Raw genomic sequence first — 58,255 nt, 5'->3', positions numbered from 1 at the left:
CTGGTGATCACAGCCAAGATTGCCAACTTCGAAGTGCGGCGCATCCTAGTTGACACAGGGAGCTCTGCCGACATCCTCTTCGAAGAAGCATTCGAGAAGCTCAACATCAACAAGGACCGCCTCACCCCTATCAACACTTCCCTTATGGGTTTCTCCGAGGAGTCCCTCATGTCGATCCAGAGGACAACCCTCCCTCTTCTGGTCGGAGACGACGACATTACTGCAACGGCCATGGTGGATTTCATCATAGTCCGTTGCCTCTCATCATATAACGCCGTCCTTGGTAGGCCGACGCTCAATGCTCTACAAGCCACGGTTTCCACGTTCCACCTCGCTTTGAAGTTCCCAACCGAATACAGAATAGGGGTGGCCCGTGGAGACCAAAGAACTGCATCGCAATGCTACTTGCTTTCCTGCCGATGACCACGACCAGTCGCAGAAACTTTAATGGCTAAAGCTTATGATCTTGCGGGACGAGGTGAAGATGCAGTGCAGCCAACCTGTCGAAGTCCTCATCCAGGTGCCACTCAATGAAGAAGACCTTGAGAAAATGGTCCAGATCAGCTTTCTCCTGGACGATCGCCTTTGGGAAGAATTGATACAGATGCTGAAGGATCAGACCGACATGTTCACTTGGTCGGCGGCAAACATGCTGGGTATCGACCCTGAGGTCACCACCCATCGTTTGAAACCGATCCACGCTACTAACCCATCAAGCAAAAGAAGTGAAGTTTCGCCGCAAAATGGCGGCAGGTGATCGCCGACGAGGTCCAGAAATTGCTCGACGCCAGATTCATTTGGGAAGTAAAATAGCCCAACTGGCTGGCCAACGTGGTGATGGTGAAGAAGGCCAATGGGAAGTGGAGAATATGCATTGACTTCACCGACCTAAACAAAGCATGCCCCAAATACAACTTTCCCCTACCAAGATTGACCAGCTCGTCGATGCAATGGCAGGACACAAACTCCTAAGCTTCAGGGATGCTTTCTCAAGATACAATCAGATCCAGATGCACCCAGATGACCAGGAGAAAACAGCCTTCATCACTGACCGTGGATTGTATTGCTACAAGGTTATGCCATTCGGCCTCAAGAACGTTGGCACTACCTATCAGTGGCTAGTGAACGAGGTCTTTAAGGATCAGCTCGGCCGAAACATGGAATCATACGTAGACGACATGCTTGTGAAAAGTAAGAAGGCCGAGCATCACCTAACCGACCTTAAAGAAGTCTTCGACACCCTCAGGAAGTACAAGATGAAGCTGAACCTGACCAAATGTGCCTTCAGGGTCAGCTTCGAAAAATTCCTAGGGTTTATGATGACATAAAGAGGAATTGAAGCCAACCCAGAAAAAATACAGGTCATCCTTGACATGCAGTCACCTCGGACCCACAAGGAAATGTAGTGTCTCACCGGTAGAATAGTTGTCCTTAGTAGATTCATGTCCAAATTTGTAGACTGGTGCCTACCTTTCTTCAAAGCCCTCAAGCGACCCACAATGGACCGAAGAATGCGAACGGTCCTTTCAAGATCTTAAGTGGTACTTGAGCTCGCCACCTCTCCTTACCAAACCGAGTCTAGGGGACGAGCTATTGCTCCACCTCTTGGCCGGGGATGAGGTCGTCAGCTCGAAGCGTTCAGCAACTCTCAGCTGGTAGTTAATTAGATCCACAACTAGTTTGAGACGTGGACACCCACAATGGAGAGCTATTTACAAAATGTGCAGGAGCTCATCGAAAGGCTCGAGTAGTTCAACATTCAACAGATTCCCCGTGCTGATACATTATCGAAGTTAGCTAGTTCACCGAAAACCGACCTAGGCTCGACAATACGGGTGGGCACAATAGCCCAACCAAGCATCACACCAATGGCCCTCCTCGTCCTCCTAGTATAGCACGACCTATCCTAGATGGCACACTCCTAGAAGACAGGACAGAAGCCAAGAAACTCTACCATAGATCAACCTGGTACTACGTTATTCAGGGACAACTTTATCGTCGTTCTCATACTCTCCCATACTTGAAGTGTCTTCCCCCTTTCGAGTCCAACTACGTCCTCAGGGAAATACACAAAAGCATCCATGGAGATCACCCTAGTGCCCGAACCCTGGCTCACAAGGCACTTCGGCAAGGATACTTTTGGCCGACCATGAAGCAGGATGCAACCCAACTCGTGCGGAAGTGCGGCAGTTGTCAACGACACTCTAACCTTCACCATCAGCCAGAGATTCCCTTGAAGCCGATCACCTGCCCGTGACCTTTCGCATGGTGGGGAATGGACTTCCTCGGCCCATTCCCCACCACAGTAGCCCAAAATAAGTTTCTCCTAGTGGGTATGGATTACTTCACCAAATGGGTGGAAGTCGAAGCACTAGCACGCATTATCGTGCACAATGCTCGGAATTTCTTCTAGCAGGGTATGTCTATCGGTTCGGTATTTCGTGGGTCCTCATCAAAGACAACGGGACGCAGTTCACTGACCGAAAGTTCGAAGCCCTTTACGCCAACCTGAAGATAGACCATCGCACCACCTCCATACACCGACCTTAGAGCAATAGACAGACCGAAGTGACCAACCGAACCTTGCTACACGGCTTAAAAACCAAACTTGACCAAGCCAAGGGAAGGTGGGTCGAGGAGTTGATGCGCATACTCTGGGCATACAGGACTACTCCACAGACGACTACGAAGAGACACCCTTCAGCCTAACCTATGGGGCCGAAGCCATGGTACCCGTGGAAATAGGCTCACCGACCCTTTGGACTGAGTTTTACAACGAAGACCTCCGCATAGAGTTAGACCTGGTGGAACAAACGCGAGACCGAGCACACATCAGGATGGTAACACAACAGCAGAGGATGGCCAAATACTACGACTCAAAAGTCTAAAGATGGAAGTTCAAAACAGGTGACCTCGTCCTCCGCAAAGTCATTGTGCCCGCACCAGGAGAAGGCAAGCTCAGACCAAACTGGGAAGGGCCATACAGAATCACTAGAGTCCTCGGGCTCGGCACTTACAGGCATAAAGACCTCGACGATCGACCTATACAAAGGAGTTGGAACACCGGGAACCTCTGAATGTACTATCTGTGATTCGATATTAAAGGAGAACATTTTTTCATCTACAAATTGCTTATGCAGCATGCATGCATACATCGCACAACACATGCCACGCACACAATACACACCATAGCACGTCGTGCACGTAGCACACCTCACAGCGTGCCTCGTACATAGCCCGCTTCATAACCATGCACCGACTTGGCTGACCACAACGGCCAGAGCCTGCAATGCAAAGCTTAGTAGCACATAGCCGACCAATTAAAGCGACTCGACTGTCAATGGCCAAAGCCCTAAGTGGAGAAAAACGCTCCCGCCCACTGAGACCTGAGGGCGGTCAATGAACTCCACACGCCTAATGACTAACAATTAAGTTAGAGCTAGTCGAGCAACGACCAACCCTCGAAGAGCTGAAAATCTCCCGAGACCGGTAACTGAGCATCCCCGAGAGAAGGGAGCTTGGAACACGTTCTAGCCACACAAGCCGGAGACCAAAGATCTCGACCAACTCTTAACCTTGGTCGTGATAAGGCCGAGGACCATAACTTTGCAAAAGAAGGGAAGAGGAAAAGATAGAGCAGTACACATGCCTGGAAAAAAAAAGATAACACATTCTCATTAACTTACTAGAGTCAGTACATAGATTGAAGTTCGACATACCGAGCCACTACAAAGAGAAAATGACAACATAACAGAAACAGAATGAATTATGCGGCAACTCAATCCTCGGTAGGAAGATCCACAACCTCTTCCCCTTCCTCGTCGTCTCTACCCCATCGCGCTTAGTAGTAGCAAGATTGTCCTCAACAGGCGGGGTCTCATCGTCGTACAAACCCCAAGCCTATACGATGTTAGCATGCTTGGGACAGTGGCACAGCATCGTCCTCCAGCGAAGTCATCCATCTCGTGCCAGTATTCCTCCGAGCCCTTGAACTGAGTCACTGCCGCTTCGGCAACCTCCTGCTTCAACCACTTCCTCTCCACCTTGAGGTCAGTGATCTACTACTTTAAGTTGCAGACGACATTCGCTTGCTCGGCTATCTGACCCTTCAACTTGGCCACCTCTGCTTCTAGCACGGCCGTCCGAATCTCAGCCAACTATACCCTGAAGTTCAAAAGCTCAGTGTGCTCCTACTCGTACATACTCTGCAAATGCCAAAGACAATCAATCACGGCCATCGCCGTGCAGGCGTTCTACGAACAAAGAACACACATCAGCACAGACAACCTCAACCAAGTGAAAACAAGAAGCAGACACGAACTTAACTGAGTCGTGGCACAGATGACCGAACATTCTAGAGTGTCACTGGTAGTTTGCTTGGCCTCTCGAGTAATGGACGTCGTCATGATTCTGTGGAGAAGCTACTCGGGCACCTCCTCCATCTCAAGTCCATCTTCAGGATGGACCATCCACCGCGGCATGTGAAAGGCCAAGCTGCTGCCCCTGACTTCCACCCACGGAGAAGGGGGAACAACAACCCAGTAAGCCTCCTCTGGGACCACCACCACCACATCTTCATCATCACCCCATTGTCGAGCCCTCTTCCACTAACGAAACGCCCTCTCTGAAGTCTTTGGCGGCGGAACCACCCCCTAACGGGGCTGGGACCGCGCACCCCCTTCACCTCTACTGACTCTTCTTCATTCGGTGGACAATTTCTTCCTTGCTCGCCATCTCCACACCTGCAACACAAAATTGTGACAAAATAAGCATAATTTCGAAGAAAAAATTATTTGATACGTAAATTGAAGCAACAAGATAGACCGGCCACCCTACGCATCAGTCCGACAAGCATCAACATCTTAGAGCATGTGTATGACACCACATCAATCTCACCGTTCATGTTCATGGCCAACCTCTCCTCCCCGATAAGCCTATGCCACTTGGGCTACTGCACTTTCATCCTTGGCTTCTACAGCGTGGCCGGAAAAGTTAGGCCCCTAGGACAGTGCACAAAGAAAAATCCTTCCTTCCAATGCTTCACTGAGGATGGGGCCCCGACCAACACCTTGATGTTCTTCCTGGCCGAGAAATAGTAGTAGCCCTGTTGGTGAAGCTTCAGTTGGAGGAGAAAGCTCACCATACCCAGGGTCAACTCGATATCACGGACAAAGCAATATGACATAAGGCCAAGGAAAAATCTAAAAGGGTTCAACATCAGCTGCACTAGCACCACCCGATACCATTCAAACACCCCGACTACCCCTTCGTCCAAAGGGAACCTCAACCCGACTTTCAAGCTTCTCTTGTACACACATACTTCACCAGGCCGAGCATCCGTTGGCCTCTCGCCGGCCTATGGACACCTCATCTCAAACTCCCCGGGAGTCAAAATGCAAGGGGTGGTCCCAAATCGACAACCAGTTCGCGTGGAAAGTTCTACCTCCATGCTAGAAGGACCAACCTCGCCCTCCTTGACCTCGATAGATTTCTTCGATTCTACCACCTTAAATTCCCCAACCTCAGACTCATAATTGGAGTCACTAGAACAAGAAGAAGAACCAGTAGAAGAAGAAGAAAAAGAAGAACAGGAAGATGAGGAAGACATCTTACCGAACTTGAAGCCGCGGAATTAGAGCAGAAGTCGAGCAACGCCAACAACCTCTTGCCGAGATCCCTAAGAAATCTCTCTCGCAAATGGAAAAGAAGAATTGCCCTCTCTCCCTTCTTATAACATCTAGAGGTGCAAATCGAAGCCAGATTAACGGTGGATCAAGTTCCACTCTGATGAAGCTCGGGAAGACCAATCGGCGTGACTATCACTGCACGCGTGAAGCCTTAGGAACCGAACCAACGCTCTTGACAAGCAAGGTAAAAGCATTAACTATACCGGTCCACCTCGAAGCACCGGTTCAACCAAATCTACAAACCTCCTCGGTCCGACCAAGAGCAACGGTTCAACCAAGCATTTGGGCCTCCTCGAAGCATCCAACGATGAACCTGACACACCTCAGTGCCTAACCAGAGAGCCCGCGCTGCATCCCAACCGCACATTCCTCTCTTCGACTTCGAAACTGAGGGAGTGGTGTTCGGATTCCAAAATTTTGAGTGTAAGTTCCTTAGCCAAAGAATGAAAAGCCCTTCCTCGACACAGCATAACAATGCATCAGAGAGGAACGGACTCCGAAGACCAACCGAGCTCCTCGACGCCTGATCGATGAAAACGACCGCGTTATGCCTCGGCCGAGCACTCCTCTCCTCGACTCCGGAACTGGGCGAGTGGTGTTCGGATTCTGAAATCAGAATTCTCAGAGTTTCGTAGCTGACGATCGAAAAAGCTCCTCAGCCGCGTCCCACATTACACGGACTACAAGCTCTTCCAGGCACCGAGGAATAATAAACGGACCAAACGCTCAACCAAGACTTCAACTAAGAGTTCCTCAGCTGAGAAATAAAGCACCCTGTCGTGCTACTCCTCGGCCGAGCACTTCATTCCTCGACTTCAAAACTGGGGGAGAGGTGTTCGGGTCATGGTTGAGCTGGCCTTAAATGACATGTGGCCACCTAGTCATCACCTAGTCACCTCGGCCATGTCAGCATAGCCTGGCTAGCTCCACAGCATACACCAACTCCGCAACCATAACCACGCTATGCTATTTCGTAGCCCCCCACCTTATCTTCTCAGCCATGTCAGCCACACGTCACGCAAATAAAAACGACCAAGAACAGGAGAAGGGATGAGGACAACTTCGTTGGGAATAGGACTCTTATCCCAAAGACCTCGGCCGTTAACCATATCCCGACAACCCTTGAAGCCTAACCCGACTAGGACACAGACCTTCGACTATAAAAAGGTATCTTCCGCTCAAGGTAAGGGTTTCCAACTTCTAGCACCCATACTATTCTCTAGCTCGAACCAGCACCCTCATTGCTCGGCTCGACCATCCACCACCGTCTACTGACTTGAGCATCGGAATGCCTACCCGGGGATAACTCCTTGGGCCTCTGACTTCCTTTCTTGATCATAGGTCTTGAAGCGCGGCTCTTTCCTTCCACCTCGGCTCCGCCCTATTGGCAAGGACTATCTGACGCAACCTCGGTTCGTGCACCACCTTGGATCAAGCAACATCAAGAGTATGGGAGAGGGGGAGATCTGAACTCACTGTTTGCCGCCGCTGTTCTTAAGTTACAACGATCGCCGCCACTATTCTTAGCACTTGTTTATCTGTTGTTATCTATCGCAAAGCCCATGACGAACTGATAACAAACAAATAAAGAAAAATAGTGAAATTGAACGTAGACAAAATTTGGTCCACCATGAAAACCACAGAAGGCCGAGATCTGACATGTGAGAAATTGTCATCGACACAAATAGAACCACAATGAATGGGTGGGAACCCACCTCAAAATCTTTGGCCAATTCCTTCAATTCGAATTTCCTACTCTTCTCCATGAGCACTAGATGGTATTAAAGGAGGGAATTTGAGCCGAGAGAATGCAACGGTGGACGAGAATTTAGTGGCCGACACCAATTACGATTTTGGCATCGTTGCAAAAATCAAAATCAGGGGAACTAAATATAGATTCTTTGGGTTCGACTTCAGTCAAAGCTTGATGGGTTCGAACACCATTCGAACATTATGAGAGAATGACACGTGTCCATAAGCGCGTGTGCATTCTATATTCGTGCAGGGATGATAAACAGGGGTTTACCACAAACTCCGTTAGCCATCCCTCATTCAAAGTGTTTTTGTGAAATCCATCCCCCTGTTTTGTTATCCTCTCCAACCGGTGAAGACAAAAGGCATCACCGGTGGTGAAAGCTTCTTCCGACGACCGACGATAGAGAGCAGGTAAATCTTTCTTCTTCTTTGCTTCTTTAAAACACAGTCTTCTCCCATGAAAAGCATGACCCTTACTATTGATGGCAGTGATATTCTGCTGGCGATGAACAGCTTCATTTGCAACTGACCGCTGCCATAAGCAAGATGTCTATGCCAAGCTTTGCCTAACCAGCAATCCTGAAACTACCATCTCAACTCAGATCATTAACGGCGGAGGAAGGAATCTAGTCATCAACAAGAATCTTTGACTCAATGTTCGGACCACAGGATCCTCCCTCAAATGTGAGATATGGATGCTCAACAGGGTCAAGAATTATCTTGAAGACCAGTTGCTTGGATTCTCACTGGTGCCTCTTTTGGATGTTCTTATTGGCAATGGAAAATTGGCACAAGAGTTTTCTCTCTCCTCAACATATCTCTTCCATTCTCCAGCAGGATTTGTCCAATTGTCTCTCTCCTATAGCAGAGCTTCACCGGAGGTCTTGGCTATTCCTGCTCCACAAGCATCTCTAACTGCACCAACACCTGAGCATGATTCAGAAATAACGGATTCTCTACCCAGTAACTATGATAAGATTGAGTTCCCATATCCAAAAATTGTGAATGAAAACAATATGACGGTTTAGGAATATTTTGGGGTCCCATGTAGCACTTTGGACTCTCTGAGCTCTAAGAGCTTGGGCAGACTTTTTCTTTTAGCCAGTAGGTTGATGGCGGATCAGTTGTAGATGAAGCCATTCGTCACCGATGGAATATCACTGCCATCAACAATAAGGTTTTGGATTTTCATGGGAAGAAGACTGTGTTTTAGAGAAGCAAAGAAGAAGGAAGATTTACCTACTCTTTGTCATTGGTCACTGGAAGAAGATTTCACCACAGGTGATGCCTTTTGTCTTTGCCGGTTGGAGAGGATAGAAGAACATAGGGATGGGTTTTACAAAAACACTTTGAATAAGGGATGGATAATGGTGTTCATGGTAAACACCCATTTACCATCCCCACACGAATATAGAATGCATACGCGCTTATGGACACATGTCATTCTCTCATAATGTTCGAATGGTGTTCAAACCCATCAAGCTTTGACTGAAGCCAAACCCAGATTCTTCAGTTTCACTTTATTCGATGACCATCCAGCTCGAAATATAGTCATCTTCTACCGTGGGTTTTATTATTTTATTTCACGCCCACCGAGGAACACAGGGATTAGTCTTAGAGGTGTATTCAAGTTTTCCGCTTTGAAAAGGAATGAAAATTTTTTCAAGGTCTCTAATCTCTATGTAACGCTGTGTTATAATTCATTTGTCCATGTTGATAGTATGGGATGTTAGTGTGATGTATCTCACATCCATACCCGTAGTATGGGATGTTGTTATGGGGGATATATGTTCCATGTTGGTAGTATGGGATATTAATATGAGGTATTCCATATGGGGGTAAGCAAAAAAACCAAAAAATCAAATTGATCAAAAAAATTGACCAAAACCAAACCAAAAAATTGGTTAAATGAACTGGTCGGTTCGGTGTTTAAAAAAGCTGAAGGTATCGGTTCGGTTTCGGTTAACCAATATAGAAAACCGACAGTTAACCGAATCGATCGGTATACATATATTTCTATATATTTTATATATTTATGTATATTATATATATTATATATTTTATATATTATAAATTAATAAATTTGCATTATATATATTTATAATATATGATATATTATTTATTATTTAAAATATAATATTTTATATATTTATAATTTTTTATTATATATTTATATATAATTGCGTAAATTACAAAGACCCCTTCTGTTAGCCTTCCGTTGAAGTCCGTCGTTGCAATATTTTTTCCATCAGAAGAAATTGCTGAAAGCACGAAGGAGAAATTTTGTAGGTTTGGGTTTGGCAATCTATGATTTGCAGTTTTGGAAACTGCAAACCGCGAACTATTTTTTATTTTGCTGGGTTGTAGCCTTACGAACAACCCTCCTACAATTTTTTACTGATTCTGGATTGTCATGTATCAGTTTTTAATTTCAAATCATGTTTTAAGAATTGGATCTTGAATTAAACATCAAACCCTAGACTATTCGACACAGATTGGTTGGACCAAATCTATAGTTCGATTAGGGCTGTTAACAGTCTTGAAATTCCACATAAGGGCCAAGGGTTTGATGGCTAATTGCAAGATGCAATTCGGCCCACATTTGTAAAACCCAGTTTTAATTTGTTAAAACTACATAAGCCCAATACAACATAAAAGCTATATGGGTCGAACTGCTCTTTGCAGTTCAGCCCATATACCTAGATAATATTAATTGGTAATATTATGGGTTTTAAACGGGCTTTAATTGTGGGTTTTACAAATATTTTAATTGATTAGATCAATTTGTTTCATGCATGTGATGTATGGATGTGTGATGTGCTACATACATGGGCCATAAGCACTTGGCCCATGTTAATTCGATAGTAGCTCTTTTGCACACTATGGTTGAATGCACATCATTGCCATGGTGTGCATAAGATCATTGGATTATCTCCCTGATTAATGGGCCCCACATCAACTTCCTCCCAAAGAAGAACCGTGTGGAACCCTAGCCGTTTAGGGCCCATTTAAATCTGGCTTTAAGAAAGTTAGAGGGAGCCACTTTGGTTTGACCTAAATAAAAGTAGGGCATAATTATTCGTTCCCTCCTAAAATTATAAGTGCATGTGATAGGAAGATTCATATGATGAACTTTCTAAAGGCCTTCCATCATTAACATGAAGATGGGTCCTTCAGTAATGAGGAGATGCACCACAAAATTGGGTTACCCATTTGCTGTTAGATCTATTGGATTGTTTCATAAGATCATGGGGACGTCATAGACCGATGTGGGGGGGGGGGGGGCTATCCTAAAATGGAAGACTCTCTCATAGTACCTTGGCGTTCACAAATATGATGGGTAAGCACTTACTGGACAGAAAGGTTTAACCTAAAATGGCAATGAACCTTGTTTGATAGAGGCCAAAGGAAAAACCCATGAGATGAGTGGATATGATCCTTCGCAGAAGGTAGTGGGGTTATGCAGCTGAAACAGTTGGCTCCATGCACTGTATGTGGTTTCCCACATTTCCAGAGAGTTACTTCGCAGTCTCTATCACTGAGATAGGAGGGAAATCTCAAGATGAACAAATGGAAATGGAACATAGATCAAAAGCCATATCTATGTAGTAAACATGAATCAATTTAGGTTGTAGATTAATAATCTGCCTTGCCTTTTATCAGAAATGGCAAACGGACAATTCGCCAAGTTGTTGGACGATAACAAACTTAAGGGCCCAAATTATGTTGACTGGTACCGTAACCTTATGCTGGTGTTAACGTCCGAGAAATTGGACAAAGTTGCTAAGAACCCTGCTCCAGATCGTCTGGGTGATAGGGCTTCTGAGGCACGTAGGAAAGATTATAAAGAATGGGAAGATAAGAATTCTCTTGTCTGGTGCTACATCCTAGCCTCCCTCGACAATTCAATCAGATCGAAGTGTCCAAGGATATCTTGGATAGTTTGAGGACCATGTATGAAGAGCATAATCGTTCTACACGTCAAAAGGTCTTGAAGTTGTTCATGACCGCTAAAATGATCAAGAGCCAGATGGTTCATGACCAATGTCTTAAAATGATAGGTTACATCAATGAACTAGAGGCACTCAGGTCAGGGCTAGATGATGTCACTAAGGTTGATGCCGTCCTAAATTCCTTGCCTCCCTCCTTCAATCAGTTTATCATGAACTACAACATGAATAAGCTAAATGTTAGCCTTCAGGAACACAACAATACGTTGCAGAGGGTTGAACAACTGATTAAGAAGGATAAACCAATAGCCATGCTTGTTGAAGGTGGCAATTCGAGTAAGAAGAAGAGGAGGGCAAAGAAAAAGGCTTAGAAGAAGACTAGCAAACCGAAAATGCAGAAGGACAAGGCATCAGATGCATGTCACTTTTGCAAATAGACCGACCTGTAGAAGAGGAACTGTCCTCAATATCTGGAGACTAAGAAGCAAGGTAATTTTGAATCTTTTATCATATAGACCAATTTGTTGGTTACTTATGCTTCCTGGTCTATTGACTCTAGGTCTTCAACTCATGCGTGTAATTCACTGCAGGGGTTCAAGATAAGCAGAAGGCTGAGTGACGGAGAAGTCACACTCTACTTGGAGACTTTTGCAATAGTTGCAGCTACAGCCATAGGAACTGTAGAACTAGTTTTCAGAGAATGAACAATTGTACTTAAAGATTGCCTTTTCGTACCTAATTTAAGAAGAAATTTGATTTCTGTCTCAAAATTGTGTTTGGATGGTTATTCTATTTTATTTAGTAATGTGATTACTATTAAATGGAATAACAATTTCCTCGTATATAGAGAGCTTGAGAATGGTCTTTATGTTCTCCATCCATCTCTAGAAACCAACATTATCGAAACTACGTCGAAAATAATCCCCAAGACGAGGACTCGTGATATAGTTAATCCCATGTGCCTGTGGCATTACCGACTTACCCACATTAACATAGATCATATCACAAGGTTGGTAAAAGATGGTCCTTTGGATTTTCTAACTGTAGAAGATATAATCCTTTGAAAAGTTCAAAGAGTTCAAACAAGAAGTCGAGAAACAGTCAGGGAGATAAATTAAGGCCATGGTTTTTAAAAATGAACCGTCAAATAGTTTGACTTTGAGCAGAATCCAGATGAGCCTTATGTTTACAGGAAGACAGTGGGAGATAAGGTTACGTTCCTGGTTCTGTATGTAGATGACATCCTATTCATTGGGAATGATGTAGGGATGTTAACTACGGTGAAAGTGTAGCTTTCGTAGCAATTCTCCATGAAAGATCTTGGAGAAGCCACCTATATCTTGGAACTTTGACTCTATAGAGATAGATTGAAGAGGAGATTGAGGGCATGGAGTCACTTTCTCCAAGGGTATGTCTCCCAAGACTCCTGAGGAGATTGAGGGCATGAAGGAGGTTCCCTATGCCTCAACCATAGGGAGCATCATATATGCCATGCTGTGCACTCGGCCAGACATTGCTCAGGCAGTGAGTGTGATAAGTAGATACTAGTGTAACTCAGGACAGGAACATTAGACTACTGTGAAAACATACTAAAATGCCTTCGAAGGACAAAAGGAGTTTTGTCTGGTATTCAATGGTAGTTCACTACAGATTGTCGGGTATACTGATACCGACTTCCAATCAAATCCAAATGGTAGAATGTCTACGTCTGGTTACATCTTCACGATGGGGTCCTGAGTAGTAAGAATAACAGTCCGCAACCCAAACCGATCACATTATCGTAAGTGAGGCTACCTGATGAATGAAGGTGCTCATTTTAGAATTTGGATTCAGCACATCACCCATTCCACTGTTGTGTGACAACACTGGATCTATGGGAGATTGATGTTTAAAGGTAGCATCAGCGGAGAATGTGGCAGACCCATTGACTAAGTCGCTGACATAGAAAGTCTTTGAGAAACACATGGAAAGTATGAGACTCCGGCTTGTACCCGATTGGACCTAAGTGCAAGTGGGAGCTATTAGACAATGTATTGATAACCTTGCATTTTGATGCCTTAAGGGCATCAATTCATGGGTATTTTCAGCCTTAGAAAAGTTAAATTGTGTCATTTTTCCAATTAATTTCAATATTGTGGCCTCTAAGGGTTTGTGTGCAAATTCTGGAGAAAACTAGGAAGTTTTCATGGCTGAAATACAGATTTAGGAAAGCTGGTGTGAAGTCTAGTTGAGAGAGGGGGTGTTTTTGTGAAAAACTGAAAGCAGGAGGGCGCCTCCTAGCTGCTAAACCCAGTTTGGCACCCATCCTATTGTATTAGCATGCTCCCCACGCCTTAGCAAACCCTAGGGTGCCTTTTAACCCATTCTTTTCACTCTTAACAAACCCTAGCCACCCCTAACTGCTAAATCCTTACCTTCCATCCCTTCTAATCTCCACCATCAATTCTAGGGCACTCTCTTTTTAGCATTCTAATTCTATGAGCCACCTAACTTCTAATCTTCACCATTCAACCTTTAGCCATTAAATCTCAGTCTTACATAATATTGGGTGCCTTCTCCTTTTCTTCTCAGCCTTAGGATCACCTAGAACCATCCTAACCCTTCATTCTAAACCCCATGGCACCCATATTTTTGCTAAAACCTAGCTGTTGCCCCCCTCTTTCTTTCTAAATCCAGTTATATCCACCATTCTCTATAAAAAGGACCTCAAGGGCCTTAGAGAAGGGGTTGGTCAATTCACCCAAGTAAGAAGGAAGGCAGATCTTGAGAAGTTCAAGGGTAGAGGAAGAGGAGGACGCCCAGGCAAAAGGAGGGGTTCCTACTTGCAATTCGCCAATACCACTACTCCCACCTCTGAATTTGAATTCCAACCATTTTTTTTCTTCAATTTTAGAATTACTTTATGTTCTTTAATTTCCAGTTTAATTTTTTCCTTCCTGTAAATTTATTTTTATTAGATTTAATTTGGGTTGTATTTCTTTTCTACAGATCTAAAATTTGGCCAGGTAAGATGGAAGGCCTATCTCGAAAAGTTCGATGGTCGAAGGAGAGATCCGAAGACTGCTACCTCTGATCGGATTCTCATACATTTTTATTTTGTTCCTTTTATTTATTTGTTTTTGTTATTTATTTTTATGCACTTATTATTCTCAGTACTGTTCGCATTTGGTTTTAATGAATTCCATTTTTTATTTTTAATTAATTAATTTTATATTTCTACAACTCCCCTTTATGTTCTCTCTCTCGGATCTAAGTACGTAATTATTTTTCCCTTGCTTCCCTGTGGATACGACCCGTTCTCATCACTTTACTGTGTTAGTAGTTGTTTGAGAATCGGAATAAAATTATAAATGTTTAAACTGGTGTTCCGATGTGTTTAAACTGGTGCATAATTGATTCATGTTATTATGGTATATTTTTGTGTAATACCCTTAAACTGGACACTTATGAGACTTGTGTTAGTTTAAAATCTTTACAGTTGTTGGATAGATCTGGGGAGATTTATCCTGCCAAGGCTGACACTGATATGCCGCCAAGTTGGTTGGGGTGGCTTGTCTCAGCTGCCAGGGTGAGACCTAAGGTTTATGCGGTGTGGGTTTTCTTGAAACCCTGAACCGGACCAAATTCAAGTATTGCCTTGGACCTTGGACCTTGGAGATAGATGGGCAAAACTGGAATGTTACACCTGACCCCTAGACTCAATTATGGTACTGTACTAGGTGTCGGATTGGGTTGTCTTTGATATGCCAATCAGTGAGATCCTTTACCGGGTCAAAACCTAGGTATGTTGGGGCAGCCCGAGAATTCACCGGAGTCGGTGATCATAGTGACAGGATCAGCCCCTTTGTCGGACAAAGTGAATCAGAGAGAGTGCATTTCCCTGATCATTCACTTTGTCCGAGAATTCACCTGAGTCGGTGATCATAGTGATAGGATCAGCCCCTTTGTCGGACAAAGTGAATGATCAGGGAAATGCACTCTCTCTGATGGAAACCTAAACTACCGGTAGTGGATTTCAAATGTGTTTGAAATTTGGTTTTGCAAAATATATTTATATAAAGATATACTTATATATTATGGTCTCAAATTGGTTTGCAAAAGGTTTTAATTCCCGGGATCCATGTGAGTAGAGAGTGCAGCATTGTACCTTGCAGCCGAGGGAGAGGTCCTCTCTTGTCGGGCAGTATTTGATCATTATGGGCTGAGAGGTTAAGTGTAAGACCATATAGGGTAATACCTGATGGCCTAATCTTGCATCTGCCCACAGATCTTGGGTTTTCATAAGGTGGTTGGATCTAAAAACCATTTAGTGTAAATGTTGGGCCCATTAAGAGCCCATGGCGATGGACTCAGGGGTTCACTGTCTCCTACAGTGAATTCGGCCAGGCTTTGTAACAAAGGTTGGGCTGAACCCATGTGGCTGATGTGTAGATCAATGTAAGGGTTTCATGCCATACAAAGAGAGCCAACTGGGCAGCAGGTTAAGGAGTAAGTGTAAGCTTAATGGGCCTAAGGCCCAATTCAAACTGGGCTTAAGTTAGTTAATTAAAAGGGGCAAGATCTGATTTATAATCTCATTAGGATTAGCTGTAGGATAAGATAAGTCTTATCCATTCAAGAGTCCAGATCCAAATATCAGATTGGGATCAAGAAACTCTCCTAATTAGATTAGGAGGCTGATCCAAAGAAGACTATAAATAGAGGCAAATTCCTTAGTTTTAACAGACAACAATTGAGACTAGGGTTCGGTCATCCATATGATGGATCTCTCATCCCTTCAAAGAGAATGTCCATGAGTGGAAAGGATAATGCAACAATTGAGACCAGCACAACTCGTGGCTCGACATCACCTCTGGAACTCTCTAAAGGGCCAAATGGAAGGCTCGAAAGTGGTTCAGCTCAAAACCTACAATATCAAGGAGGATATGCTTCCTCATCTGGCTTAGATCATTCACTTGCAAGGAACGAAAAATAGAGGAAATTGGGAAAAAGAAAGGGGAAGGGGAAGAAGAGAGATCGGGAGAGAGAAAGAGAGAAAGAGAGAGAGAGAGAGAGAGAGAGAGAGAGAGAGAGAGAGAGAGAGAGAGAGAGAAAAGAGAGAAAGAGAGAAAGAGAGAGAGAGAGAGTGAGAAAGGGAGAGGACTTCGAAAGTTTGACGCCGCTACAATAGCTACCATTGCTTCTATTCATGTATTGTGAGGTCGGGGAAGATGAACAGTGTTTCTCTCCGAATAGTTATTACAAGGGTATTATGGGGATTAAAAAATATTGCAATGAGGGACTTCAACGGAAGGCTAACGGAAGGGGGTGTTTGTCTCACGGTCATAGTATAGGAGGGGCCTTTGTCACAAAACAAAGTATAGGGGGGTCTTTGTCACATACCCCATGGTACAAGGGGGTCTTTGTAATTTACCCTATATAATTTATAATTTATACTGTAAAAATTAAAAAATCAAAAAACCAATAAACCAAAGCGATGATTAACCGAACCGATCAACCAATTAATCAACTGGCTTCAATTCAGTTCCGGTTGCTGATTTTCCAAAAACCGATAATATTGATTCAGTTCCAAAAAAAAACCTCACGATTTAATTAACTGAACCGTAAACACCCCTAATCTCACATCGGTAATATGGGATATTATTGTGAAGTATATATGTGCTTGGGTTCCCTCCCTATAACAACTAACTTTTTAGGGATGAATTCTCCCAAGTCACATAACATGCCGACGTTCATTTTTATTTCTTTTTCCATTATCTCAGCACCACCACCTCTATAATCTCTTTTTCTTCAACAGTTGTCATTATTGTTGCTTTAATTTATACTTCTTTTCTGGATGGCTTCCGGTGCTATCTCGTTTTCCATAAAGTAAAGATGAATACTAGAGTCCGGACGACTTTAATTTCTCCTTCTTCTTTTTCGGATGGCTTCCGGTGCTATCTCGTTTTCCATAAAGTTAAGATGAATACTAGAGTCCGGACGACGTTTTCCAACGAAGCATGAAAAAGTAGGCACCTTTGATGAAAATCGGAACTGGGCCTCTGTTTTTCATTGGAATAAATGGCTGCCTTTATAGTGGAGAAGCTCCAAACTGTGATAGCTCTTCTATGACTTAATTTTCGGAAAAGCGTCTTAAGGTTGTGTGACGTCTATGACTTGATTTTCAGAAAAGCATCTTAGGGTTGTGTGACGTCTAGGGTAGAAATTTCAGAGGACAGGTTCTCAGATCTCTCAGTGCTGGAGATGAGATGAAGAAGAAACCGCTGCTCACACTGTTGTCATTGGGTCTGAGAAAGTTGTTCTAAAGGGAAAAGTGATTATAGTTCTTCCAAATTTTCATCATTTTGATTTTATTTTAAAATTTTGAAGAATACAGTAGAGATAATCAATTAGTTAAGCAAGGTGACCACTGACCACCAAACAGTCCAATCGTCGCCCTTCCCCTCTCTCTTTCCTCTCCCCCCACGCTTCTTTTTCCTATTCTCTTCCTCCTCTCTCTCCAAGTTCGGCTTCAGTCCAGGCACCGTTTGCGCCTCGCGTCTTCCAAATCATGTAAACGGTTGAAGCATGGAAGATGCTTCACGCCTTTAGTTAATTAAAACGAGATATCGTTCTATTCATGGTTTTTTAAAATCAGATCGGATCAGACGGTCGAACCAGAAAAATTAGGAATTGGTTAGGTGATTGTTTTTTACCAAAACCGATTTTTTGCAAAAAACGTTGATTTGGTCAATAAACCGTTGACATCGGTGGTTAAACTGTTTGATCTTTTTATTTTTTTATTTTTTTGTCAGAACAGGTTGACTGTTCGGTTTGAACAGTTGGACCGTTTGACCCAGTAACCAGACCCCTGACCAGTTCAATCTCCGGGTCAGTTTTAAAAACTTTGGTTCTATTCTCCTCTCCTCTCCCTTGAGTGTCACAGACGAGACACTCGTTCTCTTCTCCCTCTCTCTCCCCCATCCAGCCAGCGGCAATTTAAGAACTATTACCGCCAGTGATAAACAATCACCCCGCGGCGGTGAATAAGCAGCTCCCTCAATTATCGGTTGTGGGACACCCATTTTGATGTAAATGTTACTCCCCCAACAGTAAGGCTGGTTGGACTCCGTTTGAACCCCACACACAAATCCATCACTGGCGGTTAAGCCTAGGATCGGAAATCAAGGAGGAGTTCCGTAGATGAGACCCATCTAACTTCAAACCACAGAAAACAGGACCATTCTCACCATAGGACACAACGATTGAGGACATGGAGCCCAGACCAGACACCTGCAACCATGAATCTGCAATGGCCATCAACAACACTACAGTTCGGAGAAGAAAACCTGCTTTACGGGTGTCCATCTTCAAAACCCAGATGAGAAACCTGTGTTCAAACTCCAAGAATTTTTCGCCAATAAATCCAACCAATTATTTAAATAAAACCTGAAAACTGCAACAGTTATCTGAAACTCCGACCAACATTACAACCCGAATAAGAATCTACCACTTCTGACATCCAGTTCCAGGCCCAGATGAGAAAGTCTTCTATATTGAATGACTCTTTACGAAGAAACAAAACAAGATAACTAAAAAATAAAACATAGCAGAAATTATGTTCAGAAAGTCTTCTTGTTCTGTTTTCTGATGTTAGAAGAAAAATCACTAAAGACAAAGACAAGGAAATTCCATGTTTGAACAGCAGTAAAGGACTGGAATTCAAACCTGAGTGCTGCTTAGATAAATTATAAGATCCAAGTGCCAAATATTCCGTCCAAAAGAAGTTTCTGTGATATCAAACTCCCCAGATGCTCTTCTTTTACAAGACCCATACAAAAAAAAAAAAAAAATCCCTTCTTGCTTCTGGGTAACAACTCTATACAGGACTTTAAAAATGAGTTCCGGGAATGCAATCTGCAACTTGCAACTTTGATGCAAGAAGAACACCCAAGATCAGATTCTACTGATTCTACCTTTAAAGCTTCATCTTCTATAACCATCTACTGAAACAGCTTACAGATTTCTTTTTTTTTTAATCTCTTTTCTCTTACTAAAGTTGTAAAGTTGGTAGAGAGAGGAGAGATGTTGCAGAAACAAGCGAGTAGTGAAAATCTAAAAAGTGGATGGCTAAAGATGGGTTATAGAAACGAGTTCCGCTTCAGTCCAGTCACCCTCAGTCAGGTGATGGTAGCCATCCACCCTTTAGCTACCATAACTGCTAGTGATGGTTGTTTGTCGCCGGCAGTAATGGATGTTAAGTTGCCACCAGGTGGATGGGGAGAGAGAGAAGGAGAAGAGAATATCTCGTCTGCGACACTCAAGGGAGAGGAGAGGAGAGGAGAATAGAACAATGTCTCGTTTTGATTAACTAACAGCGTGAAGCATCTTGGAATGCTTCAACTGTTTACACGATTTGATGCATCCTCCAAATGCGCGAACAGTACCCTGACTGAGGGTGCCTGAACTGAAGCCGAACTCTTTCTCTCCTCCATTCCTCCATCATCGTCCCCTACCATTCACAGAAGCAGGGAACTGACTTCCTCTCTCCGTTGAGATTTGCCATCATCATCGCCCCAATCCTCCCTATTTAGTCATCATCGGCTCATCGCTGAAAGTGGATACTCCCCCCCCCCCCCCCCAACCCACCAGATCGTCCAATTCCGCCGGCCTCCACTGCAACTCCTCTGTTTATGTCATCCCTACTTCGATTAGGTAGTACTGTACTAGAATGGAGAGGGAGAACGAAAAACCGATGTTTCTGGCCCTTTTTCCCTATGAGTTCCCTTAAAGGCCTTAACCCAAATTGACCCACGAGGGTGGATATAGGCGGGTTTCGAAGTGGATTAGGGTCAAAATTGCCAGCCCCACAGAGCCAAGTTTGAGGACAACATAGAAGTATAAAAGCAACCTTGATGAATCAACCCTAGTACTTTAATATCAGAACAAGGATATTCCTTGTACACCCATTCTTCTCAGTTGTCTTGATGATGATGTGTACTACATAGATTTCAAGAAAAAAAGCAGCTGATGGAATTGGGGAAAAATATAACCAACAGCCAGGATCGATTCCCCTAACAAATTACAATGAACGTACATGGCGATATAAATAACCCCTAAAATTGCAATTGCCCATAAATCTGGGTAGCAATTGTTCTACAAAAGAGGAAAAAGACAAAAAAAAAAACAATTATATGAAAAATCTAGACAAAGAAATTGATCCATTTCCTCTTGCCTTGACATTTGCTGCCTGCACTTCCCAATACCTGCAGAAGAAAAGAAATGTGAGCTATTGTATTAATAACGAACATAATAGAATGAACAGAGATAGAGAGAGAAAGAGATGGAAAAAGCGCAAGTACCGGCTGTAATCAGTATATCCACCAAGGCTGAGCATTTTGTATCAGCGGCCCTTGCAGGAAGAAACAACAGCTTGCAGTGGCCCTTCATAAAATTAGCCACCACTTGTATCTACATATCCTACTATATATGAATTCATGATTTGTTCTAGACAATTACAGAGAGAGAGAGAGAGAGAGAAAAAAGGCTTATTGACAAATGATTCTATGACCCTAAAATAAAGGCATGTACTTCAGCCCAACTAGAGACCGTATAAAGAATGCCCGATAGCCCTTTCCAATTGGAAGAGTCACCTTCAATGAATTCTCTCTGCTTCTTCACCAAACCAGAGAACAATGGAATAAAAGATACACCAAACTGACTCCCCACTTTCCTTAGGCTTGAGCTGGACCCAACCACAATGCCTACATCTGCTTCAAGCAGGCAGAGTAAGTCCCCAACTGAGTCTCCGATGTATACAGATAAATGTTTTCTATCATCATTGCGGTTCTTTAGAATATCCTTAAAAGCTTGTAGTTTGTCCAAGGGAGACTCCATCTTCGGAACAATTTCACCCGTGGAAATGGACTCTTCATAAGTGAACTCATTTGCATGTATGCTCATAACATCAAGACCACCTGGTTTAAAAGACAAAAAAAGGTATTAACCTCATTATTTTTCCATCAATACTGCAATGGTAAATAAAAGGTACAAGACCTGCCCAGTTGCCACATCTGTCATAACTGATCACTGGTCCTGTCATGCACAGCATGTAATCTTAATTTCCCTTAAGACCAAAGCTGACATGACGGGCTTAGTCTGGAAATCAGGCTTGGCCATCATAGAATTCCAATGTAGTGATATCCCCAAGGACTCAGACAACAGCTTTCATATATAAATTAGAATTCAGATATCATGGAAACAGATAACCAAAAAGTGCAGCAATTTGGAATGTACTACTGTTTCTTGATCTTTGGCCTGTGGAAGGGATGTGGATAATACAATAAGTTGAGTATCACATACCTGTGGCTAAAAGGGCTAACATTAACCATAATGCTCACATTATTGATAAACTAGTTATTAAACCAGTTTAGTTTATGTTTAAGCCAAGCAATAAATGATTTGTTTACCTTTTATTTTGAACAAAATGATTGGTCTAAGTAAGCCTGAAATGATAAATGAACGTCTTTTCTAATAGCAGAAGTTAAAAGCAATTTACAAATGCCCCCTATTTACCCCTTGTTTGGCTAAACAATCAACCAAAGCATTTGTTAACCTGCCAGTCCTGCCCACTTTTGTACTTGCATTCATCTGTGCAAGTCACTTGAAACAACCAGATAACAGATTCTGAGTCCTTCAACCACCCTGCTACAACTTTTGAGTCTCCTTCTATAAGTAGAGGCGCCACACAAAGCTGATTTGCAATCTGCACTCATTGGATAGCCGCTAGTAATTGAGCATTTATAGAGTCTCCAGCTCCCAACGGACCCGAGAAAAGGATAAAATATTACCAACCTCATTTTTTAGGACCCACCTATCCCAGACGGGCCTGGATTGTCAATGACAACTTCCACAAAAGTATAGTTTTACATAGCCTACAGGAGGAGGTGTCCAAGTCACCGGTAGTCTGTTCTTTCTGGAAAAGCAACTTGCCACAGATGACCAATTTCTCCACAAATCATCAAAGGAAAATTGACTGGATAACTCCTGAGTTTTTAACCAATGGATTACCCTATTCAGCACAATCCTTTATCTCTTGTAGTCTTCTCTCCCTATTCACACTATATTTTTTTATTCAATTTTAATTGATCAATCCAATAAAATGAAGTTATAAAAAAACTTAGTTTTATATTTCAATATGTTTTGGGAATAAAATAGCAATAAATATTAAATGATCAAAATGAAGTATCAATATAAAATCATAAAAAACATATTAACATCTTCTGTTTTGGCTTTTCAAGCAACATAGTTCTAGAAAATCCGCACTTACAACCACAGTTGCAACAAAGAGTTACATGGCAAAGAACATAAAAATACAAGCCCAGCATAGCAAGCAAATGACAAAGTAGAGTTCGTTAGGCTCCACAGTTCCAATGGTGAAGAAGAATACCTGATGAAAAGGTTGACCTAATAAGATCACCACACCAACAATATGAAAGTATATGCACATCTGATTTCAGTTGTTCATTCTTTACAATCTTTTGGAAGAACCCTGTACAACCATCTTGAAGTATGAGACGCTCACCAGCCCGCTTTATGTCTTCTACATTCAAACCCTTCAGCACTCCTGACTCAATCACTCGTGCATTTGCGCGCTTTTCAAAGTCTGAGAGTTGTTCAAGTGCTTTACACAGACCATCATAGTTAAATTCTTCCACTGCAATATCACAGGAAGTTGGATGTGTAAATATAATTACCAGTTGAGTGGCTCTACCATCTCAGTAACCTTTTAGCATTTCTTTTATTACAGCAATTCAAAATTTGTAAGCCAGAACCATGGAAAGGATGGAGAGCATGGAGGGGCATCCATATGCCAGAACATCGATTTAAAAAACCGGCACAGCACAGCACATGCTTGTCTAATTTTAGATGCATTGTTAAGGACAAACACACAATGACCAAAATGATCTGATAGATTCAAGAATAACCTCATTTTGTTTAATTATTATGTCTCAATGTAGATTTGGGGATAGATGGAGGAGGAATGGAGGATGCCTGAGGTCAGGACACCATTCAGTATAAGTAAACAGTTTGGCAAAGGACTCTTTCTTGCTAAAAGGGGCCCAAGATTGGGAAATCCATTATCATCCTTCTTATTCACTTTAGTAGTGGATCTACTTAGTATGGTTATTATCAATGCACATCACAAATGTGCATTTGTTAATAAAATGTTTTTAGAAGGTTACTAATTTGAAAATCAAGTAGGGGAAGAGTGTAATAGTAGGGATTAACAAAGATGCCCAAATTATTGCTAGTCATGTGGGGATTTTAGGGTGTGTGAGCTTGGAGTGGCCCATGAATTACCTTGGCCTACTATTAGGTGGCATCCCCATGGTCCGTAAGATTTTGGAACCCTATTGTTACCCACTTTACAAAGTTGGCTTCCTTAGAAAAGTATATATCAATTTTTAAAACATAGAGGCATGACGTGAGGTGTTTCACTGCATAGAGGCATGAAGTGTAGTTCAGAACATAAGAGGCATAAACCTCCCAAGCACGAGGTCTAAGCCTCCTTAAGAAGAGGTGGTCTCTTGATGTCATAAGGAGAAGATTATGTATAAGAAAGGTGGGATGGCGAGGTTTTGTCAGAGTAGGGAGGGGGATGACAAAAAAGAGGTGAAGAATGGAGGTGCCAGTTCTAGGGTGCTTCCTTGCAGACCTGCTCCAATGGCCAGAAGCCCCAATTTAACAATTCTGGTCAACCAAGGTTTGAGCAATTTTTTTTTCTTTTTCGACAATTAAGACTTTTGGGGCATAGAATAGCAGGTAGAACTTACTTATCAAAAAAATAGCAGGTAGGACTTCAAAACACAACAATCAATTAAGTAATGCACCTACTCATCATACCTTTCTCAGAGTGCATCATGCTCTCTATACATTGTTCATACTCTTCAGTATATTGCCTGGAAAGAACACCCCATGTATTCCTCAGATCAGCTGATGACTTCCAAGCAAGCATGTTTTCAGGCCCAACCTGATCAGCTTTGGGTGCACTAAGTATTGCAATCTCCGCCAGAATAGCAGAGGAGTCAACAACAGTGCAAGTCAGATCAAAATCAGAAAATATAATAAGTTGATATTCTGCAGGATCATGTATTCTGGACAAAGGGACTATAGTTCGCTGAGTGATCGGTTGAGCACAAAAAAATTCTATTTCAAGCTTCATGGCCTGATGATAAAGCTTTTCTATTACTTCAAGCTCTTCTCCTGTCAAGGAGACACTTAGTTTATCAAGCAATTCTTCAGTTTGCAGAGCCGATGCCTGAATCCACTCATAAACAAACAGATACATCAGAAACAAATACAAATTAAAATACACAATGTGTGATCAGTAAAATATGACACAAAAGCAAGTGATCAATGATTACTAATGAGACAAACCTCAAAAGCTTCAGAGGAATAATTGTCAATCCATTTCTTGTAGGGGTGACTGCTCCCATTAGTATCAAGAAGTGCCAGGAGCTCCTTACCCAGAAATGCATATAGCCTCATGCAAGGTGTCATTGCACCTAGTGTATAAGCAGCAACTTTTGTTTTCTCAAAGGGAGTTGCAATTTTACCAGGAGCTTTTAATCCTTCAACTTTCCCAGAGGCTGTTGCCAACAAGAAATCTGTGTACCTTAGTGTTGCAGAAGTGGAGGTGCTTTCATTTGTAGGATCAATACCCCATTCCTGCATAGATGATTCCTTTTATATATACTTCTAAATAAATCATAACAAAACAATATATGGATGATGGAGAAAAAAATTATAAAAATAAATGATAATTTTTTTGTGACAGTATGGGTAGGGAAGCCACCCTGAGAAATTGGATATACCGTCTCTAAAGCTGACATGAAAATAAAAGAAGCATGGTGATACACAATAGAGATACCATTTAAGGTGGTTTTGTTGTCTAATTGACCCATATGCCCAAAAATACCTAGAAACAAGCAGCTACAACTTTTCTTTGTGCAAGGTCACATATTATATCATACACTTAAAAGGAACTTGATTGACCAACCCACCATAACCCAAACATGGCACAAAGGGCATTGATCAGTACTCCAACCTGGTTTATAAGTCAGTTAAGGTCAACATAGGCATACCTGTAGTTGAAAACAGTGTTTTCAATCCACCATTGACCCAGCCCGTAGGATTGTTTGACCCATGAACCAGTCACAATTCAGATCTGGGTTAACCTAAAACCCAAAAAATGTTGAAAAAACATTATGTGGACCTGGGTGGTTGAACCATCGACCAACTTGACTCAGTCAGTCCAGGTCAGTTTTTAAAACACTGGTTGAAAATGGATGGTATTAGGGTAAGGAAGAACAGGGTACGTGAAATTTACAAAACATTAGAAGTCAAACAATTATATGAATTTCAAGTTGGTCTAGTACTAACTGCTTTGTTTTCTTTTCAACATGCTTATTAGGAAACTTGTGATTGTATACATTGCCTGCACTACCCACATCAGCATGGTAACATACAGTAGTGATGTCGATTTCATAATGTGCCAATTTATTTTTCAAATCAACTCCAGTGAGTTGACTATACTAACAATTTTTTTTTAATATTAAACTTAATTAAACTTTTTTTTATCAATAACTCTGAAAAGATTAAACTTAGTTAAACTCAGCATATGTAAACACCAAATTATAGAACAAAAACTAAAATGGCAATACAGATTAGAATACCAAAAGCCAAAAAAAACCATTACCAGGATGTTGGGTAACAATATCTACACCCATATATATTTATCAATACATATATATATACACATTCATATACCCATGTTGATGTCCTAAATTTGGTGAAGAGACATATCCCTACTTCCAGTAATAATATCTACAGCCTGTACCCAGGCCAATTAGGGCAACAGCATACCCAGATCAAAATCAATTGTCACAGATTGAATGACAAACAGAATCAATTGTACATGAGATGTTCCAAACTTTTCTTTCTTTTTTTTTCTTGTTAACAAAGAAAAAATATATAAAACCTAAGCAAAAATCTAGTGACATCAGAACAACTTCATGACAGAAAGTGTCAAATCAAAGATGACCAGATGATAAGGTTCCCAGTAGGGATGCAAGTCGGTTTTTGCCTGATTTTAAGAATTCCAACTGCATCGAGCTTGGGTTAGGGTCTGGGTCAATTGAAATTCAACAAATTTCCAACTCAATTTAACCCAAATTGCACCACTAGTTGCCACCGAGGTCAATTGTGTGAATGGAATATCTCCACCAAAATTCTTCCAAAACTTCACACTATTTCAAAACCACATCAAAATGAGTAGAAGGATGGGGCAATGGGTGCAACTTGGGTAGCAAGAACTAGCCTAAATTTTAAGAGGCTCCTGCCACCTTGGCCTTAATCCCAATTCCCAACTATATAGGCTACAAATATTCCTGTCATGCCATTGTGCTCTATCAAGAACCATATTTTCTGTCAAATTATAAGATTTTATCAGAAAAATCATTGTTAATATTATATGTTGCTTCATGATTCATAAATCATAATTGAGATACCCAAACAGGATTCCATACAGCTCTTTTTTTGGGAACTGCTACTTTGAGTTCACACCATAATAAGTTTGAAGAATCTGTAAGATAAATTTTAACAACAGCCACAAACCCTTGAGTGCTTATGGGTGTCCAAGAACAACATATGGTGTCTGAAATGTTCTTTAACAGCCACAAACTCGAACTGCTCTCCCTTCAACCCCTAAATCTGCTCAAAGAAGACAGCTGGTCCTGGACTTGGAGTACAGATGGCCTCTTTTCAGTCAAGTCATTTGCCACTCACATGACAATGAGTACTTCTGAAGATAATGCCTGCTTCCAGAATCTGGAATCCAACCTCTCCCTCAAAAATCAATGCTCTAGTGTGGGCTGCAGTTCTAGACAGGTGTTTAACTAAAGCCCACCTATGTAAAAGAGGGGTTCACATCCAGGACCAGAGGTGTGTGTTATGTGGTCAAGGAGTGGAAGATAGCAGTCATCTGTTTCTACACTGCTCAATTTCAACTAGGATGTGGAATCATTTCCTTGGTTCGGTGGGTCTTGCCTGGTCAATGCCAGCTTCGGTGAAGGAGATGTTGTGGAGTTGGGGATTACGGGGTTTATCAAAGCTTGCTTCAGTTGTGTGGATGTCTGTGGATGTCCATTCTGGCTGCAGTCATCAGCACCATTTGGGCAGAAAGGAACAAAAGACTATTTCAAAATATCTATAAGGATCCGGAAGAAATGATATCTATTTCTTTTGGAAGGCTGAATTTTTGGGTTTCAGCTTCAAAGGGAATCCAGACTGCTGAGTTGGGGACTAGGCTGAATTGTAGAAGCCTATGCCATCTGTAATTTTGTTATGTTTGGGTTGTTTCCCCATCTAAGGTGTTTAGTTGGGGGGCCTTTGTACTAGTTTTTTCTATCAACAAAAATTACATTACCTTTTCTCAAAAAAAAAAAAAAAAGATAGGCAAGTATTGCTAAATAACAAACAATAAGAAGTTTATTAGCACAGTATGAGTATGTAACTCACAACCTTGCACTACATCTTTTCAAATTCATCAAATCAAACTGCTAAGTGGAAAATAAGCAAGCTTTCATCTGCCCTAATTTAGAACACCTATTACACAAAGTATAATCCCTTTGTAATTGTTAACAATGCAACTATATTAATTGCTCAACTTTCTTTTTTCCTCCCAATAATTTCTTCTTCATCTAAAAGGAAAAATGCAATCTAATGATAAACTGTATTTTCCTCTATTATGAGCTTAATGACTGTTCACACATGTTTATCTGAATAAATGATTACTTCCCATTCATATGATTGAATATAAGTTCTCGTGATTCCGCCAATAAAATTAGAACCTTCCACAATCTGAAATTTCCTCTGGGCATACAGGCCTACTTTTCTTCACTTAATTGCATCTAATTTGGCGTTAATATCAAAAAGTGTAGTTCGATCTCTACATACAGATTTCAACATCTAAATGTATAATTAATTTTAAGGAGGAAAAAAAGAACAAGACCTATGATAACCGAATTGTCGGCTTTTGTAGATGTTATTTCAACCAGAGTCGGAAATTGTCAAATAGTTAACCTATGGACGCAAACGGATTTGGTCCCTTTCCAAGCCCCAATAGTTCCAAATCCATTAAGATAAATTAACGCGTGCTAATCAATTAGATTTCCGATATGTCCTACCATAAAAGGAATTTGGATTATTGATCCTACTCTTCAATATGATGCAACAAGTTAGAATCATCACGGCCGGAATTTTCCATTTCCTTTGATTCTTTCATTCTAGTGGAGAAATGTTGCAAGAGTAAACAAACACGGATGCAAATGCTTTAAAATAAACGCATGAAAGTAGAATAAAAGAAAAAAGAAAAAAAATCAGTAAGCTTACTCGAACAAAAGAATCGTGCATTTTAAGCTCCTCCATGACGGATTTCCTCAATTTGCAGATCGCAGATTTGTCTTCATCATCGTCCGCACACTCTTCCGCCAATGCATAGCTAACACCAAACCAACGATCGATCAAGGTCCATACAAACCACCATGCATTAAACCCTAAATAAGAACCCGGAACCGGGAAAAAAGATTACGAAAGAAATCCTTTATAAACTCACGCCTGCGCAAAAGCCCTAAGGAAATGCACGTCTTGAGCGATATAATGGCGGAACGTCTCCAATTCCAACTTGCCAGACGCCAAGCAGATGACGAAAGGAGTGTACATCGCGAACACCGATTCCCTCCTGAATTTGATCCAGAATCGCCTCGCTATCCCTTCTCCATCAGTGGCTGCCACCACACCCATCTTCGCCGTCGTCGTCGTGAATGTCGTCCGATTCAAATCAACAGAGCTCGAACAGTGCTTACGCGGGAATCGAATACCAGAAGAAGATCGGAACAAGGATGGAAGAGGATCCAAGCGACCAAATCTGAACAAAGAGGCGGAAATGATTCTCAGGCTAGCGTTGTTGCTCGGATTCAAGCAGGGACGCATCAATAACGCCGAGAGAGAGAAGAAGAAGAGGAAGAAGAAGAAAGAGAAATTTAAGTCTCTTTACACTTGTATTTATAGATTCAGTCCCACTTGAGAGAAACGAAAGAAACAGAAAGTAGAGAGAGAGAGAGAGGGACGGCGGCCGGCGGACTTTACTTAAATCGAGGGTGGCCAGTCGCGTGAGTCGTGACGGAGTAAGTGGAGGGCGGTCGTATATCGGAACGAGTCGGCAGTTAGATGTCACAACTCACAACCCACGCGAGACGACACTACTCGTCTTCCTTACTCATCTCCGTTATTAGGTGGGCTTCTCAAATGACTCCCTACTTCCTATCCTATTCCAATATCGTACTCGTATCAATTTCATCCTCGGAAACTATTCCGATCAGATGGATGTGAGAGGTGATTCTACTGCATTATGCTGAATTGTGCAACGTGGATAGGATTCCTTTGCTTTAATGGGGGTGTATTGGGTAAGGCGGGTACTCGGTGGCTTTGTGGGGTGAAGAAAAAGTTGGAAAATATATGGTTGAACAATTGATGGAGTGAAGGGGGGTGTAGAGAGGAAGCTTTTAAGTCAAAAAGGGCAAAAAAGATAATGAAAAATTTGACAACCTTTATTGACTCGTCTATGCCTTGGATAGTTTGGATTAGGATATGACTTTAGCACAAAATGGGGTTTCCTTCTGGACGGCTTTTTCCTACACGGTCCATCCAAAAGTAGTGCGCCCCTGTATTGATGTAGTTTGGATTTGCCGTTAAAGACTTTATATATGGTGCCATTGTGTATCTCTAATGCAAAGGGGTGATTAGGCCTGTTCATGGGCTGTGCTTCAGGCCTGATTTTACATTACATCGGGCTCGGGCTTTAGGCCAGGCCCATTCAAATTTTGGTAAAAGTTCAAGCCTGGTCTATTAAAAGCTCTACTCCCCACATATAAACGTAGGGCTTGTTAGGTTAGCATCCAATTTAAGTAATAAACAAGCAAAATAGCATATACAATCATCAAAATTTTCAATTATTTAATTTAAAACATGTAAATAATACATAAATTATTAATTATCCTTCACATGAGATTCAAAATATTATTAAATTCAATACATAATATTTAAGCATGAGACTCCTAGTATATTGGTAATTTAATTATAAACACTAGGGTATTTTAATAAATTTATTATGTAGGTTGAGGAGGATCGAGTTTTGTCTAATATCATACCTTACCTATACAATGGTTATAGAATTCCAAAACATGTCCTTACCCCAAAGTCTATTTTTCAAACAAAAAAAGAAGCCCCACTTGACAAATACCCATTGAGTAGGGTAGAAATTGTCATCCCTAGCTTTCAATCAAATATGTCTACATCTAATATAGCTTTATTTTGCTCCATACTTAGAAGTGGATATTTCCACTTTTTTGCAATGAATGTTAAAACTAGTTCATTCAACATTCCAAAAAACAAAACAAGAGGTGTAGCCAAGGTTTTTAAAATCAGACCGGACAGGAAACCGTTTTGAGGTCTGATTTTCAGGTCAGATGACCCGCTCGGACGAAAAAAAATAAACAAAAACAACCAAAAACTGTTGTCCAGGTTCACATTTTAACTGCCCAGGTCAGTGGTTCGTTGATCAAATCAACGATTTTTGGGTGAAACAAAACCGACCAAGTGACTAGCTCCCGGTTTTCTCGATTCAACCGTCCAGTCCAGTTTTGGAAACAAGGGTGTAGCCTTATCATTAAAAAACAATGGAAATTTGTAACGGAGCAAAAAAAAAATTAAACAGTCCTGTTAATTTTACACGTTAAAGGATGTAACATGGATGGCTGCACCGTATAATGTTAACAACGATGTCCATAGAATTCTATTAACAGTTAGATCCGAAATCCAAAAGATTTCTAGGCTTTATTTAAAGAGATATAGTGACCAGTGAATTTTAACAGATACTACTTATGGGACTGGCAGATTTTGTTCAATGTGAGACAGGATAAGAGATGAAGTAGATATGGATGATGCGCAATTCATATGGGTTTGACTATGAGATGGATATCTGTATTGGCAATGTCATCCCTCTATACAGCTGAAAATGAGGGTTATGTTTTTTGTTGAGATGTATTGGTATCCATCTAAATCTGAATTTTAATTGTCATCTTCCATGATTTAAGGGTGTGTCTTTGTGGGAAAAAATTATGAATTATATGGAAGGATTACTCAATTCAGCCATGAATGTTTTGCAATTCATCATTAAGTGCAACAAATAAGATTTTGCCAAATAATTTTGAGCAAGATGTATCCTTGGTCAAATTTAGGAGATATTCACCAATGAGTCTCAAATATGCTCTCAACAAAAACATGTTCCAACACGCTTTCAACATGATTTTATAGTTATGCATTTCAAACATGTTTCTTATGATTTCATCAATGAGTGCAAAACATGTTTGAGATGTGCGACTATAAATCATGTTGAAAGCGTGTTGGGACTTGTTTTGTTAGAAGCAGATTCGAATTCCTTGCCAATATGCAAAATTTTGTTTTTTAAAACAAAACACTGTCCATGTCAACAATATTTTACTAGGATGGAATTTGCTCTTGTTTTAAAAAACAATGGCAGGCATATTGGTGAATACCCCCTTAATGTTGTCATATTTGCATTGTCAAACAAGCTTCTTAAAATCATGCTGAAAAGTGTGGAATCTAGACTAGGGAGGGGTGGGGATTTTTTTTTTTTTTATAGAATCTAGGGCAAATGATCAATGAAAAAGATTGATATCTAATGTTCAAAAGCTTCATAAATTGAATACATTACCAACCACAACCAAGAGAGAAGCTTAAGCTTGGATATATGATCTCTATGCTCCCTAACCCTTAAGCTATTTTTTTATCAATAACAAAAATTATATTCATTAAACAAGATTCCTAGGCTCTTTATGCCTATCAATAGGGACTTGGACCTACCATTGATTGGATCCAGTGATCCACACAAGGATTGCTTAGTGCTTAGACCAAAAGATTTATATGATCAAGGAGCCAAGCCATTTATAATGCAATGAATCACAATTTTATTGAACAATGGGAAATTATAAGTGTTCCAAAAACAGTTTAATTATCATACTAGCGGAGAGGCCCCTGCAAGTGGAAGGTTAAATATTTACAAAAAAAAAAAAACATGTGTAAATAAGGGTGGGAATAAGTGTGTAAATGAACCAACTCATACCAACCTCGATCCCAATCCAACTTAAGAAACAAAAAGATTATTTTTCTCAAACTCGGGTTGGGTTAGGGTTGACATTAACCCATCTAACCCGGCCCAATTTGCAGCCACATCTTTGTCTGGACAATCAACATTACGTCACAGTCCACCAAAACAATAATCTTCACCAACATCCATTTTATCATGCAATATGTGGGGAACCCACAACCACTTCTATGGGAGGGACGTCCTCTATTGTTCTGAACTTCTGACATCACCCAGGCCATGGATCCCACAACTACGACCAATGGGGGTGGATAGGGTTTGGAAGGGGCTCAGAGCCTGAGACTGAGGGCTTGTTTGTTTGCTCTGACATCTGATATCTAAAAGTGCAATAACTACATTAAGAGGTATATTGGTATTGGTGAACTTTTCTTTCCTCTGAAATCTGAATATAGAGAATATTGTTCTGAATTCTGAATTTTGAATTCTGAAAAATGTCAAATGTCCAATTTGACCCCATATAAGAAAACTTTTATTTATATATATAATTCAATAAAGAAACAATATTAAAAATTATTATAATAAATATTACCTGATGTGGCGTAATCCGGCTGCTTCCTACTGGATATGATTTGCCTGCTAGCAACGACGAAAACTGGGGTGACCTACAAGAGAGGAGTCAGAGATCCCGGGGCGGCTGACCCGACGGGGACACTCTGATGAATAAGTTAGCACACAATAGTTGTAGTAGAGAGCTTGAAGATGATGAATAGTGAGTTTGAGAGCTAGAGAACAAAGATTACGCATAAAAACATACATTCGCCCCTGGGGGGTGAAGTCTTTATATATTGGAATCCTGACGGGTTAGGTGGAGTAGGTTGTTGTGTCAGATCCGTTACCGTGTTAGTTGGGAGTAACGTCTCCTACGGTGAGGTTGGCCATCATCATCTAAACCGGGGAGTGGGTGAACTAATGTAGCCGTTACAAAGTACGGTCCCGAGGGATGCAGAGTACGGAGGTGCGTTCCTCGAGGTTGCCATGCGGAGGTCGATCAGAGTAGGAAGTGGGCTGCTCACAAAGTGTCGGGCTGTTTGGTGGCGAGCTGCTTGAGTTCGCATTTCACAAACTAGATCTGCCCTGAATGCCGAAGTGCTTTAGTACCGAGGTGATCTTGCAGTGAGGTAGGCATGTTCTGTGGTGGCTCATCTGTCCGAGCTCGACCTGTAGCAGACTTGGGACTGTTGTCTTGCTCACGAACTGATACCGGGACAATCTTAGCCCGAAGTAACTTTAGTTCGGGGTACTAGCGTACCTGAGGTTGCTTTGTAGCGAGTTGATCTATGCTGAGCTATCACCCGTGTTGAGTCATGTCCACATGTCGATCTGATCATGTCGAATTGTCACTTATGCCAAGTCACGTCCACATGTCTCTGGATTATGAGGTTGGGCCAAATTCCCCATCATCAATTGCCCCCCATTCCCCGAGGTAGGGGTCACGACCCAGTGCGGGAAGTTTACGACGTGACAAGTGGATTTTGGCTCGAAGTCTAGGCTGCTCTATCAGATCGCGTGCGGTTTACGCGTGGACATCACACGATCTATAGACTCCGCGGATGCTAAAAAATGCGCTAAATTATTTTCGATCTTGAGGGTGTGCAACCGGTTTTCTTAGGAGCCGTTGGATTGCTTTGATCTTGATCGTTGCTTCTTCGATACAATGGCTATAAATAGGGAGACCCAAGACTCATTTCCTTCGCCACAAGCTTACTAGTCTTCGATCTAAGGTCGCGCTTAGCTTCTTTAGCTTGGGTTTTCTAGTTCGCCACTTTCTTCCAGTTCGGTCGTCCCTCTTTGGTGAGTTTCCCTTCGCTTTTCTTTTTAATTCGGTTCAGTTCCATGTCTTCCTCTAGTTCTGATGGTCTTTTAGATGAGGCCGAGGGGGGTACCTTGGCCCAGATTGGTAGCCGAGATGAGGCTACTTCGGGCTCAGAGGCAGTCCGTGGCCTTCCTAAGGTACAGTCACCCTGGGAGGCGCGAGAGGCCTCGGGTAGTCTGGCATCCACTTCTCATCAAGGTCGGGTACCGGACAACTTTGGCCCTTCAACAATGACCTTGGACCGGCTCCAAGCTTTAGTACGCCAGTACAACCTCCCGAGAGAGTTCTCCTACAGTCTCCCCTTAGCTAACTTCCCTTGGGAACACGATCACAACGAGATTGTGATTTTTGAAGAGCAACTCATGGTTGGTCATCGTCTTCCTTTGCACCCCTTAATTGTAGAGGTCCTGGAGTTTTTCGATATTACCATAGACTAGTTACACCCGAACTCCATCCGCAATGTAGTAGGGACCATTTCACTTTTTTATGAGTACTGTCTTCCCCTCAACCTCGAGATCTTTTTTTCTATTTTGTCAATTAAGAAAAACTTTTTTTGTGCTCTTCCCGAGCATATGAGAACCTATTACCTGTCTCCTCGCCCGGGCTATAAGCTTTTGCACGAACTTCCCAACAGGATCCCAGCCTGGAAACGGGATTACTTCGTGGTCTATAACCCCGAGGGGTGGCCTTTCCCAACCCATTAGAGGTCGGCCATTCAAGATTCTGGTGTTAGAATAGACTTGAAGACAAGGGAGACACTCAAGTCTTGGGCGGAGCTCGGCCTCATCTGCGCGAACTACCTTGCCGAAGATAAGCTCATGCAGGCTGGCTTGAGTCCTGGTAGGTCGCCTTGGGTTTTTTGCTTTTTTAAGGTTTTGATTAGTTTGTGGCTAATCTTATTTTTTATTTTTGCAGTTACCATGCCGGTCAATGCAAAAAGTCACTTGAGGAGCTCCCAGAAGGGGAAGAAGAGGGCTACGAAGAAATCGTACCAGGAGGCCGGTCTTTCATCTGAGGTCTTAATCGTGGAGCCGGTCTCCACTGGGCCTCCCCAGGAAGAGGTCCGACCTACTGCTCCCAAGGCGGTTACGAACGAGGACCACCGTGAGGGAGCTCGCCACCAAGAGTCGGAGAGTTCGTCCGCACCAATGGAGGCGAGTACCGCACCAGAGAGTACTCCTCTGAGCTCGCAAGAGAGCATTATGAACCACGTGCTCGCCATGCGTAAGATTCGGGATGTCGTCTTCCACGACGAAGTCGCGAGGTGGGCGGAGATGTCTACAGGCCAGCTTTTGGGACTAATCGCCAATAACTATATGGCGGTAAGCATTCTGCCTTTTTCTTCTCCCCCCCCCCTTTTTCTTTTTTTCTTTTTTTTTTGACAGACCTCAGTTTTCTTTTGGTAGGCTAACTCTGTTGGTCACGTGCTGGCCTACCAATTGGCAATTTGTTCAAAGGAAGCTCATGACGCCAAGACGGAGGTGCAGAAGCTCCACCGCGAGCTGGACCTGACTCGGGGTGAGGTACTTAGAGCCAAAAAGTGGGCTGAGGCCCAGAAGCAGTTGATCTTGACCCGGGAAGGGCAGATCTCTGCGCTGGCTGATGAGAAGGCGCGGCTTCGACGAGAGGTCATGAACCTCGAGGCCATGGTCAAAGAGCGCATTGAAATCTTCGAGACCGCCATCGCAGAAGAAAGGAAAAAGACCATCGAGAGCTTCAAGGAGTCCCCGGAGTTCGAGGCTTTGCAGGTTGAATACGGCTCGAGCTCCTATTGCTCTGGGTTCAAGATGTGTCGGTACCTGGTCCGCCAGAAATTCCCCGATCTCGACCTTGGTGGCATCACGATGACAGGCTTAGACTCCGGGGTGGCCAAGACGGTGGACGAGGAGCCCGACTCCCCAAGGGAGGAGAGTGATGACGAGGTTGAAGTGGTGGACCCCTCCGCGTGATAGCTTGTTGCTCTTTTTCTCTCTCTCTTTTTTTTTGTTTGAATTATGGATGTACACTCCGGGGCCATTGAGCTCGGGTCATAGTAAAATTCCTGTACTTGAACTTTTTCATTAATGAAGTATATTGTTTCTGAGTAACCTGAGTGCAAAATAATTCCAAGTGAGAGTGAGCCCCGGCCTAGGTAATTTAATGTGTAGGTTACCCGAATTGTCGAGCTACCGAGTAAGATAACCACTAAGGATAACCAAAATAAAATTTGCATGTGTTTCACTCCAATTCTGTGTGGATTACCCCGAACCGTCGAGTTACCGAGCTTGGTAACAAGTAAGGGTAACCAAAGTGGAATTTTTCCAAGTGTTTGTTGCCCCGAGCTGCCTGCTATGGCTATCAGTAGGGGCAACATCACGTAATGTACTCCGCGCACGGGCTACTTGCTTAAATGCTGGCTTGTCCTCTTCAGGCCCGATCTGTCGAAGTTTTTGTTAGTTTGGTGTTTTTAGCCCTTAGGCCCTGGGAGTGACTTAAGGTCCACTCTCCTTGGGTTTGCCCATGCCGAGGAGGCAATTGGGACTTGGGGAGTGCCGAGCTTCTTGTGAGGTGTCGGACTGACCGGGTGTCGAGCTACCTTTGAGGTGTCGAGCCGACTAGGTACTGAGCTCTCTGCCAGTTCGGTACCTTAGCCCTTAGGCTCTGGAAGCGACTTAAGGTCCACTCCCAGGTTTTTACCATGCTGAAGAGGCGACTAGGTCTTAAGCAGTAACTTAGTCCACCCTCCAGGACTTTGCCCATGCCGAAGAGACGAATGGATCTTATGCAGTAGTACAACCCTTAGGCTTTGGGAGCAACTCATAGTCCACTCCTGAACTTTGCCCACGCCGAAGAGGCAACTAGGTCTTGTGCTGGTGCCGAGGTCAATTGTTAGCTTGGCCTTTGGTCTTTTGGGGGTGTTTCTGCAGTTCGCTCCTTAGTTTGGTAATCACAGGTAGTATCGCCTGAGATTGCTGATATTCCATGCTCGAGGTACTGATTTTTCTTGGGTTTCGAGTTCATACGTACATTCCCCAAGTACCCACTTTACTCGGTAAGGACCTTCCCAGTTTGGTCCGAGCTTACCTACACCGGGCTCAGGCACCATAACTTTCTGAAGGACTAAGTCGCCGACACGAAAGTGCCGCTTCTTGACTCGGGCGTTATAGTACCGAGCTACTCTTTGCTGGTAGGCTGCGGTCCAGATGTATGCGAGGTCCCGTATTTCTTCCTCCAGGTCGAGGTTGGTACGGAGCTTGTTATCGTTTTCTTCGTCGTCGTAATTCTCCAAGCGCAATGTAGGTATCTCGATCTCGGCTGGGATTACCGCTTCTATGTCGTAGGTGAGGTTAAAGGAGGTTTCACCTGTGGCGGTCTTGACGGTAGTTCAATAGTTACATAGCACGCTAGGTAGCTCGTCCACCCATAGTCCTTTAGCTCGGGCTAAGCGGGCTTTTAGTCCACGGAGTATAGCAATGTTCGTGACTTCTGCTTTCCCATTTGCTTGAGGGTGTGCCACTGAAGTGAAATTCTGCAGAATCTCCATCTCGGCACACCAGTTTTGAAACTTGATGTCTTCAAACTGCTTTCCGTTGTCAGAGATAAGTACTTGAGGTAGTTCGAAGCGGCACACTATACTCATCCAGAATAAGTTTTGTATATTTCATGATGTGATTGTTACCAAGGGTGCACCTCTACCCACTTTGTGAAATAATCTACTCCTACCACCATAAATCTCCTCTGTCCTGTCGCTGGAGGGAATGGTCCAAGGATGTCAATTCCCCACTGTGCAAAGGGCCAAGGGCTAGTGAGGTACTCCAGGTCGGTAGCAGGTTGATGATGGATGTTGGCGTGCCTCTGGGCGAGAGCCCTGCCCCCCAAGTGTCCTCCGTGCAGGCCTTCATGAGTGTTGTAGAAAACGAGCTCAACCTCTGAAGGTTGCAAGCAGCACAAGTAGGGGAGCGTGTAGGATCTTCGGTACAGCTGTCCGTCTATCATGATGTACTTGGCCGACTGTTGCTCTACCCTTCTGGTCGCTTTGTGATCTGCGGGTCGGGTTCCGTGAAGTAGGTAGCTCACGAGTGTGTCAATCCAGCTCGGCTCTGTTTGTGCAATAGGAGCGACCTCTTCTTCCCTCCCAAGAATGCTGAGCCGAGGTAAGTTCTCTATGTACACGGTCCTCATGATGTTACTGCTCGTGCTGGCAAACCGGGACAGAGCGTCGGCCTCAACATTCTCGGACCTTGCGATCTGCCTGATGAAGTATGACTAGAAGCTGCGTAGAACTTCCTGGACCTTAGCTAAATAAGCAGCCATGGTGGGGTCGCGAGCTTCATAATCACCGATGACCTGGTTGACCACGAGTTGGGAATCGCTACAGATGATGATGTGTTTCGCTTGTACCTCTTTCGCCAGTGTGAGTCCGGCTAGTAATACTTCATACTCTGCTTCGTTATTGGATGCCGCAAACTCAAATCAAAGTGCGTACTCCAACTTCATCCCGCTCGGTCCGTGCAAAACAACGTCGGCCCCGCGTCCTTTTTGATTGGATGAGTCGTCTACATGGAGGATCCAGGGCTCCTCGTCCCAGATTGGCCTTGCTCTAACCGGGGGCGGTGTCACGCTGGTCAAAGCCTCATCTTTGTGTTCGAGGGCTGCGGTGCTGAAGGTGCATTCTACAACAAAGTCAACTAAGGCTTGGGCCTTGATCGCTGTCTGAGGCTCGTATCGGAGGTCATACTCGCGAAGTTCGATGGCACACTTCGTCAGTCACCTAGATACCTTGGGCTTGAGTAAGACTTGCTTCATGGGTTTGTTCGTGAGGACTATGACTGTGTGAGCTTGGAAATACGGGCAAAGCTTCCGAGTTGTTGTGACCAGTGCGTATGCCAATTTCTCAATCTCTAGGTACCTGGTTTCGGCATCCTGCAAAACTTTACTCACATAGTAGATAGGTCGTTAGACCCGATCTACTTCTTTTATTAGTACAACTTTACTCGTGGAGAGGTACAACTTTAAAACATCACCCTCCTCGGGTCGGGTCAGAACCAGGATATTAACTGGGTACTTAATTCAGCTCGTCGAAGGTGAGCTGGTATTCTTCAGTCCACTCGAAGTCTTTACTTTTCTTGATTACCTTGAAGAAAGGCAAGCAGCGATCTGCCGACTTGGACATGAAGCGGCTTAGCGCGGCCATGCGGCCATTTAGCCTTTGAACTTCTTTCAGCTTGCGATGTGGCTTCATGTCCAGGATAGCCTTTATCTTTTCAGGGTTTGCTTCGATGCCACGTTGGTTCACTATGTAACCTAGGAATCTACCCGAGGTGACACCAAAGACACACTTGTTGGGGTTCAGTCTCATACTATACTTGCGCAGAATTTCAAAAACACATTGCAAGTCACTTATTAAATAGTCTGAGACCTGGGTTTTGACGACCATGTTGTCTACATAGCATTCAACCTTATTGTTGATCAATGATTCAAAAATTTTGTTGACAAGTTTTTGAAAGGTTTCCCCAGCATTTTTTAGCCCAAAGGGCATGACCTTGTAACAATATAATCCTAGCTCGGTTACAAATGTTGTCTTTTCCTCGTCAGCGGGGTCCATCTTGATTTGGTTATAGCCCGAGTATGCGTCCAGAAAACTCAGCAACTCGTGCCCTGAGGTCACGTCCACTAAACGGTCGATCTTAGGGAGTGGGAAACAATCCTTTGAGCAAGCTCAATTCAGGTCGGTGTAATCGACACACATGCGCCATTTACTGTTGGCCTTTTTTACCAGAACTGGGTTAGCCACCCAGCTCGGGTAATGGACCTCCATGATGAAATCGGCTGCGAGGAGTTTTCCGACCTCCTCATCAACTATCCACCAGCACTCCGGGACGAGATTGCATTTTTTTTGTCGAACTGCCCTGACTAAAGGATCAGTATTCAATTTGTGAGCTATTAACTTGGCATCTATACCAGGCATCTCAGTTGCGGACCATGCAAACACATCTAAATTTTTAAGTAAAAAACTTACCAACTGAGAGCAGAGAGGCTCCTTGATTGCTACTCCGATCTGTAAGGTCCCGGCTGGATCTTCTGCTGAGGTAGGGATGTGGATCGTTCCTTCGGTTGGCGTAGTTCGCTCCTCGAAGTACTCTACGGGTCTTTCTAGCTCAAGGTCGTCCGCCAGGTTGGCTTTCCCTTTGAGGGCGGCAACGTAGCACTTGAAAAACTCGAGCTGGTCGCCTCGCACTGTCCCAACTCTGAAGTCCGTGGGGAACTTCATAGCCAAGTTGTAGGTGGACACCACTGCGCGAAGCGTGTGGGTGATGGGCCAACCTATAATGGCGTTGTACGGGGAGGGAGTTACGACCACCAGTGGAGTGCTAGACCAAGCGTAGATCTCCATGAGTACTAATATTCACCCTAAGGACCTGACTTCCTCTCCGCTAAAGCCAACCAGTGGAGTGCTCGTCGGTTTGAGGTCACCTTCTCGGAGTTGAAGCTTGTCGAACGCGTCTTTGAATAGGATGTCTGCTGAGCTACCGGAGTCGACCAGGATACACTTCACATCGAAGTCGTTGACCCACATCTTTATCACCAGTGCATCATCATGGGGGTATTGGACCCCTCGCGCATCATCTTCCGTGAAGAATATCGGGTCTTCGGGCCTGGGCCGCTTCGGCGGATTCTACTCTTCGCGCTCCAGTTTGCGGGCCGAAGACTTTCATGTGGCCGAGGTGCAGCCTGCTACTATGGATCCACCGGTGATCGTGTTGATCATCCCGCGGATCGGTCTCTCCTCGGGTGGCTATCTGTGCGGTTGCTCGTTGTGCTGGCTGCTGGGCTCGGGAGCATCTCTCCTTTGCTCCCCCTGTCGATCTACCTGGTTTTTATTACTTCTTTGTACAAATTTTTTCATATAGCCGCGACGGATGAGCTCTTCGATCTCGTCGTGGAGTTTTTTACAGTCCTCGGTACTATGACTGTGATCTCTATGAAAGTGACAAAATACACTTTTATTTCTAAGGGTCGGGTCCCCCCTTAATCAGGGTGGCCACATCACAAAAGAAGCGTCATTGATTGCCATGAGGATTTCCCCTTGCTTCGCATTGAGGGGTGTGAAGCTCGTTCTCTCAACCGGGGGAGCTCGGGGGTGAAAATCCGACTTGTTCCCACCCCTGGTTGGGGACTTGCTTTTCTTCCTTTTGCCGTCACCGTTGTTCGAGCTGCGGTCTTCCCTCTTTCTTTTCTCTGTTGGGGCTTCGGTCTGTTGGTTCATTTCTTCCTCGGTCCCGATGAACTGATCGACGAGCTTAAGGAATTTTGTGATGTCTTTGGATTTGTTTGCCATCACATGCCATTTGAATTCCCTATGGGTGATTCCCTTTTTTGTTGCCGCGAGTCTTACGGTGGGGTCCAAGTCGAGGATTTGGAGGCAAGTGTCGATGAAGCATTTGATGTAGCTTCGACTCGACTCTCCTACCCTCTGGACTATACTAAGAAGAATTTCTTGTGACCTCAGACACTTCTTACTGGTGATGAAGTGCGAGGTGAACAGCTATACGAGCTGCGCCCACTTTTTGACTGTCCCCAGTGTGAGGTTTCTGTACTAAGTGCGAGCTACCTCCTTGAAGGTCGTGGAGAAAGCAATGCACATGCAGGCTTCGTCAGCCCCAGCGAGGTGCATCTAGAACTGGAAAGAATCTACATGATCATTTGGGTCGAAAGACCCGTCATACATATCCAGGGGAGGGACCCTGAAGTTCGTCGACATTGGGGAAGCCAGGAACTCGGAGGATAGTGGAGAGGGTACAGAGAGGAGGGGAGCGGTTTTTGTGATTTCCGAGCTTACCCCCATCTTACCTTTGGGCTGCTCAGGTCGGCCGGGTCCCGCGGGCTGGCTTGGATTTACAGTGCGAGGTGCTCTAGCATGTCTCCTTTGCTGCCGCTAGACTGGCTCCGCAGCAATGCTACTGACCTCCACATTGTTAGATGGTGCCTTGGTCGGGAGTGATTCGGACTGTCGACTACTACGAACCGAAATGCCTTGTCTGGAGTCCTCGACTAGGACCTCGAACCAGTTTCTTGCAAGAGTTCCTTCAGTTTGCGAGGGCCGAGGTGGACTAGTTCTGGTGTGTCGAGTATCTCTCGACCTGCTTACTTGCTAGGAGATGGGAGGAACAACTTGTTTTTCTTTCCTGTCGCGAGACGAAGCCTGGGAGGCCTACCCCCGGCAGGGACGGCTATTTTGGCGGCGAGGCTTGCTCGGGGTGATCGGGCACTGAGGTGGGGTTGGTTGTTGGTTCTTCTGCAGCGGTGGGAACTGCTGCTAGTACATATGGTGCAGGACTTGTTGTTGGTACTGTTGGAACTGCTAGACCTGCTGCATTTGGGCTTGGATAGCTCGCACACAGTATACCAGGTCACTTAACTGGCTCGATCCAACTCTTGGGGGAACTACAGGGGTTTCAACGGAGGTCGCACCCACTACAGGAGGAAGTGGGGCATCCATAGGCAGGGTTGGTTGAGGTATATTAGGTGTTGGAATCCCATCCGCAGGGAGCGGTATGGTGAACTAGCGTACGCAAACAGTGGGGAACTGAGGTTGCCCCCGGAGACGTTTGCTTCGTTGTGCTGTCCGCCGTTGCTGGAGGAAGCCATGGATTTGAGTTTTAGGTTTTCGGAATAGATATAAAAGGCTTTTAGTAACGAGTATCCCATAGACGTTGCCAAATGATGTGGCGTAATCCAGCTGCTCCCTACTAAATATGATTTAGTTGCTAGCAACGACGAAAACTGGGGTGACCTGCAAGAGAGGAGTCAGAGATCCCAGAGCGGCTGACCTAGCAGGGACACTCTGATGGCTAATTTAACACACAGTAGCTATAGTAGAGAGTTTGAAGATGATGAATAGCGAGTCTGAGAGCTAGAGAGCAAAGATTACGCATAAAAACATACCTTCGCCCTTGGGGGTGAAGTCTTTATATACTGGAATCCTGACGGGTTAGGTGGAGTAGGTTGCTGTGTTAGATCCGCTACCGTGTTAGTTGGGAGTAATGTCTCTCGCGGTGAGGTTGGCCATCCCCGTTCGAACCGGGGAGTGGGTGAACTAATGTAGCCGTTGCAAAGTACGGTCCCGAGGGATGCAGAGTACGGAGGTGTGTTCCTTGAGGTTGCCATGCGGAGGTCGATCAGACTAGGCAGCGGGCTGCTCACGAAGTGCCGAGCTGCTTGGTGGCAAGCTGCCTATTGGCAATCTACTTGAGTTTGCGTTTCACAAACTTGATCTGCCCCGAATGTCGAAGTGCTTTAGTACCGAGGTGATCTTGCACTGAGGTAGGCATGTTCCGTGGTGGCTCGTCTGTCCGAGCTCGACCTATAGCGGGCTTGGCACTGTTGTCCTGCTCACGAACTGGTACCAAGACGATCTTAGCCCGAAGTAACATTCATTCTTTGTAGCGAGCATATCTATGCTGAGTTGTCACCCGTGTTGAGTCACGTCCACGTGCCGATCTGATCATGTCGAGTTGTCACTTATGCCGAGTCACGTCCACGTGTCTCTTGATTATGAGGTCGGGCCAAATTCCCCCTCATCATTACTCAATATTAATTATTACTAATTAGTATTAGTAACTAATTAATAATAAATTAATGATTAATTCATTAATTCATTAATTACTAATTAATTATTTTATGATTCATTAATACTTATTATTAATAATTAATATTTATTACTATCAACTATTTAATTATTACTTAATTATGAATTATTGTTATTAAATAATGAATGAAATATTATTAATAATTAGCAATAAATTAGTAATTAATACTTAAAATTAATAATTCAAAATCAATTAATAATTAATTCAATAATTATTTATTTTTATGATTAAATAATACATATTATTAATAATTAGTATTTTTATTAATAATAATAATAGTTAATTATTAATAAATAATAATAAGTAATAATAATAATTATTATTTTTGATTAATAACTATTATTAATAATTAATTAATTGTTAGTAATAATGATTGATTGATTGATCAATAATTAATTATTACTTAATTATGAATTATTATAATTATTATTAATTAATGGCGTATTATTAATAATTAATAATTAATGAAACTATACGATGATAACTAATATTGTAATTAATTAATTTATTTTAGAATATTACTATAACATATTGATGCGGCACAATCTGGGCACTCCTAGCTGGCTAAGAGTTGGCTCCTAGCTGTGACGGACGACACCTAGGAAGAAGAGGAAGGTGAAGGGTTCCCGGGGAGCTCTCCCGACGGGAACACTCCGATGGCTAAGTTAAAACTCTGAGGAAACTCAAAGAAAACACAGAGAGTTAAGAGTGCTGAAAGTGCTAGTTTCAATACCTTTGCTTCGTGAGGGTCGGGGTCCTTTTATACCGGAGCTCGGTCACATCAGGTGTAATCGCCACTACCCTAGCCGTTACTGCCAAGGCAGGGGTGGCAGGTGCAGGCTGCTGCTACAGGATGCTATTGCAGGGTAGGAACTCGTCAGGCGTGCCATGTCTTTCAGAGACGGCAGGTAGAATGCCGCCTGGCAAGGGATCTGAGCACTGCCCCCGGATCTGGCAGGTACGGATGTCAGGCAGGCACGGATGTCAGGCAGATCTCCCTGCAGTCTGCCGAGCTACTATGCACTGAACCACCTGGGGCAGGTTTTCCTTTCACTGAGGTGTCAAGGTACACCGAGGTGCCCGCACTGGAGGCGAGCCTTAAGCAAGTACAAACAGGAGTATCGATAGTGCTGTGCCGAGGTGTTTCTCCCTCGGGACACTTAGCCAAAAGTTGGGGTGCTTCCTTCTTAGGAAGGGAGAGCTCAGAGTCCCTTAGGAGGAGGTCGGGTCTCAAGAGGAGCTCGGGGTGCTCCACCCTCAGGTTTGGGGTGAGCTGGCCTTGCTTCTCGACAAGCTGTCACACCCGCCGACCTCGGCGAGCTCGCTGCGCCGAGTAGTGGCTAGGCTGTCACGCTGAATTGTCACTTATGCCAGGTCATGTCCACGTGTCCCCACGCTACGAGGTCGGGCCAAATCACCCTACATCAATTGCCCCCCACTCCCCGTGCTAGGGGTGATGACCTAGCGCGGGGAGTCTGCAATCTATCGGATGGATTTGGCTCGACGTCCAAACTTTCTTGTTTGCCAGCTCACAGGTTGGACCGGTTTTTTGCTCGGTTCTTCTAGGCACAGCTCGGGTCGTGTACGGTCTACGCGCGGACGTCACGCGAGTTATAGACTTCACGGACGTTAATAAACGCGGTAAACACATTTCACCTCGAAGGTCGCGCAGCCGGTTTTCATGAGGACTGTCAGATCGCTTCGATCTCAACCATTGATGCCTGCGTATGGTGGCTATAAATAACGGGAGTCCCAGCCATTTTCCTTCGCCACAAATCTTCAGTTGTAGTTTTGAGCTCGCATCCAAAGCCTACAGCTTGGGTCAGTTCTTCCTAGTCCGGTCCTTCTTTTTTCGGTGAGTCACCCTAGCTCTTCTTCGGTTTTGTTATGTCTTCCTTTAATAGCCTGTTAGATGAGCCCGAGGTGGGTACCTCGGCTCAGGGTAACCCTACCGGAGTCCAGTCCCCTGAGGCGCGGGTGGCCTCGGGTAACTTGGCGTCCACCTCTCTCCGAGGTCGGATGCCAAACAGGTTCAGACCTTCCACTATGACCCTGGAGAGGCTCCGTCAACTCATTCAATAGTACAACCTGCCCAGGGAGTACACCTACAGTATTCCCACGGGTAACTTCCCATGGGAGCACGGTCCTGACGAGGTTGTAATCTTTCGGGAGCAGCTCATAGCCGGGCTGCGCCTTCCCTTCCATCCACTCATAGTGGAGGTCTTGAATCACTTCAATATTACGATAGACTAGCTTCACTCGAACTCGGTTCGTAACGTGGTCGGGACCATCTCCCTCTACTACGAGTATGTCCTCCCCCTTAACTTGGACATATTTTGTTCTATCCTCACCATCAAGAAGAGCGCTTCATGCGTTCTCCCCAAGCACAGGAGGGCTTACTACTCGTCCCCCCGTCCGGGGTTCAAGTTGATGCATAAGCTTCCTAGCAAGATCCCGGCCTGGAAGCAGAACTACTTTGTAATCCGGAACCCTGCGGGGTGGCCCTTCCCTACTCACTGGAGGGTGGCTATCCAAGATCCAGGCATCATCCTCGACACGAAGACCAAGGAGACATTCCAATCGTGGGCTAAGGTCGGTTGTAGTTTCAAGGACTTCATCACCGAGAGTATGCTCATCCAGGCCGACTTGAGTTCGGGTAGGTAGTTAGTACCTTAGTTGTTTGGCCTGCTCCTTTCTTTTACTTGAGTACTAATGTCGAGCTCTGCTGCAGGTCCCATGGAGGCAGACAAACTTAAGGGAGATCGGCTCTTCAAGCACATGAAGGGAAGGAAGAAGTGGGCTGCTAAGAGAGCCCGTATCGAGTCACCTCCAGCCCCCACTTCCGAGCCCAAGCTTCCGCCGGCTCCAACCTCCGAGCCTAAGCTCCTTGGGGCTCCTTCGATTATTAACTTGGAGGAGGAAATACCACCTAGGGAGCCCAAGACTTCGGCCGACCTCGTTATGGGGGCGGTAGCTGAGCCAGATGTTGCCACCGGGGTTATTGACGTAGCAGTCGAAGTCTCCACCGAGCCCATGCGTACAGCCGAGACGGCGGTCTCCAACTCGGGGAGCCTGGATGGGAGCCGAAGTATCTTGGCTCCCCAGTGCGGCCTTCAAAAAAGCAAAAGGGCTGTTTACAACGAGGAAATCTTGGCCTGGGCAGATATGCTCAACCCTGCTCAGCTCGGAGCCCGGGCTGCCACCCACGCTATGGTGGTAAGTTCTCTTCTTTTTCCTTTCCTTTCCTTTTATATACATACTTTTCTTCGATACTAACTAACTTCCTTTGTCAGGCGAACTCCGTCGTGCATGCCCTCGCTCTTCAGTCTGAGAAGAACCTGAAGCAGGCTCTGACCGCCAAGGAGTCTTCCCATGCTGCCCATACCGATCTGCGGGCAACTCACGAGCAAACCCACCGGTTGGAGAGCGGCTCCAGGGGTCAAAGGGATATTATTATGGCGCTGACGGCGGAGAGAGACGAGCTAGCACGCGAGAAGGACATGCTGAGGGGCGAGGTGGAGGCCCTCAAAGCCAAACTGGCACACAATAAGGGTGTGCTGAGGGGCGAACTGGATGCCCTCAGGGTAGAGGCGGATGGCCTTAAGGAGAACAAGAAGGCCCTCCTTCACGAGGTGGAGTTCCTCAAGGCGGACCTCGAAGAGAAGACCGAGATCTTCACTCAAGCGATAAGGGAGACGAAAGTCAAGGCTGTCGTAGAGTACATCCAGTCTGATAAGTTCGATGCCATTTTGGGGGAGGCTTACCGCAAGGGATTCAAGCTCAGCAGGTGGTTGATAAGGCACACGTACCCCGATCTTGACACAAGTGCCATCACCACCTCGTGAATCACGGATAAAAGTTCTCGTCAAGCCACAGAGGATCCGGATTCAGAGGTGGAGGATGATTACGAAGAAGCGGATGCCCCTAACCAGCCCGAAGCTCCTGAGGAGGTCTCACGCGGAGACAAAGAGCCCTCGAAGTGATTGTCCTTGTATTCCGAGCCTGCGAGCTCAGTTCAGTTTCTTTTTTTTTTTTTTGGCAAGCTCACTTTACAAAACTTACTTGTTAATGAAATTGATCTTTCCTTCCCAAGTGTTGTTTTATCCGAGCTATCATGGTTGAGTATGCGAGGTGATTGACATAATAGGTTATAGTAAGGCATGTGCCCGAACTGTCCTCTGGCGTGCACCGAAGTGACTGACAGTAACGCATAGTAAAGCATGTACCCGAACTGTCCTCTGGCATACACCGAGGTGATTGACAATAAGGCATAGTAAGGCATGTGCCCGAACTGTCTTCTGGTCGTATGCCGAGGTGAGCTAAGCATCGCGGAATCCGTTGGTCTACTTGCGCCCTCGATGCATCATGTACTGTGGTGCCGAGCTCCTTGGTCAGCTCGGTGCCTTAGCTCCCTAGAATTTGTTCGCGTCATAGGGGTGGCTAGGTTATTATGCCGGAGCCAGTTAGTTCGACATTTTGGCCCTTGAGCCCTGAGAGGCTCGTGGCCTGCTCTCGGTGTTCGCCCATGGCATAGGAGCGACTGGGTTTTGTTGCGCCGAGGTCTCTGTCAGATCGGCATTTTGGCCCTTAAGCCTTGAGAGTGACTCGTGGTTCACTCAGTTATTTATAGGTAATACTGCCTTAGGTTGACAACATTCAATGCCTGAGGTACTCGTTCCCCTTCCAGGGTTTCGAGCTCGTACGTTCCTTCCCCGAGTACTCGCTTTACTCGGTAGGGTCCTTCCCAGTTTGGACCAAGCTTGCCAACACCGGGCTCAGGCGCCATAACCTTATAGAGAACCAGGTCACCAATGCAGAGAGTCTGCTTTTTGATCCTGGTGTTATAGTACCGAGCTACCCTTTGCTGGTAGGCCGCGGTCCTGATGTATGCAAGGTCTTGTACTTCTTCAAGCAAGTCGAGATTGGTGCGTAGCCCGTCTTCATTCGCCCTGTCATCATTCGCTTCTACTCTTAGTGAGGGGACTTTGATCTCGGCTGGAATGACTGCTTTGGTGCCGTAAGTAAGCTTAAAGGGGGTTTCTCCTATGGTTGTCTTTTCTGTGGTGCGATAGGCCCACAATACGCTGGGCAACTCGTCTGCCCATAGTCCCTTAGCTTGGTCTAGTCGCGCCTTTAGTCCGCGGAGAATAGCTCTATTTGTGACTTTCGTCTGACCATTTGCTTGAGGGTGTGCCACTGAGGTGAAATTTTGTTGAATTCCCATGTCTCGGCACCAGTTTTGGAATTTGATGTCTTCGAACTACTTACCATTGTCAGAGATCAGTACCCGAGGTAACCCGAAACGACACACTATGTTCTTCCAAAAGAAGTTCTGCACATTCCGGGCTGTGATTGTTGCGAGAGGTTCAGCTTCGACCCACTTCGTGAAATAGTCGACTATCACCACCAGGAACCTCCTTTGTCCTGTAGCTGGTGGGAATGGCCCAAGTAAGTCAATCCCCCATTGTGCGAATGGTCACAGGCTAGTGAGGTACTTTAGGTCGGCGGTCGGTCGGTGGTGGATGTTGGCGTGCTTCTAACACTTGTCGCATTTTTTTACGAGCTCGGTCGCACCTGCCTTCATCGTTGGCCAGTAATACCCCTGTCGTAGTGCTTTCTGAGAGAGGGCTCTGCCCCCCAAGTGTCCACCGCACAGGCCCTCATGAGTATCGTGGAGGACGAGCTCAGCTTCAGAGGGTCGTAGGCAGCGCAGGGGGAGCGTGTAGGATCTTCGGTACAATCGTTCATTTATCATGAAGTATTTGGCTGCCTGACGCTCTACTCTCCTGGCGGCATTACGATCTGCGGGGAGGGTCCCGTGTAGCAGGAAGCTCGTGAGCGGATCAATCCAGCTCGACTCTGATTGAACAAAGAGAGCGACATCCTCTGCCCCCCTGAGAATGCTAGGCCGAGGCAAGTTCTCTATATACACAGTCCTCATGGTGTTATCACCAGTGCTGGCTAACTGGGATAGGGCATCGGCCTCAGCATTCTCTGACCTCGGGATTTGCTGGATGAAGTGTGACTGGAAGTTGAGCAGAGCTCCTCTCACTTTGGCCAAATATGCTACCATGGTTGGCTCGCGAGCTTCGTACTCACCCATAACCTGATTGACCACGAGCTGGGAATCATTCCAGACAACAATGTGTTTGGCTTTCACTTCCTTTGCCAGATCCAGCCCGGCTAGTAGCGCCTCATACTCTGCTTCGTTGTTGGATGCCGCAAACTCAAAGCGTAGTGCATACTCCAGTTTCACACCACTTGGCCCGTACAGAACATTCCCAGCTCCGCTGCCCTGCCGGTTTGACGAGACATCGATGTGAAGAATCCTGGGTTCCTCGTCCCAGCTCGCGCTTGGCCTAACTAGGAGAGATGTCGCGTTGGTTTCTACTTCACGGTGCTCGAGTTCAACCAGCCCGGGAACCCTGAGCTCTCCCGTACTAGGGAACTCGTGTTCCACCGGCCTGGGGACTTCAGAGCTAAAGGTGCATTTTGCGATGAAATCTACCAAGGCTTGGGCCTTTATAGCAATTTGCGGTTTATACTGGAGTTCGTACTCGCTGAGCTCGATGGCCCACTTTATCAACCTTCCCGAGACCTTGGGCTTGAGCAAAACTTGTCTCAGAGGTTTGATGGTAAGGACAACAATGGTGTGAGCTTGGAAGTATGGGCAGACCTTTCGGGCTACTATAACCAGTGCATAGGCTAACTTTTCTATCTCTGGGTACCTTGTCTCTGCTCCCTACAACACTTTACTAACATAATAGACGGGTCGTTGGACCCGATCCACTTCTCTTATTAGTATCGAGCTTACCACCTCGTCACTTGCCGAGAGGTATAGCTCTAAAACATCACCCACTTCGGGTCAGGTTAAGACCGGGATGCTGGCGAGGTGCCTTTTGAGCTTGTCGAACACGAGCTGGCACTCTTCGGTCCATTCAAAGCCTTTGCTTTTTATGGCCTTAAAGAAAGGCAGGCAGTGATCTGCTGACTTGGATATAAAGCGGCTCAGAGCGGCTAACCGGCCATTCTGCTTCTGGACCTCCTTTAATTTTCGGGGTGGTCTCATTTCTAGGATGGCTTTGATTTTGTCCGGGTTGGCCTCAATGCCTCGTCGGTTGACGATGTACCCTAGGAATTTACCCAAGGTGACACCAAAGACACACTTGTTGGGGTTTAGCTTCATATTAAATCTGCGCAAAATTTCGAAAACTGAATGTAAATCTTGTATTAAATCATGTGAAAATTGGGTTTTGACGACCATATCGTCTACATAACACTTTACTTTTTTGCCAATTAGTGGCTCAAACAGTTTGTTTACAAGTCTTTGAAAAGTGGCCCCAGCATTTTTCAACCCGAAGGGCATGACCTTGTAATAGTACAGACCGAACTCGGTTATGAAATCAGTTTTCTCTTCATCAGCTGGGTCCATCCTGATCTGATTGTAGCTCGAATAGGCAACCAAGAAGGTCAGCAAATCGTGCCCCGAGGTCGCATCCACTAGACGGTCGATCCTGAGAAGTGGGAAGCAGTTCTTTGGGCAAGCTCGGTTCAGGTCGGTGTAGTCGACTCACATGCGCCATTTACTGTTGGCCTTTTTCACCAGAACGGGGTTGCCTAACCAGCTTGGGTAATGAACCTCCTTGATAAAGTCGGCTGCAAGGAGCTTCCCGACCTCCTCGTCGACTGCCCTCCATCGCTCTGGGGCTAGGTTGTGTTTCTTCTGTCTAACGGGCCTAACTACAGGATCAGTGTTGAGCCTATGAGTTATAATGTTGGGGTCTATGCCGGGCATTTCTGCCGCTGACCATGGAAAAACATCTAAATTTTCGAGTAAGAAACTTACCAGTTGAGATCGTAGGGGTTCTTCAACAGAAGCACTGATCTGAAGTACCCGAGCAGGGTCCTCTACCGAAGCCGGGATGGGGATGGTCTCTTTGGTAGGCGCGGCTCGCTCCGTGAACTGCTCCGCAGGTCGTTCTAGCTTGAGGTTGTTTACTACCTTGGCCTTTCCTTTGAGGGCGGCTACGTAGCACTTGCGGGAATCGAGCTGATCACCTCGCGTCACTCCGACTCCGAAGTTTGTAGGGAACTTCATCGCCAGATGATAGGTGGAGACTACTGCTCGTAAGGCGTGGGTGATGGGCCAACCTACTATTACGTTGGATGAGGAGGGGTCGCGACCACCAGGAACTCATGGCTGAGCCATACCACACTAGGCCAGGTGCCGACCTCCACAGGTACAATGACTCTCCCTAAATGCCTGACCTCCTCACCGTTGAATCCTACGAGTTGAGTGTTTGCGGGCTTCAGGTCGCTTTCGTGGAGCTGTAGCTGATCGAAGGCTGCCTTGAAGAGAATATCTGCCGAGCTGCCCGAGTCAACTAGGACGCGTCTGACCTCGAAGTCGTTGATCTTAATCTTTATGACGAGTGCGTCATCATGGGGGTAATGGACCCCTCGTGCATCGTCTTCAGTGGAGAAGATTGGTTCCTCCATCCTTGGTCGCTTTGGGGGGTTAAGCTCTTCCCTGGTGGCCTCGCGGGCTGATGACCGAGCTGCTACCGAAGTGCAACCCACGACAATTGATCCCCTGACAATCACATGGATGGTCCCCCGAACTGGTCTCTCGTCGGGAGGCTGCTTTTGCGGCTGTTCTGCTTGTCTGCTGAACTCGAGAACTTCTTTATTCTGCTCCCCGTGCCAACCTGCTTTATTATTATTATTATTATTATTATTATTATTATTATTATTATGCTGTACAAAATTTCTTAGATATCCATGACGGATAAGTTCTTCTATCTCGTCGCGGAGGTTCTTACAGTTTTCGGTACTATGACCGTGATCTCTATGGAAACTACAATACAAGTTTTTATTCCTAACATTGGGATCGACCTTAAGCCGAGGTGGCCACTTCACATATGGGGTATCCTTGATCGCCATGAGGATCTCAGCCTGCTTCATGTTGAGAGGCGTATAATCCCTTTATGCTGCCAGAGCTCGGAAAGAATGAATTGGCTTCGCCCCCTGAGCTTAGTCCTTCTTCTTCTTGCTGTCACTTGGAGCAGGGAGCTTCGGTTCCCTTTTTCTTTTTTCAAGGACCTGCTCGCCCTTCTGATAGATCTCCTCCTTTGTCCCTATGAACTGATTTGCCAACTCGAGGAACTCGGTCACGGTCTTGGGTTGGTTGACCACCACGTGCCATCTGAACTCCTTGTGGGTAATGCCCCGCTTGGCCGCAGTGAGCCGAACTGCGGGGTCTAGGTCGGGTATCTGCAGGCAAGCGTCATTAAACCGCTTGATGTAGTTCCGGATGGACTCTCCTTCCCTCTGGACTATACTGAGGAGGCTTTTTTGGGTCCTCGGGCACCATTTACTGGTGACAAAGTGGGAGGTGAAGACCTGCACGAATTGCACCCAGTTCCTTATTGATCCTGGTGTGAGGTTTCGGTACCAAGTGCGGGCTACTCCTTTGAAAGTAGTGGAGAAGGCCACCCACATGCAAGACTCGCTCGCTCGGGCAAGATGCATCTGGGACTGAAAGGCGTCCACGTGGTCGTTGGGATCGAAGGACCCATCGTACTTATCCAGCGGGGGGAGCTTGAAGTCCCTTGGCATAGGGACATCAAGGAGCTTTGGTGACAGGGGGGAGGGAACTGAAAGAAGGGATGTAGCTTTTACCTCACCCGAATTTACCTCTACCTTGCCTCCGAGCTCGGGCAGGTTGCGCGTGGCAGTTCGGCGAGCTCGGCGATGCCTTCACTGCTTCTTAGTCGGCTCAGCGTTGGTGCTGCTGGCTTCGGTATTACTGAGCTTGATGGGCCTGGGGAAAAGCTCGGACGGCTGTTGGTAGCTGCGAACAGAGGGACCTTGTTCCAGGTCATCGGCCAGCACTTCGAACCGGTTTTCGGCGAGCGGAGGTTCGAACTGCGAGCACTGAGGTGACACCAGTCTAACCAGCTGGGAGGCCCCCGACCTAACTACAGGCCGCGAGGCGAGGGTAGGGGTCTTTCCTTCCTTCCATGGGATGATACCGAGGTCTCTCCTCGGCGGGAAGGAAGTTCACTATGGCGGTGAGGCTTGGTCGGCTGCGCAATTGGATGCCGAGGAGGGAGTGAAGGAAACTGTTGCTAATACTGATGTTGGGAAACTTGGTGCAGCACGTGCTGCTGGTAGAACTGAAGTTGCTCGAACTGTTGCATCTGAGCCTGCATGGCTCGCATGCACTGCATCAGATCCTCAAGCTGACCTTGGCTGGCCACCGAAGGGAGGATGGTGGGTTCAGCGAAGGTTGTTCTGACTGCAGAAGGCAGTGGAACAGTCACGGGTGCTACCATCTGAGGCACGTTCAGACTTGGAACCTCGTCCATAGAGAGGGGAACGGTGAACTACCCGATGCAGACGGTGGGTAAATGGGGTTGTTCCTCAGGGGTGTTCCGGCGTCCGGCGTTGCTGGAGGAAGCCATAGGTGTTGCTGACGAGTTCTTGGGAGAAGGTTTCACAGAAGTTAGAGGAAGGCCTTTTGAAGCGTTCCCACAGACGGCGCCAAATTATGCGGCACAATCTGGGCACTCCTAGCTGGCTAAGAGTTGGCTCCTAGCTGTGATGGACGACACCTGAGAAGAAGAGGAAGGTGAAGGGTTCCCAGGGAGCTCTCCCGACGGGAACACTTCGATGGCTAAGTTAGAACTCTGAGGAAACTCAAAGAAAACACAGAGAGTTAAGAGTGCTGAAAGTGCTAGCTTCAATACCTTTGCTTCGTGAGGGTCGGGGTCCTTTTATACCGAAGCTCGGTCACATCGGGCATAACCGCCACTGCCCTAGCTGTTACTGCCAGGGCAGGGGTGGCAGGTGCAGGCTACTACTACAGGCTGCTATTGCAGGGTACGGACTCGTCAGGCGTGCCATGCCTTTCAGAGACGGTAGGCAGAACGCCGCCTGGCAAGGGATCCGAGCATTGCCACCGGATCCGGCAGGTATGGATGCCAGGCAGGCACGGATTTCAATCAGATCTCCCTTCAGTCTGCTGAGCTACTGTGCACCGAACCACCTGGGGCAGGTTTCCCTTGCACCGAGGTGCTAAGGTACACCGAGGTGCCCGCACTAGCGGCAAGCCTTAAGCAAGTACAAGCAGGAGTCTCGATGGTGCTGTCCCGAGGTGTTTCTCCCTCGGGACAATTAGCCAAAAGTTGGGGTGCTTCCTTCTTAGGAAGGGAGAGCTCAGAGTCCCTTAGGAGGAGCTCGGGGTGCTCCGCCCTCAGGTTCAAGGCGAGTTGGGCCTTGCTTCTCGACGAGCTGTCAAACCCACCGAGTCGTTTGGCCGGGCCTCGGCGAGCTCGCTATGCCGAGTAGTGGCCAGGCTGTCGCGCTGAATTGTCACTTATGCCAGGTCATGTCCACGTGTCCCCGCACTACGAGGTCGGGCCAAATCACTCTACATCACATATTATAATATTAATCATTAATTTTTTGTGTTAGTAATATTATAATATTTAGTGTTATGAATATTATATTAATATTATATTATTACTATTCATAATTTATAACACTATTTAATATAAATAATTATTGGTTTCATTATAATTGGTGGTGGGTCCGATGAGTCTTCATATGAGATGTTATAAATTAATTGAGCATTAGAGGGGCACTATGGGTAAAATCCACTAAAATAATGACCTGAGTCATTTGTACTTTAAATACGAAACCACTTCGGTGTTAAAAGATAGAGGCACTGAACTGGGCCTGAGAAGAACCAACTGAGAAGGTTGCCCATTCTGTGCCACTAGAAAGGCTAGCTCACACCTGGTCCACGTCAGTAGGCGTCGTAGCTAAATGACGGATCATCTCTCCCTAAGTCCCTTTCTTAAATAGGAAGCTCTCATCAATCCCCAAGCCAGTGACTCCCTCTCCTCTCTCTCTTTCTCTCTCAGGGTCTGAGTCTCTTCCAATTTACTCATCAGGCGATTCTCTCTGTCTCTCGTCACAGGTACTCTACGCACCCTTTCTTCTTCTTCTTCTTCTTTGATAGTTATAATTATATAACCCTAGCAAGTGCACTAGTTATCAAGTAGTATAAAGATATTGTTCCCACAAGGATTTAACAAAATAAGTACCAAAACTATAGTTTCCCTTAATTATTTGGACAACCGAATTTTGGATCTAGCAATTTTAACTACTGAAAATTAAAGATAAAAGAAATAAAAACAGAGGCAATCAGTGACTGAACTTGCAACGATCTAATTGAAAGCGCCAGGACTATTGGTCCACCTAACCATTCCAATGAACATCAATTTATTACATTAACCAAGATAATTTATTATTTTCATAAGCTGAAGTTTTTCCTAATTTGTTTAATATTCCCTACAGGATATATCAAACATATTTCTATCAAGTAACCCTTCGATTCCTCTATTAGAGTTCTCGAGATAGAAAGTGCACTAAGTTCTATGAAAAACTTGTATCATCAGATGAATCATGCATATATATTCCTATATAACATTCGATTCACACTATGAATTATTTAGTCTATTATATGAGTTCCCCTTCCGATTCATTCAAATAAACCAAATCAACTAAGAGGCAGCCAAGCTCCTAATTGCATTGCACATAATAACTCATAGACAATATGAAAATAAAAACAACTTGGTTAAATTAAATAAAAATCAATCCATGGTCATGGTTAGGCTTTCCATAGCCCTATCTACAAATAAACTAGTTCATGATAAAAGAAATTAAACAAAGGTACAAGAAAGAACTCATGATGTCCCCCTTGAGGTTGAGATCGGTGAGCTTCTCTTTTCCTTGTCGTCGTCCAGCTCCTTGTTTGTCTCATTCTCCTTTTCCGCCACCTTCCTCAGTGTCCTTTTCTTTTGGAACCCTTCTCTTTTTATAATACTGGAAAGATAAGGGTTCCCTAAACAACTTCCTCTTCTTAGCACAAAAATAGGAATCCAGATATGGATCAAATCTGTCATCTTATCCTTCCAAAATAAAAGGACATTCTTGGGGTGAAACCGCCTAGCAATTCGTTCCTTTCTTTGTTCACCGCCTCTTTCCTCTCTTCACTTCAACTTGCGCCATAGATGGAGATTTCCACCAATTGGTATTTAATTCTTCAATTCCAAGCCCATCATACCTCCAACATTAATTTGGCTCATTGAATATGAAATTTAAATAGAATTTATAAATTAAGCACAATTTCTGTCAAAATAAAAGGGAATTATCCACAATTAATATATACACTTTGCACTCTATCATTCTTCTTCTTCTCAAATTTGTTTTCTCCCTCTTTGTCTTCTTTATCACTCCTTTTCTGGAAATTATAATTCCGAAAAATCATGAAAAACCTTCTCAAATCTCAACTGGCTTAAAATGAAATCTCTGTAATAATAATATGCGAGATTTTCAGTCGTGGGTCCCATACAACACATAATAGCCAGTGGGCTAACACGGGTGGCGCTAAAATACTGTGGCTCGGTGATGGGTACTTTTAGGTGAGGTAACTGACGGACGACATCAAAGAAGATGATTATTAGCATGAAGGAGTCGACTATGGTGCGCCCGGCGTAGGAGACGCCACAGCAAAGCCTGTGGAACTCTAATGTGGACCTAGTGAAACTCTAGTGATTCGGCTTCAGCCAATTTCTTCGATTGGAAAGTGCTCAAGGAAGCTCTGAGCAAGGCTCTTGTGTCGTTCTATCCCATGGCCGGGAGGCTAAAGAGGGACAAAAATGGTCGGATTGAGATCAATTGAAGAGGCTTATTCTGGTAGTGGATTATTTCGGCGACATCTCTTCGTATCTATACAAACACACGAGCTGTTTGCACGTGAAACAGTCAATCTATTCGTACGAGTAGATTCCATTTAGTGCAAGGAGAAAAGACTCATTCCGTAATAGGTATATATATAGATGGTATAGGGTGGCAACAAAATGATTCAGTGAATATTGAGAAATGAAATTGGGGGCTGGGGTTACAAATTTGATTATACTTTATGGTAGGGATGCCAACCTTTAAGGCTAGTTTCTTATTTATGCAGTTGTACAAAGTATTAAGAAAACAAAAATTTTAAAAGAAAATCCAATATAAGAGAGCAAATTTAATCACCTAAAGATAGTCTAAAAGATGGATGGGAG

General features: G+C 44.7%; 1 protein-coding gene across 1 annotated transcript; it reads right to left on the bottom strand.

The window, feature by feature from the left end:
- Nucleotides 1-20,270: 20,270 nt before the first annotated feature.
- On the bottom strand, nt 20,271-29,729 carry LOC104602750 (bifunctional TH2 protein, mitochondrial-like). Its single transcript, XM_010266543.3, has 7 exons — nt 29,049-29,729; nt 28,826-28,934; nt 24,812-25,102; nt 24,278-24,692; nt 22,821-23,087; nt 20,734-21,348; nt 20,271-20,637 (listed from the first exon to the last, which is right to left on the bottom strand). Exons 1-6 carry the CDS (start codon nt 29,423-29,425, stop codon nt 20,936-20,938), a joined length of 1,872 nt encoding a protein of 623 aa, XP_010264845.1. The 5' UTR covers nt 29,426-29,729; the 3' UTR covers nt 20,271-20,637; nt 20,734-20,935.
- Nucleotides 29,730-58,255: the final 28,526 nt, after the last annotated feature.

Source organism: Nelumbo nucifera, chromosome 1 (genome assembly GCF_055504915.1).
Source record: "Nelumbo nucifera cultivar China Antique chromosome 1, China Antique-T2T, whole genome shotgun sequence".
In the NCBI taxonomy this organism is placed as follows: Eukaryota; Viridiplantae; Streptophyta; class Magnoliopsida; order Proteales; family Nelumbonaceae; genus Nelumbo; species Nelumbo nucifera.
Note: the sequence above shows the minus strand (reverse complement) of the source record. Positions and strands in the feature narration are given on the sequence as shown.

What these genes read in the sequence shown, in the direction of transcription:
- LOC104602750 (XM_010266543.3), bottom strand. Translation starts at nt 29,425, where the DNA reads ATGCGTCCCTGCTTGAATCCGAGCAACAACGCTAGCCTGAGAATCATT. An exon ending in TGCACGATTCTTTTGTTCGA is followed by an intron (nt 25,103 to 28,825) that starts GTAAGCTTACTG and finishes TCATCTATGCAG; the next exon opens with GAATGGGGTATTGATCCTAC. An exon ending in ATTCCTCTGAAGCTTTTGAG is followed by an intron (nt 24,693 to 24,811) that starts GTTTGTCTCATT and finishes GAGTGGATTCAG; the next exon opens with GCATCGGCTCTGCAAACTGA.